A 72,089-nucleotide genomic window follows, 5' to 3' on the forward strand; every position below is an offset into this window, starting at 1 on the left:
GTGTCCCAATATGAAATATATCAATGAATAACAGCAAATTATGATATAAAATAGTGATGCAAATTGGACGTATCATGCTCGCACCTTGTCCTAATTAGCTTGGATTAACACGGATTGTCATTGCATAGCATATGTTTCAACCAAGTGTCACAAAGGGGTACCTCTATGCCGCCTGTACAAAGGTCTAAGGAGAATGCTCGCATTGGATTTCTCGCTTTTGATTATTCTCAACTTAGATATCCATACCGGGACAACATAGACAACAGATAATGGACTCCTCTTTAATGCATAAGCATTCAACAACAGTTAATATTCTCATAAGAGATTGAGGATTGATTGTCCAAACTGAAACTTCCACCATGAATCATGGCTTTAGTTAGCGGCCCAATGTTCTTCTCTAACAGTATGCATACTCAAACCATTTGATCATGAAAATCGCCCTTACTTCAGACAAGACGAACATGCATAGCAACTCACATGATATTCAACAAAGGTAAAAGAGTTGATGGCGTCCCCGAAACATGGTTACCGCTCAACAAGCAACTTATTAAGAAATAAGACACATAAGTACATATTCTTCACCACAATAGTTTTTAAGGCTATTTTTCCCATGAGCTATATATTGCAAAGACAAAGAATAGAATTTTAAAGGTAGCACTCAAGTAATTTACTTTGGAATGGCGGAGAAATACCACGTAGTAGGTAGGTATGGTTGACACAAATGGCATAGTATTTGGCTCAAGGATTTGGATGCACGAGAAGAATTCCTCTCAATACAAGGCTAGGCTAGCAAGGTTGTTTGAAGCAAACTCAAGTATAAAAGGTGCAGCAAAGCTCACATATGAACATATTGTAACTATTATAAGACTTTACATTGTCTCCTTGTTGTTCAAACAGCTCAACCAGAAAATATCTAGACTCTAGAGATCAATCATGCAAACCAAATTTTAACAAGCTCTATGTAGTTATTCATTAATGGGTACAAGGTACATGATGCAAGAGCTTAAACATGATCTATATGAGCAACAATTTCCAAGTATCACATTATTCAAGACATTAAACCATTTACCACATGCGGCATTTTCCGTTTCCAACCATATAACAATGAATGAAATAGTCCAACTTTCGCAATGAACATTAAAGATAAAGCTAAGATATATGTGTTCATACGAAACAGCGGAGCGTGTCTCTCTCCCAAACAAAGAATGCTAGGATCCGATTTTATTCAAACAAAAACAAAAACAAAAACAAACAGACGCTCCAAGTAAAGCACATAAGATGTGACGGAATAAAAATATAGTTTCACTAGAGGAACCCGATAAGTTGTCGATGAAGAAGGGATGCCTTGGGCATCCCCAAGCTTAGACGCTTGAGTCTTCTTAAAATATGCAGGGATGAACCACGGGGGCATCCCCAAGCTTTGACTTTTCACTCTTCTTGATCATATTGTATCATCCTCCTCTCTTGACCCTTGAAAACTTCCTCCACACCAAACTCAAAACAAACTCATTAGAAGGTCAGTGCATAATTCATATATTCAGAGGTGACATAATCATTCTTAACACTTCTGAACATTGCACAAAGCTACTGAATGTTAATGGAACAAAGAAATCCATCAAACATAGCAAAACAGGCAATGCGAAATAAAAAGCAGAATCTGTTAAAACAGAACAGTCCGTAAAGACGAATTTTAAAGTGGCACCAGACTTGCTCAGATGAAAATGCCCAAATTGAATGAAAGTTGCGTACATATCTGAGGATCACGCACGTAAATTGGCATATTTTTTTAAATTTTCTACAGAGACTACTGCTCATATTTGTGACAGCAAGAAATCTGTTCCTGCGCAGCAATCCAAATCTAGTATTGACTTTACTATCAAAGACTTTACTTGGCACAACAATGCAATAAAATAAAGATAAGGAGAGGTTGCTACAGTAATAACAACTTCCAAGACTCAAATATAAAACAAAAGTGCAGAAGTAAGATAATGGGTTGTCTCCCATAAGCGCTTTTCTTTAACGCCTTTAAGATGAGCTCAATAAATTTAATGATGCACTCGCATAACGATGAGAGTTGAAGCAAAGAGAGCATCAAAAATCAAGTATGAAACAATTTTAAGCCTAACCCACTTCCTATGAAAAGGAATCTTGTAAATAAACAAGTCAATGAAGAACAAAGTGAATAGCATAGGAAGACAAAACAAGTGTAACTTCAAAAAATTCAGCATATAGAGAGGTGTTTTAGTAGCATGAAAATTTCTACAACCATATTTTCCTCTCTCATAATAATTTCCAGTAGCATCATGAACAAACACAACAATATAACTATCACATAAAGCATTCTTATCATGAGTCTCATGCATAAAATAATTACTACTCCCAACATAAGCATAATCATTCTTATTAATTGTAGTGGGAGCAAGTTCAACAAAGTAGCTATCATTATTATTCTCATCACCATAATCATCAAATGTAGGAGGCATAGTATAATCATAATAAACTTTATCCTCAATAGTAGGTGGCACCAAAATACCACTATCATCATAAATGGGAGGAAAAGTGTCATCAAAGTAAATTCTCTCCTCCATGCTTGGGGGACTAAAAATATCATGCTCATCAAAACCAGCTTCCCCAAGCTTAAATTCTTCCATAGCATTAGCAATAATAGTGTTCAAAGAGTTCATGCTAATAACATTGCTACAACTATTTTGCAAACAAAGTTCCATGGGTTTTTTAATTTTCTCTTCAAACACCTCATGTCCTAACTCAAGATAAATACTATAAAGATCTCTAATATTTTTGTTGTTTTCCATTAAGCCTAACTAGTGAAATCACACAACTTAGTGTTCTCAGGAGTATTCATTTTAGCAGTAGTAAATAAAGCAAACTAAATAAAGTAAATGCAAGTAACTAATTTTTTGTGTTTTCGATATGGAGAACAAGACAGTAAATAAAGTAAAACTAGCAACTAATTTTTTTGTGTTTTTGATATAAGATCAAACAAAGCAGTAAATAAAATAAAGTAAAGCAAGACAAAAACAAAGTAAAGAGATTGGATGTGGGAGACTCCCCTTGCAGCGTGTCTTGATCTCCCCGGCAACGGCGCCAGAAAAAATGCTTGATGGCGTGTAAGACACACGTCCGTTGGGAACCCACAGAGGAAGGTGTGATGTGTACAGCAGCAAGTTTTCCCTCAGAAAGAAACCAAGGTTTATCGAACCAGTAGGAGTCAAGAAGCACGTTGAAGGTTGATGGCGGCGGAGTGTAGTGCGGCGCAACACCAGGGATTCCGGCGCCAACGTGGAACCTGCACAACACAATCACAGAACTTTGCCCCAACGTAACAGTGAGGTTGTCAATCTCATCGGCTTGCTGTAAACAAAGGATTAAACGTATTGTGTGGAAGATGATGATTGTTTGCGAAGAACAGTAAAGAACAATTGCACATACATATATCATGATGAGTGCTATGAGATTTAATCAGGGCATTACGACAAAGTACATAGACCGCTATCCAGCATGCATCTATGCCTAAAAAGTCCACCTTCAGGTCATCATCCGAACCCCCTCCAGTATTAAGTTGCAAACAACAGACAATTGCATTAAGTATGGTGCGTAATGTAATCAACACAAATATCCTTAGACAAAGCATCGATGTTTTATCCCTAGTGGCAACAACGACATCCACAACCTTAGAACTTTCTGTCACCGTTCCAGATTTAATGGAGGCATGAACCCACTATCGAGCATAAATACTCCCTCTTGGAGTCACAAGTATCAACTTGGCCAGAGCCTCTACTAGCAACGGAGAGCATGCAAGAACATAAATAACATATATGATAGATTGATAATCAACTTGACATAGTATTCAATATTCATCGGATCCCAACAAACACAACATGAAGGATTACAAATAGATGATCTTGATCATGATAGACAGCTCACAAGATCTAACATGATAGCACAGCTACTGCTATGGACCCATAGTCCAGGGGTGAACTACTCACACATCGATCCGGAGGCGATCATGACGATGAAGAGACCTCCGGAAGATGATTCCCCTCTCCGGCAGGGTGCCGGAGGCGATCTCCTGAATCCCCCGAGATGGGATTAGCGGCGGCAGCGTCTCTGGAAGATTTTCCGTATCGTGGCTCTCGGTACTGGGGGTTTCGCGACGAAAGCTTTAAGTAGGCGGAAGGGCAGAGTCGGGAGAGTCACGAGGGGCCCACACAGTAGGCCGGCGCGGCCAGGGCTTGGGCCGCTCCGCCCTGTTGTGTGGTCACCTCGTGGCCCCACTTCGTTTCCTCTTCGGACTTCTGGAAGCTTCGTGCAAAAATAGGACTCTGGGCGTTGATTTCGTCCAATTCCGAGAATATTTCCTTACTAGGATTTCCGAAACCAAAAACAGCAGAAAACAAGCAATCGGCTCTTCGGCATCTCGTCAATAGGTTAGTGCCGGAAAATGCATAATAATGACATATAATGTGTATAAAACATGTAAGTATCATCATAAAAGTAGCATGGAACATAAGAAATTATAGATACGTTTGAGACGTATCAGCATGCTTCGGTTTTTTCACGTGATGGTTCAATTGTTGCTGTAAAAAGTTTGATTTGATAATTATGGGAATCTCCACATGTTAAGCTCTTAGTACTCCCTTGGTCCTGCATTGGATGTCTTAGAGTTATCTAAATTTGAATATATCTAGGCATAAGTGTGGGATGGATGGAGTACTATTCTTAGAGATTGTTTCTATGTAATTAAGAGTTACTTCTTACTCCTAAAGAAGTACGACGACAGCTGCTTACTCCTAAAACCTAAGTGTGGTGATTTTGCCGGTAAGGGATTCAACGTGACAAAAAGTGGAGATGCACATGTTGTTTTGTGGGGTTTCCTTCGGTTTGGAAATCTGCATTATTGAAGATGGTGAGAGGAACCTTTTCGAAGGTCTGCAGTAATTAGGATTGTAGAGGCGAGCTTTTTCGAGATTGATTGTGTTAAAATAGAGTGGCGTTTTTTTATATTGTGTCAAACCCAAGTTATGCACATGTCTATTCAAAATGGGTGCTCCTATCCAAATCATTGCACACACAGGATAAGAACATTATGTGGATTGAGATTTGTAAGCCTTGCATATTCAAAATTAGAAACTGAGACATGATTTAAATTTAAATTTGAGACATGCACTGCACGTGGTCTATTCAAATTGGTTTCTCCAATCCTAATCATTGCACTCACATGATAGGAAATATGTGGATTGACATTTGTAAGCTCTGCGTATTCAAATTTTGAATTTGAGACATGCATTAAAATTTTAAATTTTAAACGTGCATTGTGCATTGCACGTGCAAGCTTACTAGTTAAAAGAATCATAACACCTTTTTGCAAATTGCTAAGTATTTGTTATACTATTATTTCTTCAACTCCACGTATTGGAATACTTCGGTTCTACCAAAGCCGAGCTGCCTTTAAATATTAGAGTTCTAAATCTTTTTTAGATTTGGAAAACACATAGCTGCCTAGGATGTGCGGTGTGAGGTAAGGGCGGTAAATCTAATACAGCGACCAGGTTGATGCATAAAAATCGCCGCACACCCCCTCGCAGGTGCGAGCCTAACATAGGTATATATTTTTGTTTTTGTTTTTGTTTTTGTTTTCTTTCCTTTTTTGTTTTTTGTTTTTTGTTTTGTTTTCTTATTTATTTTTATTGTCAGGTTTGACAAAATAAGCTTCAAAAAACGTTAGGATTCGAAAAATATTCAAACTTGGGAAATGTCCAAAACTTAAAAGCAATCGTATTTGAAGAAATGTTCAAATTCGAAGAAAAATGTTTAAATTTTGAAAAATCAATTATTTTATTTCCTCCAAATTTTAAAAATGTCCACATTCGAAAAGTTTTCAAATTTGGACATGATCAGTGGTTTTTGGAAAAAATTATTTGATTTTTTTTTCAAATTTTAGAAAACAAAAATAGTGAAGAAATAGAAGAAAAGAAAAAAATGAAAAATTAAACAAAATAACGCTAGGCAGGCCCAACACCCAGCCTAGGTGGTGAAGCTTCTCGTCTGTGTCGATCAGGTCGGCGTAAAGAGCTCTCGTATAATCCGCCCATATTGGCATATGCAGGTCCCACCATAATGAAGAATGAACACCCGAGGAAATCACTATGTTACAGGAATGTTCAAAAAACTATACTCCTATAATATATCAAATTTTGTTAATGAAATTGGGATGAATCCCCTTTTATTAAAGAAGAAAAATTATTATAGGGTTTATATTAGACCGGGTTGGATGGGCAGTGATACGTCCCAAACGTATCTATAATTTCTTATGTTTCATGCTACTTTTATGATGATATTTACATGTTTTATACACACTATACATCGTTTTGATGCGTTTTCCGGAACTAACCTATTGACGAGATGCCGAAGGGCCAGTTGCTGTTTTCTGCTGTTTTTGGTTTCAGAAATCCTAGTAAGGAAATATTCTCGGAATCGGACGAAATCAACGCCCAGCATCTTAGAATTCAACGAAGCTTCCAGAACACCCGAGAGCAACCAGAGGGGGGCCACAGGCCCACCAGATGACAGGGTGGCGCGGCCAGGGCCTGGGCCACGCCCCCTATTGTGTGGCGCCCCCGTCAGCCTTCCGACTCCGCCTCTTCGCCTATTTAAGGGTCCCTGACCTAAAACCTCGATACGAAAAAGCCACGGTACGAGAAACCTTCCAGAGCCGCCGCCATCGCGAAGCCAAGATCTGGGGGACAGGAGTCTCTGTTCCGGCACGCCGCCGGGACGGGGAAGTGCCCCCGGAAGGCTCTCCATCGACACCGCCGCCATCTTCATCAACGCTGCTGTCTCCCATGAGGAGGGAGTAGTTCTCCATCGAGGCTCGGGGCTGTACCGGTAGCTATGTGGTTAATCTCTCTCCCATGTACTTCAATACAATGATCTCATGAGCTGCTTTACATGATTGAGATCCATATGATGAGTTTGTAATCTAGATGTCGTTATGCTATTCAAGTGGATTTTACTTATGTGATCTCCGGAGACTCCTTGTCCCACGTGTGTAAAGGTGACGAGTGTGTGCACCGTGTGGGTCTCTTAGGCTATATTTCACAGAATACTTATTCACCGAGTTATGATTTGAGTTGGATGTCTCTATGAAATTGTGGTGTGTTAGTACCTCCTATGAATGCTCACAGTGACAGCGTGGGGTGTTTATTAGTACTTGGGAATACATCTTTAAGGTTTGCATACATGATGAATTAGTGTTCGTTATCTTGCCAAAATGTAATTCAGAGTAGCATAGTGAAGTGCTTATTTATATCCCTTTATGATTGCAATGTTGAGAGTGTCCACTAATGAAAGTATGATCCCTAGGCCTTGTTTCTAAGCATCGAATCTCCGTTTGTTTACTGTTCTGTTGCATGTTTACTCGCTGTCATATTTTATTCAGATTGCTATTACCACTCATATACATCCATACTACTTGTATTTCACTATCTCTTCGCCGAACTAGTGCACCTATACATCTGACAAGTGTATTAGGTGTGTTGGGGACACAAGAGACTTCTTGTATCGTGATTGCAGGGTTGCTTGAGAGGGATATCTTTGGCCTCTTCCTCCCTGAGTTCGATAAACCTTGGGTGATCCACTTAAGGGAAACTTGCTGCTGTTCTACAAACCTCTGTCTTGGAGGCCCAACACTGTCTACAAGAATAGAAGCACCCGTAGACATCAGGCAGCAGGCGCCCCAAAAAAGTTGAAAGAATCGGAGTAGCCCTAGCCAAAAAAGGTTGGAGAGTGGTGGTGCGTAGTGTGGTCCGTATGTGGGCAAAACCATCACTCTGAACTCGTCAAATTCCCCATGAGGACTCCATGTTACTTCCCATCTCTCCTTCTCCCACAAGTTACATTTTTTAAACTTGATAAGGTTCACATTTAGAAAATATTTAAATTTGAAAAAGTTCAAACCAAAAAATGTTCAGACTCAAAACATGTTGAGATTTGAAAAAAAATTCAAATTATGAAAATGTTTGGATTTCGACATTTTTTGGAAATCATCCAGATTAAAAATCATTTAAAAAATCATTTTGTTCGAAATTGTCAAGATTTGGAAATTTTAGATTTAAAGTATTAGGTTCCTAAAAAATATTTAGGTTTCGGAAAACACATAACCGGCTGGGACATGTGGTGTGCGATAAGGGTGGTAAATCCAACATAACATCTAGGGTGCATACAAAACCCCGAACAAAAACTAGGGTGCATACAAATCACCGCATTTCCCCCAGGTGTGAGCCTGACCTCGTTACATTTTTTCGTTTGTGATTTCTTTCCTTTTATGTTTTATTTTTTTTATTTCAGTTTTTGTTTATTTTTATTTATCAGGTTTTACAAAACAAAAAAGCTTCAAAGCACATTAGGATCGAAAAATATTCAAACTCGGAAAATATCCAAAACTGAAAAACAATGATATTTGAAGAAATGTTCAAATTCAGAAGAAAAATGTTTAAACATTGAAAAATCAATATTTTTTATTTTCTCCAAATTTTAAAAATGTCCACATTCAAAAAATATTCAAATATTGAATATGTACAGTAGTTTTTGGAAAAATGATTTTTTCAAATTTTAGAAAACCAGTAATAGTGAAGAAATAGAAGAAAAGAAAAAACAAAAATAGAAATAAAATAACGCTAGGCAGGCCCAACACCCATCCTAGGTGGCGAGGCTTCTGGTCCATGTCGATCAGGTTGGTGTAAAAGAGCTCCCCTATAATCCGCCGGCATTGGCATATCGAGGTCCCACCAAAATCAAGAATAAACACTTGAGAGAATCACTTTGTTACATGCATGTTCAGAAAACTATACTCCTATAATATGTCAAATTCTGTTTTTTTAGATGATATCAAATTATGTTAATGATACTGGGATGAATTCCCTTTTATCAAAGAAGAAAAATTATTACAGGGTTTGTTTTAGACCGAGCAGACCCACAAAAGATTGAAGGAGTCGGGGCAGCCCTAGCCAAAAAAAAAAAAAAAAAAAAGTTGGAGTAGTGCGGTCCGTAAATGGAAACCGTCTCTGACTCGTCAAATTCCCCATTCGCACTCCACGCACGTTGCTTCCCGTCTCTCCTTCCTTCTCCCACAAGTTCCACATTTTCCCCCCATTGCAGCATCGCCGTCTCCGCTCGCCGCCGATCACGCGCCGGCCTCCGTGCAATCCAGCCCGGGATCGGATCCAGCCGATCGCAAGCGTCAAGTTCGCTGGCCGGCCGGCCGGACAAGGAGAGCAAGAATCGGCCGTCTCATCGGAGGGGAGGATGGGGCGGCTGTTCTTGATGAGCCTCGCGCCGACGGGGACAATCTACTCCTGCAAGCACTGCGACACACCCCTCGCCTACGCGCACCAAATCCTCTCCAGGGTCTCCCCTTATTTCCATCGCCATTTTTATTTTATTTATTTATTTATTGTCCTGATAATTTGACTACAGACCCGTGTTCTTACTTTCAGTTGTTCCGCTGCAAGCACGGCAAGGCCTACCTCTTCGACAAGGTGTAAGTACACTGCCCTCCATCATCATCATCATCATAGGGAATCTTGCTCAGTTTTCTTCTCCCCTGTTTTACTGTACCTATGCATGATAATGTCCTCAGTGTGAATGTGAATGCCGGGGAGAAGGACGACCGGATGATGACAACGGGCCTGCACACCGTCTGCGACATCTTCTGCGTCACCTGCGGATCCATCCTCGGATGGAAATACGTAACAACCGCTCCGATTCCGCTCTGCTTTTCATCCAATGTTCATCCTTAATTTGATTGTCTAAGTATGCTTACTTTGTCCGTGTTTACATAATTAGGTGTCTGCATTTGAGAAGGAGCAGAGGTACAAGGAGGGCAAGTTCATCCTCGAGAGGTTCAAACCTACCTACATGCCTCCCTGCTCTGCTCCCATTGGTTGCTCAATTTGCTTCCACATGAAACCACTAGCTACAGTCTTAATTTTGTTGACACCATCTTTAATCACTTGTGCTGACAAACTGAACATGCTACTGCTACCGGCCATGTACTTTCACGCTAACCCTGTTAAGTATACCCTACTAACTGCACTAACAAACACTCAAGGAAAATGTAAACACGATATTCCTTGAGAATCAAATTGAAGAACAGACGGAGTTCGGAACCTAGCTAGATTTGCTACTGAATGCACGCGCCAAATTCTGAAATCAATCGTCTTCTTCTCTGGTTGACGTGCAGGTTCAAGATAAACTCTGGCAGCCCTACTGGCCGTGTCCAGCTGTGGGCCGAGCATGACGGCCGCAGAAGCTCTAGCGAGGACGATGATCAGGGCGCCGCGTGACACTCAGTTTGCAACGCAAGACCAATTGATTTCCTCGTATGACAGACATGACTGTATATTGTTAGTGTTAGCTAGGGTCGTTCCCCTCGCACTGCAAATTGCTTCTTTGCAGTTCCAACATTATCCCATTCATATCGAATCGTAGCTGCTAGCTAGATAAAGAACCCTATCGTTATAACCATATGAATCAACCTAGTTGTCCTTCTTGTACATATGTGAATGTGTGTCCACTCAATAAAATGTTTATCGGTTCCTGCCATTGAGCTGCTTTCCAGTTTGTTGCCGATTTGTTTGTTGGTCTAGCTATATCCATGAAACTAGATTACTCAATTGGATCTTTGGGAGAAGAGGATGCATCATGTGTTGTTAGTGTCATGCTTGCTATTTGCATCTACAACCATTGATCAGGTATCTTGCTGAGCAGTGAGCACGTTACCATTTTTCCTGTCTGCAGCAGAATCAGTGAATTCAAATGAGCTCAGAAAGATCATGTAAACATCTATTCTACGGCATCATCTGTGGTCGTTTGCAAAACAAGGAGACGCTTGGTGTTTCATGATTCCTTATGGACTTATGGCTATGGCCACGCCTCGCCGTTGGGGCGAAGAACAAAGATGTAGGTAATGGCATACGCATCATGGTCGTGATCTGGAGAGGACTTTTTCTTGCACGGTGATCTCGGTGAAGAAATATACAGGGAGTGACAGATGGGTGTAAGGGTGCTTGATTTGCACATCAAAGAAGAACTTGTATTTTATTTTTAGATGAAAAGGGATCTCTCCCCAGCTCCATTCAAAGAAAGAAGCCCAGCGAGTCTCTTACAACCTTAAGCTAAAAAGGAAACAAAAAAAGGAAAACTAAAGAGCACGACAACATATAACAGCTGCCATCCCAGCTGCTCTGTGAATTCAAGCACAAAACAAACAGAAGGAAAAAGTACTACTACTGCGAAGAACGTTTACAGCAGGTAGAACCACTGAAAAGCTACAGATACTAGGCCTCTCTCAGCGCAGATGGACCATCCGATGAAGCTGTCTTCACACCACCACATGGATATCAGCAGCTTCCTCAGAATATCCCAGGAGATTCCAGAGTTGCCCTTCCTTCATAGCTCGAGAATCCAAATGACTTCCAGGATGAGATCCAATCAAATCTGGGGCACCTCACCCTTTTTCACTGGCAGGCACAAAAGTTTTCTTAGATTGACAAGCAGCCGGTGCATGAATTGACTGACCTTGCCTCCTTTCAGCTCATCGAAAGGCCTCTTCCAGAGAACACCAGACGCCACACCTGTTTGATATTTATCCAAGTAACCTTGTTAAAAACAAGATTTATCCTATTTATCCACAATCCCCACTGGATAGCAAACGAAATAACATTAAAATGCATGAATCTTTTATTATAGAGCCATCTATAAGCAACCGATTTAAAATTCTGAACATGGATTTCAAAAATCTCAGCAACCTCATCCCGATGCATTGGGTAAAAATCTCAGCTTTATACCCAATGCATTCAAACATAAGATGTTCCACAGATTCAAATTCCTTACACATCTCACATTTCATGGGTTTAACTATACCCCTGGCTTTGAGATTATCCCTAGTCATAATTTTGTTTTGGGAAAACAACCAAAGAAAGATTTGCAATCTGGGAGGAAATTTTAAACTCCAAACAGAGGGCGATTAAATTGGCTTAATGACTCGAAAATCAATAATAGCATAGAGAGAACTAGAAGAAAGATTCCTTTTGATTCAAACTACCAGACAAGTTTTTTTTTCGAAATGGGGTGAGCCCCGGCCTCTGCATCGGTTGATGGACACAGCCTTTTATTAATCAAAACTTTTATTAATCAAACGAATATTCAAAGTTTACAATTCAACGATCAACGAGGGTCGATACAAAAATCAACCACCGAAAAAAGAGAAACTGCTAAGCAATCTAGGCATCCTGTAATCTCTTAATAGGCCGCCAAGTAGCCTGGTAGAAAATATCATGGACAACCATTCGAAGGCGGTTGCATCCAGAAACCATGCACTCTCGCTGGTCCTCCGGGAGCAAGAAGCGCCATAGCTGGATCCAGTGAACCATAGTGTGAATAACCTGCAAGAAATTAGTAGAGTCCTTTCTGTTAAAAATAATATCATTTCTGCAATTCCAAATTGACCAACATAAAGCCGAAACACCAATGTGAATCCTAGCTTTATCAGTTTTATCAGTTCCATTAAGCCAATTCCCAAACATATTTGTGACATTGGATGGAGGTGAAATATTATATGCAGCAAAAACCATCCGCCAAATAAGCCTAGCAAAAGGACAGGAAATAAACCAATGTTCCACTGATTCCTCAGCGTCACAGAAAGAGCATTTCGTATTTCCATTCCAATTCCTCTTTGCTAGATTATCACGGGCCAAGAGTACTTTCTTACTAAGGAACCACATAAAGATTTTAATTTTTAGTGGGATTTTTATCTTCCAAATATATTTACGAAGATATCTTGTATGCCCACTTAGCATGTCAGGATACATAGATTTAACAGTGAATCTCCCTAAAGATGTTAGGCCCCAAACAAACGTATCTTGATCCTCATTTAAATTTATCTCCATCAGTCTTTGGCATAGGTGTACCCATTGATCCCATTTATCACCAATTAGCCTTCTCCGAAAACCGATATTTAACTACCAGACAAGTTGATCTTCTTCATTAGAGAAATTAATGGTTTTGGCAATCTCAAGGATCTCTTGTCATTGACTCATCATTTCACTGGTAAAAGTTCTCCTAAAAATTCCTCTAATTTCCTCCCCATCCCAAAGCTCTGCAATAGTCTGGGTTTTTGTTGATTAGAGACAAAATAAATGTCCCAAAATGGGTTGCTAGGGGAGAATTACCAAACCATATATCCTCCCAAAACTTTATGGACTTACCATTACCTACATGCCATTTATATCCCAATTTTTTACAACTTTTGAAGCTCACATCACACCTTTCTAGAAGGTACATGGTTGGATGTAATGACAAGACAGAATATTTAAACTTTTTGTATTATATTTAGAGTCAGTCACTCTCTTCCATAGAGCACCCACCTCTATGTATCTCTTAATCCAAGACCCTACGGGACAGATGTTTAAATCCTGGAGATTGGGAATACCCAAACCTTCATAGTCTTTTTTCATACATATGGATGGCCAATTTGCCAGATGGATCTTATGATTCCCCTCCTCATCACTCCACATAAAAATAGCTACCTGTGAGTCTATTATACGAAGAACCCATTTAGGAAATTTAAAGAAAGACAATAAATATGGGGATGAAAGATAGACAAGCTTGAATGAGAGTTTTCTTAGCACCCGAGTGATCCTTTTAGGCAGGTTTTTTATAGGAGGTTGTAAATCTTCTATTTTGGGTCTATCAAAGTGAAGAGGTATGCCTAAATACATAACATAGAATTTGCCAACTACACATTGAAGAATATCAACAAAAGGCTTGACCTCCTCATTATCCATATATATATGGGCAGGAACTCACTCTTATGGTAGTTAATCCTCATCCCATATATTTTATCAAAGCATGTTAAAATCCACCTACAGTTTAAAGCAACTCTAACATTATTTTGTAGAAATAGTAAGGTGTCATCAGCATACTGGAGACTAACCACCCCACCAGGGATAAAATTAGGGCACAACCCTTTAATTAACCCACATTGTGTACCCTTGATTAGCATACGAGAAAAAAAAACATCTACCACACACCTGAACAAGAGAGGGCGATGGGATCACCTTGTCTTAAACCTTTGCCAATAAGGAAAAAAATATCGTTCTAGATCATTGAGTTTAATCCCTACAGAACCTCCCTGGGTGATCTTTCTAATTAGCCTAATGAAGACAGGGCTGAACCCTCTCAGTTGTAGTACTTCAAAAGTAAAATCTTGGTTAACCTTATCATATGCTTTTTCATAATCAAATTTTAGGACAAGCCCTCATGGGCAGTGACTACACTCTCTAATTTGAATCTCCCTCTAATGAAGGAAGATTGATGAAAGGAAATAAGCCTGTCAATTATCTTGGCTAATCTTTTAGTTAAGACTTTAATGAAGATCTTGAAAGAACAATTAAGCAAGCTAATAGGACTGAACTTCTTCACTGATCTAGCATCATTTTCCTTAGGGATTAATATAATCCTAGCAAAATTAAGTCTATATAGATCTAATCCATCCCTACGCCAGACATCAAACATGGCTTGATATCCCAGAATTTTTGGTAAAATATGAAGGAGAGTCCATCTGGACCAGGAGCTTCATCAACATATGAGCCAAAAACAGCTTCTCTAACTTCCTCCTCAGTAAAAAAATACTAGTCAACATTTCATTTTCAGCTACAGAGACCTTTTCCCCCTAGAGAAAAAGTCAGCCTTGAGTTTGATGTCAAGCTTGCTTTCAAAGCTGAACAGATCTCTGTAATAGTCTGAAGCTATTTTTAACATGTCTTTGTTATCAGTAACTGGCCCATCTAAGACATGAATGAATTTCATCCTCCTTATTTGGTTAGCTACAGCATGGAAGTATGCAGTATTTATATCATCTCTGCTACATCTCTATCTCTGGAGCTTGTATGCTTTGAAGAAGAAAACTATTTGTCAGCAGTGCATATGTTTGATCATTCATGACTGTTTTCTTCAACACATCTGCCAACAAAGACATTGATCTTGCACATAAACAAATGTTGACAAAAGCATTACTCTGTTTCCCTATTAGCGAAATGTAATGATCATGTCACTTCCAAGAAATAGACCATTAGTCATTCAGTAGATCATTTACACAACACTTTGAGATCTTGTGCCGAGATCTCCACACTGTAAGTACCATAAAAATGAGCAAAATTAGAGGTGGATAAATATTAGAATCCAATTGAATATTTCATAAACAATACATAATAAGTTGTAAATTGGAGTGTTATTTGCAAGAGTGAATTTCTTCTTAACTGAAATGCATTGCTCGTGTCATTTCAGACTAGTTCTGAATACCATTGGCACCAGATTCGCACATCTAATTTTGGCGCCGTTGGTACATCATCGCAATGAGACGTTGTGGCAATTGTTCTCAACGTAAGCGCCATAAAAATAATAGCACTAATAAACTCAAAGGGCAAAAATATCTAGGATCCCATTTAAATATCTCATAAATAAACTTACATAATTCGATTCATATAAAAAATATTTGTCAAGGTAACTGGTGCATGGGAGATACTAGGAAGCACATCCATAGTTGTGCTTCGCCCAATCACCACCTCACTGACAAAAACCTCGACAAATTATTCACGATACGAGGAAAATCGAAAACTTCCGATGACGACTGATGGCAGATCTCTCTACTCCTCGGGCTTGTAGGTGGTGCCGACCTTGAATTCCGCCGGAACCACATCGTCGAACACGTTCCTCATCCCCTTCTCGGACACGAAGCGGAAGTTGAATGGGCCCTTGAGCGGCTTGTCGCTCTTGATCTCCCACACGCCGTCGCCGTTCTTCTTCAGGGCCAGCCACTCGTTGGAGCCGTGCTCCTTGAGCTCCACCTCCGCCATGGAGTCTCCCTCCTTGTTGTACTTGATCGACAGCGCCAGGTTCTTCTCGTCGGAGCCCTTCTCTACCGTGAACGTTACGGGGGCCTCGCACATCGCGCCCACGAAAAGCGCCGCCAGCGCCGCTGCCGCCAGCATCCTGCTTGATGAGGAAGCCATTCTGAATTTGTTGGATGGTTCTTGTGTGTGTATGTGTGCTGCTGCTGTTGGTTGTGAATCGGTGATAGATGGTGTGGGGGTATTTATGCACGGACGGGCGGCGCTCCGGCCGTGTCGCAGGGAGCTCCTAGCTATATATGTACCGGCCGGGTCTGTCGGAAGGGAACCGAGCTTGGGCCACGGCGAGGGAGAGCCGCGTAGGCATGCACGGACAAGCTCTGTCTCATGGCCACAAACATCGCTGGAGCGTTCTGATGCATACTAATTATCCATTTATAGAAGCACCCACACGCCACACCCTAGAGTCCTGGACAGGACAAGCGCGGTTTCATGGCCACAGACATCCCCTGAGCGTTCCATGTATCCAAAATTAATTTTTTTTGCGAAACTCCAAAATTAATTATTTACGTTGCACAACTAGTTATGATCTTACTAATTTTACATTGTTTGGTACGGAAAATAATTTAATAGGAATTTTGCATAAACAACTCAACTAGTTTTATATGCAAAATTAATTATTGATGAGTGCAAAGTATTGGAATTATATTTTCATATATAACTTAACATTTTATGTATCCAAAATTATAGTATGAAGAAATGTAAAATATTCAAAAATAAAATTATTTTTAGACAAAAAAGGGGTTGCACCAAGGAGATCCTCCACCTCCTTATTTTCAATATATAGAAGCGGATATGCCAAAAATTTAATTCGGCTCCCAGGTGTTCTTGCCTTCAAATATTATTGAGGCACTACTAGAAATTACGGATTTGTGATGTGGGAAAAAGCCACGACAAAGGCAACGCAGAACACGGCAAAGCCTATGTCGACCATCGGCATACGGCGCATGCCACCGATCATCAAGGAAATAACCATTTGCAAAGTTTTTTTGTCCGACATATGGTAAAGGAGTGACGTATGTTTTTTGCGTTTACTTTGCGCACAAAAGCAACTTGACGGTCCCAAGATTGAGACGTTCCGAAGATCACACATTTGCCAAGTGTTGCCCTAAAACACACTGTTTGCAGAGATTTTCTTACTCCCACGTCAGCATGCCGCGACGCTAGCTAGCTCTTGCCCCCTCACCATCCCATCACACTTCTACACACATATTAGGCCCACTTGCAAGTTTTAGGTGGATTTTTGCCCTCCGAAGCAGGGTCTACGCTTCTGAAAATTATTTGAACTACGGGTGGCCAATGGGATTTTCACTTTGATTGTTTGGTTAGTTCATAGGAACATGGAAGCAATGGCTGAGCTCATGATCTCGCAAGATTCCCTCGGGTGAACCCATCGTGGGAGTTTTCCCTTTTTCAGTCAAGAACCTTCCTAAGTGGCAGCGCTTGCCGGTGAAGTGGGTCACACCCGAGAACTGGCTCTTGGGCATCTCAGAATCTCAACACACTTATTTCATGTGTTAGTCCCACTTGAAAGTTTTGGATGGATTTCGGCCCTCCGAAATGTGGTCTGCGGCGAAACGCTGCCTGGGAGGCCCTCCACCGCATATCCTTCTAAATTCTACGAAAGACTGCTGGACAATGAGATTTTCTCTTGGTTTATGTTTGGTTAGTTACTTGGAACATGAAATTCAATGATTGAGCACAAGATCTCCCAAGATTCCCTCTGGTGGACCCGAACTGGGAGTTCCCCCATTCATCTAGAATCTTCCTAAATAGCAGCACACAGTGGTTCACACCGGCGACCCTTTCCAGTCTCATGACACACGCATGTGCACAATATGAGATCGTTTTGGAAACTATGTCACCCAAGGTTATTACTTATTTTATGCTAAGTGTTTCGTCTAGGAACCCTAGATGATGCAAGCCTTGTACATCGCTGCCATGACTTTATATAAGACCCACACCTTCAAGGTGCCCTAGCATGAATGCTCTTCTTTGTACTTTATGGTGGAGGTGGGTTGTGAATTATGTATCCGAGAGATGGGTATATATAGGGACACAAGGGCTGAAAGATCGCGTGGAAGAAAAGGTAGGAATGAAACAATAAGAAAATAAGGCCGATGGGGTCATTATCGAGTGTTCTATGAATACACATGGCAAAGCAAACTTTGCTGATTTTTTGGACCAATACAAACAAGAATGATGTGGGGATACCCACGCGGGGGTAGAAACGGGCGGGAAACCTAGATGCGTGCGGGTATAAGATAGTCGGCGTGGCCCTAATGATTTGCCTAGTGTCAGGGTTTGGGTTCCCGGTCGTATATCCTTATGTTGGTGGCGGGCTTGTGAGCACGATTCGATTGGGTAACATACACATGCACACGAGAGATATACAATCTAGGGCCCGAGAATACATCGCCAATAACAACCCTACTTCTTGGTGGTGGTGTTTTTATTGATTGTGCGTGAGGTGCTAGTGAGTCTGAGTGGATGCCGCTTCCAGCGGGAAGCCGGCTGGTGCTTGTTCCTCCTCTTGGGTAGCAACTACGATATGAAAGGTTGGAATGGAAATAGTGTCATCTCCCCCCGTTATCTTCGAGTGCGAGAGACCATGGTGCTAAGGCTTGTTTAGCTCTGGCTTGTTGGGTTTGTGTTCTTGCTTGATTTTAGCCTTTCTTGGCCTCTTTGTTGCTTCGAGCCCTCCCCCTTCTCTAGTAGAAGGTCCTATTTATATTGCCAGGTGTGGCGTTGCCCCTAGAAAAGAGGAGGCCACGTCCCCTCCGGTATGATACTTGGGAGTCTCGGTATGAAGCTCCATACCCATAGGCGTTACATATGTAGGGAGATGTCGTGCACTATTCCAATGTCACGATCTGGCCTAGAGTCCTAGGTTACACTCCCGTAACTTTGGCGGCCGTAGGTAAGGTAAGCCAAGCCCCCTTTATGTGTTATGCTTACACGCTTGTGTTGTCCCATCGGCCAACTGCCCTAGATGACGTGGGAAGTGATCTGAGATGTGAGAAGCCGGGCCACGCTGATCTTCTCCTGTAGGAACCCAGTATCCTGGATTCCCGTCACCAAGTGTCCATTAGGGACACTCGAAAAATACATGTTGTAATGGATCCATGAAGGGTGGCCACCATAGCCACGTATCCCATAATGTTGTCGTCAAAGATACTTTGTAGTGTGTTTCACTGGAACTTTTGCCGTGTGTTTTCGTCGGTCTTTACCATGTCCCCCTTGTTGTTGTGTGTTTGCCTTGTCCTTTGCCATGTCCACGGTCGTTGTCATGCGTTTTTTTGTGGCCAAACACAGCGGAGCATGTCACACGACAAAGAACTGGGTACACGTCAGCGTCGTTTTTTCCGGTTCAGAGGTGGTGGGGGCACTTTAAAATATGGAGCTAGAGACAAAAAATAGGTTATAGGCCTATATATTTATCTCGTTGCTGGAAATTTCTGACAATGTGCTAAGTCGGAAACAAGGACATGTCTTTACATCTAGAGAAAAAAAGGTCAAGACAGTGGGTGCATGGGAGATACTACTAGCAATTAAGCACATCCGCCGTTGCTTCTCCTCATCACGCACATAAGTAGTACCTCACAATTATTTATGATATGATCTTGACGAGTCGAAATAGAAAGCCAAAAAGTCGCAACAATGATAGACGATCAATACATGGTCGGAAGCAACCACCCTACTCCTCGGGCTTGTAGGTGGTGCCGACCTTGAATTCCGCTGGAACCACATCGTCGAACACATTCCTCATCCCCTTCTCGGACACGAAGCGGAAGTTGAATGGGCCCTTGAGCGGCTTGTCGCTCTTAATCTCCCACACACCGTCGCCATTCTTCTTTAGGGCCAGCCACTCGTTGGAGCCATGCTCCTTGAGCTCCACCTCCGCCATGGAGTCGCCCTCCTTGTTGTACTTGATTGACAGCGCCAGGTTCTTCTCGTCGGAGCCCTTCTCCACCGTGAACGTCACGGGGGCCTCGCACATCGCGCCCACGAACAGCACCGCTAGCACCGCTGCAGCGAGCAGCCTGCTTGAGGAAGCCATATTCTGAATTTGCTGGTTGGTTCTTTGTGCTACTACTGCTGCGGATTGTCAATTGCTGATGAATTGATGGATGGACAATTCGTACGTGGGGTATTTATGGCCGGATGGGCGGCGCTCCGGCGACGTGGCGACGGGCTCCGGCTTGTAGGAAGGGAGCAGAGATCGGGCCACAGAGAGAGATTGAGAGGGAGCCACAGATACGACGGCATGCACGGACACGCTCGGTCTCATTGTCACCGACATCTCCGAGCTATCACCCGTTGGTCCCCTCAGTTGCATGTCCACATAATACTTCTATCCAAAAGTTATGCTGCTCCTTTAATGCATAACAAATATCGGACCTTTGATTTAAATTAATTTAAATTTAAACTAAAGCTCTGACGTTTATTTTGGATCGGAGGTAATATATGCTTTTTTTAAATCAAGTTATTTAAAGTCTACGGGCTCAACTACTAATATTAGTACATGCAGTCATGACTCGTTGTTAGACTACCCACAATGGGAGTATCATAGGTAGTATCATGCATTTCATGCATGCAAAATGCTAATGTGGCAGTGCAATTAAGGATGAGAGAGAGGGTACTAGTATCATAGGTAGATACTGTATCATAGCACATACTACTAGAAAAATTAATGTCAAGTAAATCTTGTACATATATTTGCATTGAGATTCTACAAAACAATTAATATATAGAGACTATGATACTAGTATATGATACCATGCATTGTGATTTGGAACATGGGAACATATGCTCCCTATATTTTAAAATGCATCTTACACATATTTTAAATTTCAAAAAAATTAAAACAAAAAATCCGCACGTACATATTCATGTGCTACGTGCTCACAAAGTCGTTTCATAAAAAATGAACTTATCATGTGACGTGTGTAAAAAAGACAAAATTCAGTGCTTAAAACAATGCTTTTCACAGGATAAATTTTCTCTTTTTTACATAGGTCACAAAAATATTATTTTTTTGTGAAACTTGACGCACACTCATATATTATGGAGATGTACATGTAGAATTTTTTTTAAAAAAAATTTCACATTTTGAAATATGTTTTGTTGGTAGAGGGAGCATGTGCACCCGGGAGCCGAATTGAATTTCCGGTAACATATAGTAGTATCATACGCATGATACTTCTATATGATACTATGCATTGTGACTAGTTTTAGGATTTGATAACTCTTCAGCTACTAACCCAATTGATGTTCTGTTTTAACTGTTGGCTTAGCCACGAATACACGATAGCTTTAAAACTAGTCTCCATCTTGACATGTTTTGATAATATTTTTATGTGGCTAATTTTCGTATTATTATCTGTGAGTTATCATATTATATACTACTTCCTCCATCTCGGATTATAGGTAATGCACTACATCTTCAATTTGACTAATATAACATAAATTGTGCACCATAAAAATTATAACATTTGAAAAGTATAACATCTGAAGTTTTGAATAATATATGTTTGTAATATATATCATGTATTACATTGATCAAATAGATGATCTAGAAAAACGTAGAAACCTACAAACCGGAACGGAGGGAGTACTTATTTATCAAATTATAATAACTTAGTCATCAGGTTATAGTATGTAATTCTGGATCCATGCAAGGCTGCACGATGGGACTTTCCATGGAATGATATTATTTCTTGATTGTTGTAAACATTAGAATACTCACTCTCTATCTCTACAAGATGATTACCCACGCGATTGCGATGGAAATACATGGCATGAATACATCAAGATTCAAATTATGAACATGAAACATATTTTGTGGTTATTTTAACTTATCATGTCAATGGGAAACGTGAGGTACTATGTGACTCTACAATTAGGTCTTAAGCATGTGCACCTGCATTTTGAAATCGTTGGGTCCAAAGCCAACATCAATCATATTTCTCCTTGCCGAGTCCTTCTGTGTTTTCATCAAATTTTATTTTGAAAATAAAATTTGATGAAAACACAGATAAAATTTGATGAAAACACAGAAGGACTCGGCAAGGGCATTTTGAAATCGTTGGGTCCAAAGCCCAATTTGATGAAAACACAGAAGGAATCGGCAGGTGCACATGCTTAAGACCTAATTGTAGAGTCACATAGTACCTCACGTTTCCCATTGACATGATAAGTTAAAATAACCTAGCTCCTCTTGTACACTAAGAATGTTCAGATATATATTACGCGCGGAAATATGGTGATGGTGGTGGTTGGGTGGGGGGGGGGGGGGCACGAAAGTGTGTAGTGTGTCGCATTATACCATTATAAAAAGAATATAACATTCCAACTAAAGATGAAAATACGAAGAAAAGTAAATATCTACATATGTAGAGATCAGTTGAAATGAATATGCCTCTCGATTGTTCCAAGTTTTCCTAGTAGTCCTAACCAACTGCAATAAAAAAAGAATAATGCCTAAACCGTATAAGGCTCGTGCTTCCATAAACCTCCAAGGCTGAAACGTTTTTCTAAATGAAACACAAGGACACTAACATTAAATGGTATATGTTTGAGATTATGGGTAGGATGGCTGAGATTAAACGATATCACGGTACCTCTTCGAGGGTTTACATTGTTTTGAGATTTTGGGGTATATGGAAACACATGTCATCGTATATGATGTTGATGCCACAACAGGAGAAAAAAGAACAAGCGGTGAGAGAGGCCGAACAGTCTTGTGGTCAGAATTCAGCGGCTAACCCCGTAAATGAAAATAGAGGAAAAGTTAGTGATGAACGGGAAGGTATATAGGGAAAACAATAAACATAGGTATGAGAAATGGACTTACCGTGCGGCCGGAATAACTTAGGAAAAAGCACAATAGAATCCGCAGCGTTACCGAGTTGCGAGCTTAATCTAGAGATGAAACGAAAGAGAAATTAAGTGATGCGCATGAAATACAAGTGATGGGAACCACTACGGGAGAATTGCCGTACGCCGACGGCCAGGCGATGTGCCGACGGCCAAATGTCGGGGCCGTCGGCACAGTAGCCTCCGGAGCGCGGCGACGAGGATGACCGTCGGCGTTAAATTGGCCGTCGGTACAGGCTGGATGTGCACAGTTCTGGCCGTCGGCACAGGACCAGTCTGGCCGTCGGCACAACATTTTTTTTCCACTACAGACCTGTGCCGACGGTTTAACCGTCGGCATAGCTTTTTCCTATTTTTTACGGCCGTCTTCAAAAAAGCATAACTAAATCATTCTAACTGAGAAAAATAAGTATAATATATCAAATTTTGCAGAAAAACAAGATCTATCATAGAAAAATATCAAAAATGGAATATTTCAAATACCTAAATAAATTTTCTTAGAAATGAGCTATACTGTTCGAGGTTTCATGGCTTTCACACACGCCAAAAATGAAAAAATTGTCGCTCGTGGGTCGGATTAGAAATCCACGTCCGGGGTATTGCTTACCATCCTAGGGACCACACACGTGCCAAATATGACCTTGTTTCGGCAAATTATGCCATGCCGAGGCCGTTTCCCACCTCATTTCCCCTGAAATCCATAGAACTCCGGACGTGATAGCTCTTTTCGTGAAGGGTTTTCCAAAATAATTGCCATATCCCAGTTTTAACAAACGGAATAGTTACTATGATATATAAAATGATGTCACGCGGCTCCGTGGGATTTTTTGACTTCGTTGAAATTGCCATCTGGCCAAAATAGCCCCCCCCCCCAGGACATGCGGTATCGCCGTACCGGGCGTGCGGGTGCACCCATTCTCGAACAAACTAAACGGACAAAAATTAGCACATATAATAATACGTCGTAGAACTAAAAACATTTTTCCGGAATTTCTGGAGCGACGGATAGTTAAGACCTAGTTCAAATCCGGTCAGTTTCCAGCGGATTCGGTGGGACACCGCCGGAAGCTGCATGGGTTCGCAAAAAGCTAATGCGTGCACATGTCATGTGATAGGTGGTGCGTAGGTGGTCTACTATCATCGCACGGAGGTTTCACGTCATACTAAAATGCGCCCCATGTAGCTGCTTCACAAATAAAAACCGTTTGGGCACGCTAAAAATGAAAAGATGGTTGCCCGTAGGCCGGATTAGAAATCCGCGTCCGAGGTCTTGCTTCCCATCCTAGGGCCCACACACGTGCCAAATATGACCTCATTTCGGCAAACTATGTTATACCGAGGCCGTTTCCCACCTCATTTCCGATAAAGTCAACCAGATTTAAACTAGAGGTACTTGATGTATTGCTCATGATTTTTGGGTAAATTAAATTGTAGGTTCAAAATATGATATGGATGTCATATTTGTATTCCTCTCATTTTTCTGATCAATTTAGACATATTATTTGCCAAATTCGTATTTACTGATATTAATTATTCCATATTAAATAAAAAGAAAAAAAATGAAATCATTTAATTGTTTTTCAAATTCTATATTATTATTTATATATATTCATTATTGTTTACTTAACTAATTGTTTAGAATTCAAAAATATAGAGATGTGGCAGCATGGTCAAAGGGTTAATATGATTGATATGGTAGTATTAACAACAAGGGCGTCATTTCTTTCATGGAAGCTCATCCGAAGAGAACCAAGAAGTTAAGCGTCTGTGGGCGGGAGTAGTGTGAGGATGGGTGACCAACTGGGAAGTTTGACTACAAGTGCAATTTGACCTAATATTAGGTGTACTAAGTGTAAGTGTGATTGTGAAAGATTAACAAGTAAAAAAGAATAAGAAGAAAATTGAAAAAATAATATTTTTTTAAAAAAAACATAATTTGAATCTTTTAAAAAAAAATTTTTTTTGAAAATTTTGAAATACTATGCCGACGGTATAACCGTCGGCACAACAATCTGTGCCGACGGCCAGTCTGTGCCGACGGTGATCGGGTAGTCCCCGACCAGAACTATGCCGACGACGCTACGCCGACGGTCACCGTCGGCACAGCCTACGCCGACGGCCTTCCTTGCTGTGCCGACGGCTGGCAGCCGTCGGCAGAGTGGAGCTCTCCCGTAGTGAACACCACATGGGAAAACGATGAGTACTTGCCACGGGTGTTCAAGAGGTGTTAGGTGACCATGGTTACAGCGACAAAGGCGTAGATATATCGGAAGCATACCCACCAAAAAGGTTTCCAGCCATGCCATGCGCATGCAAAGAAGGCAACCATACGAGAAGTCGTCTAAGCGGTTTATGCGAACCCTACAGTGAAAAAGAGAGAGAAAGATAGTTGGTGTCAAATACATGATTACACGACGGCTAAGAAAGCACAAATAAAGACAACAACACATGGAAAAACGAAGAAGACTTGGGGCATGTTTGGTTTAGAGCCGATGCACCTTACCAAATGTTGGCAAGCCCGTGACCATAGGCTGTCGTTTGGTTTGACACCAAAATATTGGCTAGCCCAGCTCAATCAGCTCACATGCAATTCATTTTTTTGCCAATGATTTGGCGTGGCGTGGGCGGCTGATGGCTCTGCCAAAAAATTGGCAGCCAAAAGTTGGTAGGGTTAATTGGGGCAAAAACCAAACGTACCCTTACCATGAAACGAAGAACGACTGATCTACCCCAACGAGGAAGGATAAGTCTAGTTGGGATGTTTGACGAACCATAATGCGCAGCATGATGGAAAACCAGATTCACGCATATATGTATCGCATATGTGAGAGTCATTCTAGCTCCTGCATGACCGTGACCCACGACATGATCGCCCCACATACGACAATGGCATGGCCAGGCTACGGGCGACGCCCAGACACACCCCATGATGGAACCGAAGGCCTCACGTGCTCCAAACCCCTCTCACCGAGCGCACCAATAGCTAGTGTTGATGACGCATGTAACACCCCGACAACCCCTGGCCGGGCCTGTTACTCATGGCAACTCTCTAGGATCTCTAGACTAGCCCCACAGACCAACACATGTCTTTCCTGCACACTTTGTCCTCACTCGTGCGCACCCGGGTACTACTTCCTGGTCGGTCACCCATCCTCAAATTACTCCGGGCCAAACACGCTTAACCTCGGAGTTCTTTGCTGACGAGCTTCCGGAAAAGAAGTTGCAACTTGTTGGTATGAGTATCCTATCAATCCTATTAAGTCCTGGGCCAGGATGTCACACTCATCCCCCCTTAGAAGATCAACGCCCTCGTCGATCAACCCCAAGCCAGGAACGTCCCCTCTTGGCACACGTCTGTCCGTCCAGTGTCGACACATGTGCCATGCCGTGTGCCACGATGGGCCACACCAGCCATGCGCCACATGCCTAAACCACTAACCCGCACACGCCCGTGTAACCGCGAAGGTCGGCTCTGATACCAAATGTAACACCCCGACCACCCCTGGCCGGGCCTGTTACCCCTGGCAGCTCTCTAGGATCTCTAGACTAGCCCCATAGACCAAAACGTGTCTTTCCTGCGCACTTTGTCCTCACTCGTGCGCACCCGAGAACTACTTCCCGGTCGGTCGCCCATCCTCAAATTACTCCGGGCAAAGCATGCTTAACCTCGGAGTTCTTTGCTGATGAGCTTCCGGAAAAGAAGTTGCAACTTGTTGGTATGTGTCAACACCCGGATTTTTAAGTCCAGATGCCTGTTATGCCATACATCGTAATCCCAGGAATATTGTTGTTGCGAGACATAACAGTTGAATATCATAAGTCATCATTCATTACATACCATAGTCGTCTTACAAATGGATCACATGATCCAATATTACAATAATAGTTGAACTATTGTTTCAACACACATCACAAATACATAGCGGAAGCGTAGATAGAAGGGGACTCTATAGTCCACGAGGCCAACGCTTGACGTCGGGAGTAGTCCTAGTTGTCGTAGACGTCCTGCTGTCCATCCTCTTCATACTCGCTTGTTCCTCTTCATAGTCCGGCCATTTGAATAGCCGGGGACAAAGCCGTGAGTACTTTAAAGTACTCGCAAACTAATACTAATGTAAGTACTAACATTTCTGGTAAGGGGGTGCTAAGCTCTAGTTTCTTTTGCATAAAGCCAATTTTAGTTCACAAGTATTTGAAATAAAAACTCTTCATCTGCTAACTAACTCAAGTGGGAACATTAGTGTCATTCCCACAACTCAGTTGTATTTCAATTCAAAATCACCATTTTAAGTTCAAATCACAAGTCACCCTTCACATGTCATATTTTTGAAAATGGTCTGATGACGGAACAGTATGGCATTTCCAACCGTCCATAACCGTGGACGCGGCTATTCGAATAGTTCTACACTCTGCAGAGGTCGTACACTTGTGCCACAACATTTGCAATAATCCGTCACGGTTAACTGGCCCTGATTTATCACACTCCGTGTGCGGACTACCAACCATAACCTTTCACTTACATACCCTACTATAGGCATCTCTCCCCATGAGCTTGGCCTCCCGAGTGAAGACAAACCGTCGGCCTGGGAACCGCACGGAGGCTTGGGCCGGACATTCACCTCATATTCACGTCATATCACATCATTCCATACTTCTTTGGAGGCAGCCCTTGGCATAACCCCGATGACGCTTGTTTAGAGGGAACCCATACTAAGATACAAAAACTTCTAGTTAAGCCCTACCCATATCAGGTATTGTGGGGGTACTTGTAAAATTGGAATGGTATCGCATCCGAACCCAACCATCAGTTTTTGTAAAGTTCACCATGTCATTCACAAGTCACATTCACCCTCAAAATCTTTCAATAGAATTACTCATCATTCCAAGGTTTTCAAATTCATTTCAAACTCACAAGTTCCCATCTAGAGTAGTCAATTTTAATTTAGCACTAGCATCTAAGTATGAGGGGTGCTAAGTAATTTGCTTTGCTTCTAGGCTAACATTGATACTCTGGTACTAGTCCAATACTACCAAGTGAATCATGAATCAAAAAGTACTTTGATAAAACAAAAGTAAGTAAAGCTTGTAAAGTAAAACTGGAAAATAGGATCATGAACATAAAGTAAATGGGTAATGCCTTGCTCATAGTGAGCTTTGCACTTTGCAAGAGTATTATCTTGCAACAATAGAACTTGCAATGGTGTTAGCTTGCCTTGGTGGTTGATGTGATCAAAGTGCTCTTCTTCTCCTTGAAAGTAGACTTCCTCCTCCTCTTGATACTCCTCGGTACTAGCGTCTAAAATACGAATACGGGGTACAATCACCAAGCAATTCATTGGCTATTCTAAACATCACATGTATTCACACAAACTATTCTATTCACACAATTAATACAAATTGATGCATTGGTGGTCTTGCTTTGAGGAAAAATAATGTCCTCTCATTTATATGTAAATGATAGTTTCCATATAGTTCTTGAGGAATAATTTCCTCTCATTGAATCTTATTTAAGTTTTAATTTCTCAAACCATCACACATGAATTTATGTTGACCTAAGTCAACCATTCATCATCATCATTTGAGAAAATGATTTAAATGAGGTAGAGATACCTCATACTATTGAACAATTCTACCAATGATTTAAAATCTCCAAGTATTTATATGAGAGCATTTGGCCAAGGGTCCAAACTTCATATGAAAGTACTTGGGACAAAATTTAAATGAAGTGAAACACCTCATATGATTTACACAACTTAAACTAGCATCACACATTATTATTGGGTGGGTAGATGTGTTTTTCTTATTTAAGAAAAATAAGTTTCTCTCATACTAATTAAGGTGTTACTTTTAATTACTTAGAGAAATAATTTCCTCTCATTGTTCTATTAAGATTTAATTTCTCTCATGAATAATATATGACCTAGGTTGACTAAGTCAACCACTTCATACTCATCATTTAAGAAAATGATTTAAATGGGGTGAAGCACCTCATACAAATTAATCCTAATATGGTAAAGATTTAATATCATCAAATAATTCATATGAGACCTAAATGACCAGAGTCTCTACCTCATTTTGAATGGTTCATGACAAGATTTAAATGAGAGAAAAACTCCCATGTGATTTATTAATAGTTTTAGACAATATCTTTGACTAGAAATAGCCATATAGTCCTTTAATTAAGCTAGGCCATGATCATTCAGAGTAAGCATGGAATATTTTTGCAGAAACAATTAGTGTAAGTTAAATGTGAGATATTAGAGTTGGAATTAACTAAATATCAGTTTTGGTTGATTTTGAAGATTTATTTGAATGTGCAAAAGTCCCTGACTTAATCTTTTTGGCACTTTAATTCTACAACAGATCTCACAGTGAGACCAGTGGCATGTTGTAGATCTTTTCAGTAGCTTTCTAACAACATCAAGTTTGTTAAATTGGGCCAAGCCAAACAGATTATATGAATTTTAAAAGTTGGAGCCAGTATAGAATTTGAATTGAATTGATTTAACCGATTTTGAATTTAACAGGCTGGCGGGAACACTAGGTGGGCCGAAACGATTTAAACGGAACGAAAACGGCCCAGTAACGCTTCACACGCCACGGGCCGCCTGACAGAGGGGCCCGCACGTCAGTGACTGGAGTTTGCCGAAGCGGTACCGTGCGATGGTGGCCGTGCGATTAGATGCAGATCCGACGGAGGGGAGTCGTCGTCATCGTCGGGGAGAGGGGAGCTGCTGGCACGGTGGAGTAGGGGGTCGGCGGCGAGCAGGGACTCCGGCGAGGGTTGGCGACGAGGCAGGAGGAGGTTGTCGACGACGGCGGTGCTTCTCGAACAAGTCGCAGGTCCTGGGGTGGCTTCTAGCTCCGGCGGCTTCTGCGGCGGAGCACGGGCGGCGATGGTGCAATTGAGCGGCGGTGGTGCGCAATGTTGAGGGGAGAGGGTGTGAGGAGGCTCAGAGGAGGGAGGGGATGGTGCTGGTGTGCCCAGATCGTCGAGGGGAGGCCTCCTTTTATAGGCGCAGAAGGGTGCCGTGAGGCGCGGGTGAGGTCAACGACGAGGTCGTCGTTCCAAAGCGGCGAAGGGGCGAGGAAGGGGCGCAGGAGGTAGGCGACGTCATGGCGGTACTTTGAGCATTAATGACGCGGTACGGCGAGGTGTACGACGGTCGGGCAATGGCGCGTCCTGGTGCGGCTGCGGCGGGATTTGGTCGCCGTCTCCGGCAGCGGTGGTCACGGGTCACGGTCGAGAGCGTGTCTGGCGGCTTTGGGAATGTGCGGCGATGCTCCACGCGTCGAGAGGAGGTCCAGGGCATGACCGAGGTGGTGGCGCGGCTCGTGTCCAGTGCGTGTCCGCGCGTGTACGGTTGCGACGTCATCGGCATGGCGTGGCCGTCCTTGGGCGCGCGTCGTCCGGCGAAGCTAGGGTATCTACGGCGAGGCTGTCGGTGCTAGGCGATGTAGGAGGGCATGGTGGCAAGGTTTGGCACCAGAGCCAGTGAGAAGAAGAAGGGAGAAGAGAGGGGGCTCGACGAGGTGGCACCATGGCCGGCATGGTGTGTGCATGCATGCCATGCATGCTTCCCTAGGGTTGCTGTGGTGCAATGAGTGAGAGAGGGGACAAGGGAACATGTAGGTTAGTTTGGGGCAGTAGGGTTGGAGTAGAACACTATTTCAAATAGTGTTTTGTGTTTCTCCATATTTGAATTTTGCAAAATTTGCCCAAATTCCAATGGGTTCAAAAGGTTGCAAGATTTGGAAAAGTTGTATTTGGTTGAGTTCTAAATGACCAGAGAGAATGAGAGGTGGTGGTGGAATTGAGAAATTCAAAGAATTGCAAATTTGGCTAAGTGTGAGATTGTTCCTCATATTAAAAAGTCTCAACTTTGCATGAGCATAGTTTTTGATCCAAAGTGAATTTGGCATGGTTGTATTTACAAAAGTTGTTCATCTTGATGTCCTCTTGGATGACATGCAAATAATTGGGAAAGTTTAGTTTGAAAAACTTGAGATAGAGGGGCTCAAAGTAGTGACCAGATTATAAAAGACAGATTTGACCATTATTCTATGTGTTCTCAAATTGAGTTTAAATTTGATTTGATTTGTGTTTCTTTGATTCCAAAAGTTGTAATAAGTGTTTAGTAACATAATACAACTAATGGTGATGGCCAAAATGATCGAGGTCAAAGATTTGTAAAAATGGCATAAACCATATGTGAGGGTTTTGGTGATTTTCTAACTTTTATTCTTTTATTTTTCTTTGCTTCATTTTGACAAGAGTGAGGTTTATTTGGTGTTAGAATAAGTTGGGTAAAGGGTTCAAACCATTTTAGGACCATGGGGGTGCCTAGGTCAAGATTTGATATTTTGGCTAAGTGCCACATATACCTCTATGCATATGTTTGATTTTATTTTGTTTCTCACTTGAATTGGTTGGTAAGTACTTTGTTAAGTGTGTTGATGTATTTCAAAACATCTACCAAGGTCAACACTCAAAGTTGGAGCATTTGCAAAAAGTAGCCATAGGCTTGCAAATGCCTTTTTCTTATTTAAGATCACCTCTTTTTATTATGGTTTTTCAAAGATTTGTGACAAGAGAGATGAGGTTTAGGGTTTAGTGGGGTTCACAATGGTTCACCACCATTTAGCAAAAATAATAAAGGTAGGGTTCAAGATTTACCTATTAGGGCTACATGCCCACATATGTCTTTTCCTTTTATTTTGGTTTCTCAAAATAGATCCAAATGATTTTTGAGAAGGTTAGGGTTTAGGGTTTTTCTTATTTGATTTCTTTCTCTTTTATTTTATTTGGTTTGTGATCTTCACTTGATCACTTTAGGGTTTTAGGGTTTATCACCTAAGCATAAGAACACTCATCATGGCAAAACACAAATACTAGGTATGGGCACTATGCATAGCACCTAATGTAAAAAAAAGTTTTTGTTGATTCTCATATTTGGAAAAAGGAAATTTATTTTCTCTTTGTTTTAAAATTTGGGATGTTACAGTATGAGTATCCTATCAATCCTATTAAGCCCTATGCTAGGATGTCACAACGCAAGACCCCACGTGGCGTGGGGGGGGGGGGCATCGTCCAGCGAAGCAGAGCAGGAGATGGAGGCGTGAGAGAGTGTCGCACGGGAAATCTCAGGGCGTGACAGCCCCTGCTTTTTGGGAGAGGTGGATAGTCAAAATCGCTAAAACATTCGACAGCTCTTATTTACTCTGATATGAAAATTATTTGGCTATTTCCTAACTCCAAGATTTGGAAATGTTTATTGTAAATCTGCTTTCCCTCTTCAACCCATTGTAATACAATCCCTCTATCCGTGAATAGTTTGAAAAAAATAGCAATACATATGACATCAAATTATTAGTATACGAAACTACATTTGAAGTTGAATAGTGAAACTAATTTGTGCCATAAATGTTGTTACTTTTTCTAGAAAGTTAGTCAAATTCAATAATTTGGCTTAGACCAAAGCTAAAGGAGCAGTGCAGTACTAAGTGTTGACGTTATGTAGTCTAAGTTCAAACGTTACTATTAGAGAAAATACAACACATTACTATTAGAGAATTACAACATAAGGGATAAAATACCAAACAATCTTATTGCAATCTTATATGAAAACCATCGATTAGGAGTTCTTCCAAGTCCTCAAGTCCTGGGGAACGTGACGAACTGCTCACAAATATTGAAAGTTATCATGGACAGTGGCACAATGTCATGGAGCACACAATATATGGATATATACATATACGTGTATAACTATAAAACCAAAAAAGAACCGTCAAGACAGCGGGTGCATGGGAGATACTACTAGCAAGCAAGAACATCTCCGCTGCTTCTCCGAATCATTATAGATATGAACACCTCATAAATAAAAGTCTTGACAAATTATTAACGAGACAATCTCAACGACCGAATACGAGGAAAAGTCAAATACTTGTGACAATCCATGACCTACTCCTCGGGCTTGTAAGTGGTGCCGACCTTGAATTCAGCGGGTACGACATCATCGAACACGTTCCTCATCCCCTTCTCGGACACGAAACGGAAGTTAAATGGGCCCTTAAGCGGCTTGTCGCTCTTGATCTCCCACACGCCGTCGCCGTTCTTCTTGAGGGCCAGCCACTCGTTGGAGCCGTGCTCCTTGAGCTCCACCTCCGCCATGGAGTCGCCCTCCTTGTTGTACTTGATCGACAACGCGAGGTTCTTCTCGTCGGAGCCCTTCTCCACCGTGAATGTCACGGGGGCCTCACACATCGCGCCCACGAACAGCGCCGCCAGCACCGCCGCGGCGAGCATCCTGCTTGAGGAAGCCATTCTCACTATGTTCGTTGTTGTGTGTTTGCTGCTGCTGTGAGATAGCTGTGTGAATTCTGAATTGGTGATGGTCGATGGGTGTGGTTTTTATGGGCGGATGGGCGGAGCTCCGGCCATGTCGCAGGGGCTTGTCGGAAGGGAATAGAGCAGAGCCACGGAGAGAGAGCCGCATTCAGCCATGCACGGACAAGCTCGGTCTCATGCATGGTCATCGACATCGCCGGAATGTCACCCGGCAGGCCCGTTAGTCGCTTCCGCATGCCTGCATCCAATTACCCAATATAGCAGCCATTAATTTGTACAGTAGGAGGCAATTAGGAATTTATTTTCATGCTGCTCTCCTGCACACAAAAAAACGATTATTTCGAATATAAAATATGTTTGCGCAATTTGTTGGGTTATTTATGGTGCACTTTTTCGCAACGCAATGATCATTATTTCATTGGATTTCGCACATTCAGTTACTTTTCTATACAAAAATAATTATTTAGGAGTGCAAAATATGCAAATAAAAAATTCCATAAGAAACTCAGTTGAGATACTGGCTTGATAATACAAATATTTCTTTAAATCATGTACGTATTTATATGTGGGAAAATTTATATGGAGAAAGAACACATGTTGTTCCTTTAACAAAAAGAAGAAGAAAATCAGTGGATAACGTGCTACGCTTCCCCCGGGGATCGAAACCCCCAATCCTGTGGATGGAGCGCTCGACACGTACCAGTAGATTGTTCACTCGTTTCCCCGCACGTTGCTTTCGGTATAGCTCATGGTAGCCGCGCGCTCGGTGCCGCACGGAGCTCCCCCGTGCTACACCGCTGCTGGCGTGGAATTTTCTTGCAGCAGAGGCCTATATATGGCTTGCAGTTGCGTCGTCCCTCTTCCTTGCAGCACCACCACCTACCCCTAGTAGCAACACCGTCCATTGCTTGAAGTACCGTGATTCTGGCTTGCCACCTGCTTCTCCGTAGCTTCGTCGTTCACCTTCGCAGCAATGTCGCATGCACCTTGTAGCACCACCACACACCCTCGGTAGCATCACCAGCTCCCGCTTGCAGCATCCCCGCCGGCAGCACCATTGACCACCCTTCAGAAGCATCTCGGGCCGCCGATGGAATCATCTCAAGCCGCCGCTGGTTGCAGCACGACCGTCCCCTTGCAACACCGCGCCATCGCCGCCATGACCGCTTGCAACAACCCGAACCGACTCCAGGCTCGCAACACCGCCACCAACCGCTGGTAGCTCTGCCAGCAACAGGTCCGCAGCGTTTTCTTTCGCTCGCAAGATCACTTTGTGCGCCCAACACCAGTGGCGGCGTGGCCGCCTAGCAGTGCATGCACGCTCCAAAATGCATGGTGGGCTGCCTCCTTGCAGCAGCAACAACAACACGAGTAGGTTATGGAGGTGCTCGTGCTGAGGCGCGTCAGAGATAGGGGGGAGAGAGCTATTTTCGTGCCTGGAGAGAAGCCAAATGTAAGTAGAGGTGGGCAGAGGGAGCGGTAGGCGGAGCGAGCCCTCGAGACAATGAGCAGTGGAGAAAATAAGGTTAATCAGGAAGAAGAGAAGAAATAGATATTTTATTGAAAGGGAGCGCTAGACTGATTGGTGAGTCTAAAGAAAAGAGATGTCCACACATAGCAATGCGCATCCCACGACCACACACTCGGAGGACGTGTGATCCCCGGTGAAATTGGAGCGTTTTTCATACGAAAAATCGATCTTGTAAGCATCAGATTTCAAGAACTATCCCCCCCCCCCCCCCAATGAAATTAGACACTAGCATATGTACATATGAACTATTTTAATTTTTATTATTATTGTACTAGAATATAAATTTTTATTTAAAAATATTCGTTCCTGTATGCTAGTTTGAATATCTTCAATCGATATAGTTTTCTTAACTCCATGTCGAGGCTCAGCCCAAGGATTTAGATTTTGCTCATAATTCTCAAATTTCGATCAAACTTATCCTTTACATTTGGGCAATTTAAGAATGTTTACCAGACAAAACTTTGTAAGGAAACTAAAAAGTTCAAAACCAAAATTTGATAAGTTCTTCCTGAGAATCATAATACGGGTAAGATCTTGTCCTCGCATTCAGTTCTTGGTTTCTTTTTCTTTTCGATCGAGATTTGACCGAACCTTTCTCGAGTCGCCGAATTTCACCCATTCCTTTTATGCAGGTAAATGTCCAAAAATAAAACCAAATGCAAATCCATGGTTCATCCCACAATAATGAACTTTGGAGAGATGTTCTTTTTTTGATAAAGGAAATATATTAATATCGAAAGATAACAATTATATCTAGCCCCTGCAACAACTTAATAGCCTACTGCTAGTACGGATGCACACACCAAAAAAAACTAAGAAACGAAAAGTTCAACTACGGTATTCTAGCAGTAGCAGCAACAATATATAAACCACCAAGATAACACATGAACTTCAGCCTCTCCAAAAACAATGTATTTAAGAAGAAAACAGTGCACAAGCATCGTCGACGCCCGATCAAGAAATATTATGTTTTCACTGTGAAGATAGTTGCTCTCAAAACAACGTTTTCAACAAGGTCATTCCGGTGCACAACCAATTAAGGTAGAATTTCATCATGAAAGATCAGACTCTGAACCTTAGAATTTCATCATGAAATAAGACTCTAAACTTCACCTGTGTTGCTGCCCCATTTGCATACAGCTGCTGCGAAACCCAGAATATCAAGCAAGTCTCTCAACATCAGAGAGGCTCGAACCTCCATCGCTAGTTTTTGAAAGCGGGCTTCATAATATTCTCTAACCTTCGCGCCGCTACATTCAAAAATAAACGATCGAAATAAAAATATAGATGCGTACGACCGAATACCACCCAATACAGGAAAATCCAGCTATAAGATGTATACTGTTACATTTATCGACCAGCGCTTCGAAAGTCAACACTGTTGTACGGTGATCAAAAATCTATTTACCTGTTGTACTATGGAAGGAGTCCTAACGGACTATGGCATACCAAACGTGCTAGACGTAGCACATTACAACTCTATTTCGTGTCCGCCAAGAAATAGTTCGGACTTTTGGTTGCGTTGGCTAGTCCATGAAGCTTGACATGGTGTCCGAGCCAGGGTCTCGAGTTCGAGTTCTGCCTTTCGCAATTTATCCTAAAATTGTTGTTTCCCCCTCGGAGTCCACGTATATGCCTCTTGAGCTATACCTCTGAGTCTTTCCACGTGTTGACGGGTACAAACACATGGTATCAGAGCCCCAGGTCTTGAGTTCAAATCCTGGCTTTCACATGGTTTTCGCAATTAAGCCTAAAAATTGTTGTTGCCCCCCTCTTTAGCCACCGCTGATGCCCTGTTTCGGTGTGCTCTTCTTCTTTCACGTGTTGACTTTCTCTTCTCCCGTCACACGCGAGTGGGGGTATTGTGAAATGTATATGTGGATTGCCTAGCCCTTTCCATCAGTTCGGACTTTTAGCCTAAAATACTCCTTCAGGTTGTGCGTATGGGAGATAACAACCCACGTGAGATCGTGGGCATTGGCTCCGTTCAGATCAAGATGCATGATGGCATGACACGCACTCTGACAGATGTGAGACACATACCTGGCATGGCCAGAAATCTGATCTCTCTCAGTACCCTTGATGTTGACGGGTCCAAACACTCCGGTTCTCGCGGAGTTCTGAAGGTATCTGTAACATCCCAAAAATTTCAAAACAACAAAATGAATTTCCCTAGTTCCAAATTTTTGGAACCAACAAAAACTTTTATTAAATTAAGTTTGATACATAGTGATCTTGCTTAATTCTTGTGCTTTTGCCATGATTGTTTAATTAGTATTTGAAATACTCTTAAACCCTAAACCTCACACCCCTTTTTACCATCCAAGTTAAAATAAAATAAAAAGAATTTAAATAAGAAAAGGCCTATGTGCCTATGGCTATTTTTGTAAAAACTTTACCCTAGGCCTTTCCACTTTATTTAGAGGATTGGAAAACCTTCATAAACCTTATCTAGTACCTCTCAAACCATTTCCAAGTTGAAACCAAAGAAAATAAAAAGAAACTAAAAATGCCATAGAGGCATATGAGAGGAAAATGCAAATTTGTGAAATTGAGGATCATGACCCTAAGACTGGTGGTGAATGGTTGGATCACTCCTATATACCATTTCAACACTCAACAACATCAATTGGGTCAAGCCTAGTCAAATTAAAAATCAAATGCAACATATGCATAGAGGCATATGTGACACATAGCCATAATACCCAATTCTTGTTCTATGCACTTGTACCTTACCCAAATGGTGTGAAACCATATCTAAACCAAATCTCACACTAAATTGACCCTCAACCTTGCCCAAGTAAAGCAAGGGGAACAAATTTCAAAAATAAGAAAAATTGACACATCACCTCTTATGTGTTATGGCCATTTTTGCAAATCTTTGAGCTAAACCTTTTGGAATGGTTTCAATGGTTTGGAAATGTTCCTAAACTAATAAGAATCACTTTGGAGTCAAGAAAAATCAAATCAAAAAGAGAGAAATCAAATAGGGAGAAAATTCCATTTTCACTCACATACACTTTTAGCCATTTTTGCAAATCTTTAACCTAGACCCTTTTGGCTTGCACCATTGGTTGTAAATGGTTACCAAACACTTATTAACACTTTTGGAAGCAAGGAAACACAACTCAAATCAAATTTGGATCAAATTTGAGCTCACATGCATTTATGGTCACATGTGACATTTTTAGCCTGATGCCCACTTTGAGCCCCTGGTTTGGAAGATTTCTAAACTATGCTTTGCCAACTCTTTGCACCTCATCCAAGACAACATCAAGGAGAACAACTTTGCCCAAAACCATCATCCCAAATTCTGTCTCAATTTCAAATGGTGAGCAAGCAAAGTAGGGACTATGAAACATATGTAAGATCATATGCAATATGTGATTTTGCATTTCAACTTCATTTTGACCACCACCACCTCCATTCCACTTCTCTTATTATATCTTTACACTCCACCAAAAATCTTTTCAAAATTCACAAATATTTTTCTTTCGGGCATTATATCAAACACTTGGCAGGCAGAAGGAGAAATGGTGCCCATGCTGAGTGTGGGCTTGGACCAGGTCCAACCCTGGCCACCCCTGCAGCCCTGGAGCATCACCTCACCCTCCTGCACCATTTCCATCACCTGCAAACACTGGAGCTCGCTCACCTTTGACCAAAAGCTTCCATCCCGACCATGGCATGACACCACCATGCCACCCCTCTCTCTGGTCACTTCGGCCCTGCAGCACCATGTCACCTACAGTCCCCTGGACCCTAGACACCTGCTAGACATGACCCTATGTCAAGGAGAGCAAGTGGATGACCACAATGATCATGCCATTGCTCATGATCACCAACCCGTGGCCACCCATGTCCCTCTTCGTGCACACTGCATCCCGTCGCGTCCCACTGCGCCACTAGCTTTCCCTCACTCCCACGCACCTCCTAGACATGACCGTTCGGCCCAGAACGCCCTGTAGCCACGCCGTCGACGACATGGCCACCATGCCGGCCATGCCGCGCCTCCCTCCCCTGGAGCCTATATAAACCCCCCTCCTCGCTTGGGACAGCACCACACCATCCCACAGCATCCTCCCCTCCCTCCTAGCGCCGCTCATCTCCTCTCTTTGCCGCTCATCGGTGCAAGAACTAGCCGGCGGTCACCACCAAAAGCCGCCCCATTTTACATCACCATAGCCCTCGAGCCCTACACCAAAGTTGTAGCCCTTGGAAAGAGCTTTCCAACGCACCTAACCACGCCTCAATCCGAGCTACGAGGTGAAAGATACGGCCCCCGCAAGGTTGCAGAATCGCGAGGTACACGACGAACCAGCGCCGTTGGATCTCGATCCAACGCTCTGTGCGCCCCGCGCGTCGGCCACGTGCATGCGCCATGCATGCACGGCCCGGGGCAGCAGCTGGGCCGGCCCACTTCCTTCCCGCCCTCAGTTTTAATTCAAATTTCGTTTTATTTAATTTCTGTGATTTGCGCTCAGATGCTTTGCCAAATCTTTAATAACTTAAAATCTACTCGGTCATTTTTGATAAATTTTATATATTTAGAAAGCTCATGAAAGGCCCCATCCAACCACACTGGATTCAAATCAAAATAATTTGTAGAATTTGAATAGTAAAAATAACAAGGTAGTAACTTTTCAAACTTCAAACAATTATTAAAAATCAACCATAAATGCTTTTGAGTTGATTCCAACTCTCATAATTCACTTGTCAAATACTCTAATTGTTTATGTAAAAATATGATATTGTTACTGTATATGATCATGGGTTAGAATCAAATAATGGCTATGTAGCCATTACTAGCCCATTTAAATTATTCTCAAATGTAGGAATTTAAATCTATGAGGTGTAGCACTTCATTTAAATCATCTTCCCAAGTGGTATGAGGAAATGTGATGACCCTTATTGCATGGTCTCATACTTGCTCACTTGAGGATCTTAAACCAAAGTAGAATTTAAAATGCATGAGGTGAGGACATTAGTCTTCATGACCCATATGTTCTTATTTGAAAATATTAGATTGATGACCCACAAGTATAGGGGGTGTATCGTAGTATCTTCGATAAGTAAGAATGTCGATCCCAACGAGGAGCAGAAGGTGTTGAAAAGCAGTTTCGATGAGGGATTCACTGTAAATGCTCACAGACAAGTATTCAGGGGGTTTTGATGTAACAGATGAATAAAGTACAAGTAAGTAAAATGCGAGAGAAATAATTGCAACGAGTGGCCCAATCCTTTTTAGCACAAAGGACAAGCCGGTTTGTTTACTTATAATGACCAAACGTTCTCGAGGACACACGGGATTTTAGTCTAGTGCTTTCGCTACATACGGTGATTAATCTTCATTGTTTTGATAAGTGTTGTGTGGGTGAACCTATGCTAATGTACCGCCCTTCCTAGGACTAATACATACTTGTGATTATACCCCTTGCAAGCATCCGCAACTACAAGAAAGTAATTAAGATAAATCTAACCACAGCCTTAAACTCGAGATCCTGCGATCCCTCCCGCATCGATATACCAACGGGGGCTTAGGTTTACGTCACTCCGGCAACCCCGCAATTGGCAAACGAGTACAAGATGCATTCCCCTAGGCCCATAAAGGTGAAGTGTCGTGTAGTCGACGTTCACACGACACCACTAGAAGAATAACACCACAACTTAAATATCATAACATTGAATATTACTCAACCATAGTTCACTACTAACATTTAGACTTCACCCATGTCCTCAAGAACTAAACGAACTACTCACGAGACATCATATGGAACATGATCAGAGGTGATATGATGATGAATAACAATCTGAACATAAACCTTGGTTGAATGGTTTCACTCAATAGCATCAATAACAAGTATAAATCAGTACCGGGAGAGTTTCCCCTATCAAACAATCAAGATCAAACCAAAATTGCTACAGCGGTGCCGGTGTCCAGCGGTGGAGATGGCGGTGATGATGATGAAGATGATGATGATGGTGATGGAGATGATGTCCAGCTCGATGGCGGTGACGATGGCGTCGATTTCCCCCTCCGGGAGGGAATTTCCCCGGCGGATTCTCGCCCGCCGGAGAGCTCTTTTCTCTCGGTGTTCTCCGCCCCGCGAGGCGGCCGTAACCCTTCGTGAGGATTCCTCTGTGGCTTAGGTTTTCGGGACGAAGAGTTTCGCGAAGAAAAGGAGGCGAAAGGGGCCGTGGGGCCCCCACACCACATGGTGGCGCGGCCAGGCCATGGGCCGCGCCGCCCTATGGTGTGGGCCCACCTTGGGTCCTCTCAGCTCCCCCTTCTGGCTTCCTTCGTCATCTGGAAAAATAGGATTTTTGGTAAAATTTTCTTCCACAGTTGATCTTCCGAAATATTGCATCCTGACGGTGCTTTTTCCAGCAGAATCCTGGCTCCGGTGTGCGATCTCCAAATAATCATGAAACATGCAAAATAGATGAAATAACATAAGTATTGTGTCCCAATATGAAATATATCAATGAATAACAACAAATTATGATATAAAATAGTGATGAAAATTGGACGTATCAACTCCCCCAAGCTTAGACTTCGCTTGTCCCCAAGCGAAACCGAACTCGGTAAACGGGACCACATGTTTATGGAGTGAAGAGTCGATAAATAAAATACGGACAAGAAGCATCATATTCATTCACACAAGACATTATAGTAAACAACTTCCTCATATAACTCAACTTGAAACAAGTACAAGGTAATCACAAATAAAAGTGCATAAGAAATCATAATTGGTGATGGCAAACTTTGTTCTTGGTCAGAGAACATTTAACAAATTATACTTATCTATTGAGCAGCGCTCTCATGTTAAAACTCATGGTAAACTTGCATACTCAATCATATTAATCATTGATGACTTTCAAAGCTATATTCATTCAGGTAAAACTTGTACTAAACAAGAAAGAGTAAAGACATGATGAAGCAAATCACAATATAATAGTTTGATCACAACAACTCAAATGCTTGCTGGAGATGGAGGGAAATAGGTTTACTGATGATACGTCTCCAACGTATCGATAATTTCTTGTGTTCCATGCCATATTATTGATGATACCTACATGTTTTATGCACACTTTATGTCATATTAGTGCATTTTCCGGAACTAACCTATTAACAAGATGCCGAAGTGCCGGTTCTCGTTTTCGCTCGTTTTTGGTTTCGAAATCCTAGTAACGAAATATTCTCGGAATTGGACGAAACAAAGACCCAGGGCCCTATTTTTCCACGGAGCTTCCAGAAGACCGAAGAACACACGAAGTGGGGCCACGAGGTGGCCAGGCTATAGGGCGGCGCGGCCCAAGCCCTGGCCGCGCCGACCTATAGTGTGGGCCCCTCGTGACGCCCCTTGACCTGCCCTTCCGCCTACTTAAAGCCTCCGTCGCGAAACCCCTGATGCGAAGAACCACGATACGGAAAACCTTCCAGAGACGCCGTCGCCGCCGATCCCATCTCGGGGGATCCAGGAGATCGCCTCCGGCACCCTGCCGGAGAGGGGAATCATCCCCGGAGGACTCTACGCCGCCATGGTCGCCTCCGGTGTGATGTGTGAGTAGTCTACCCCTGGACTATGGGTCCATAGCAGTAGCTAGATGGTTGTCTTCTCCCCATTGTGCTATCATTGTCGGATCTTGTGAGCTGCCTAACATGATCAAGATCATCTATCTGTAATTCTATATGTTGCGTTTGTTGGGATCCGATGAATAGAGAATACTTGTTATGTTGATTATCAAAGTTATGCTTATGTGTTGTTTATGATCTTGCATGCTCTCCGTGTAGGATAACGTTGCATAGAAAACAAAAATTTTCCTACCGCGAACACGCAATCCAAGCCAAGATGCAATCTAGAAGACGGTAGCAACGAGGGGGTATCGAGTCTCACCCTTGAAGATATTCCAAAGCCTACAAGATGAGGCTCTTGTTGCTGCGGTAGACGTTCACTTGCCGCTTGCAAAAGCGCGTAGAAGATCTTGATCACGATCGGTTCCGGCGCCACGAACGGGCAGCACCTCCGTACTCGGTCACACGTTCGGTTGTTGATGAAGACGACGTCCACCTCCCCGTTCCTGCGGGCAGCGGAAGTAGTAGCTCCTCTTGAATCCGACAGCACGACGGCGTGGTGTCGGTGGTGGTGGAGAAATCCGGCGGAGCTTCGCTTAAGCGTGCGGGATGTAGTGGAGGAGAGAGGCCGCTAGGGTTTGGGGAGAGAGGGGGTTGGGCGCCGGCCCTCTAAGGAGTGCGGCCAAGGCTGAGCCAAAGAGTGGCTTCCCCCCTCCCTCTCCTCCTCATTATATAGGTGGAAGCCCCAAGAGTTCTAGTCCAAGTCTTCGAATAAGACCCCAACACTAAAACCTCCCATATGTGGGAAACCTACTCAAGGAGGGAGTCCTACCCAAGGTGGGACTCCCACCTTTCCTTGAGGTGGGGTGGCCGGCCACCTCTAGGTGGAGCCCACCTGGGACTCCTCCTTTAGGGTTTGGCTGGTCAAGCTTGTGGAGTCCTTCCGGGACTCCACTTTCCATAGTGCGTTTCTTCCGGACTTTTCTAGAACCTTCTAGAACCTGCCATAAATGCACCGGATCATTTCCAAACTTGGAATATGACTTCCTATATATGAATCTTATTCTCCGGACCATTCCGGAACTCCTCGTGATGTCCGGGATCTCATCCGGGACTCCGAACAAATATTCGAACTCCATTCCATATTCAAGTTCTACCATTTCAACATCCAACTTTAAGTGTGTCACCCTACGGTTCGTGAACTATGCGGACATGGTTGAGTACTCACTCCGACCAATAACCAATAGCGGGATCCGGAGATCCATAATGGCTCCCACATATTCAACGATGACTTCGGTGATCGAATGAACCATTCACATATGATACCAATTCCCTTTGTCACGCGATATTTTACTTGTCCGAGGTTTGATCTTCGGTATCACTCTATACCTTGTTCAACCTCGTCTCACGACAAGTACTCTTTACTCGTACCGTGGTATGTGGTCTCTTATGAACTTATTCATATGCTTGCAAGACATTAGACGACATTCCACCGAGAGGGCCCGGAGTATATCTATCCGTCATCGGGATGGACAAATCCCACTTGTTGATCCATATGCCTCAACTCATACTTTCCGGATACTTAATCCCACCTTTATAACCACCCATTTACGCAGTGGCGTTTGATGTAATCAAAGTACCTTTCCGGTATAAGTGATTTACATGATCTCATGGTCATAAGGACTAGGTAACTATGTATCGAAAGCTTATAGCAAATAACTTAATGATGAGATCTTATGCTACGCTTAATTGGGTGTGTCCATTACATCATTCATACAATGATATAACCTTGTTATTAATAACATCTAATGTTCATGATTATGAAACTAATCATCCATTAATCAACAAGCTAGTTAAGAGGCATACTAGGGATTCTTTGTTTGTCTACATATCACACATGTACTAATGTTTCGGTTAATACAATTATAGCATGATATATAAACATTTATCATAAACATAAAGATATAAATAATAACCACTTTATTATTGCCTCTAGGGCATATCTCCTTCGAGTCTCCCACTTGCACTAGAGTCAATAATCTAGTTTACATTTGTAAAGATATAACACCTTGGCCTTATGGTGCTTTATCATGTATTGCTCACGGGAGAGGTTTTTTAGTCAATGGATCTGACACGCTCAGAAACGTATGTATTTTGTAATTCATTTGCGTCTCAACGCATCACTCATTTCCAAATGAGTCGGCATTAAATATGTTTGATCTTCTGGTGGAACCTTAATTCCGCTGTCTGAAATATGTCACTAATATTGTCACACACAATATAGCTTCAAAGTTCTGACTCTGTCGGAACTGCACCAAGTTCATAAAGAACCTCTTGACTTAACATCCTTTGTCATTGTCAAAATAATGACATACTCTGCCTTCTTTTGTAGAATCCGTCACAATATTTAGAACTCTTCTAAATCTAGCATAGACAACTTCTAGCTCATTGTGCTACCTTTTAAACAACACTTAGTCTAATTTGAGATTGAAATTATATTTTATATGTGACAAAACCAATATCGGTGTAACACCTTACGGCGATTTGTTTGTCATTTCTTCATACAAAAATATATATATATATATCCTTAGTTCTTCTAAAGTACTCAAGGATATTCTTACTGTCGTCCAATGATCATCATATGAATCATTCCGGTATATGCTCATAACACTTTATAGCACATGATATCGATTGTGTACATATTATTCGTGATCTATAATCACTCATGTGTTTTTACTCATTGAGTGTCGGATACACTCAAGTCTTGTTAAACCTTCACATGACAAGAACATTTTCTTAATATTTCTATATTGAACTACTTCAATATCCATCATATGTACTTTGACTTAAACTTATTTATGTGTTTCAATCTATCTTCATAGATCTCGACACTAAATTTGTTTCGATCCATATCCTTTCATTGAAGTTAATTCTCAATGAAACCTTTTTAATCAAGTATATAATTACATCATTTATAACCAACTATATGTCACCTACATAAAGTATTATAAATGTGTCTTAGCGCTCCCACTTAATTTCTTGCAAATGCAAGCCTCTTCATCGTCTATGATGAAATCAAAAACTCTTTGACTATTTCATCTGGTGAAGATTCCAACTCCGCAATACTTACTTCATCCAATTGAAGTTCGTATACCTATCTAGTATTCCACGGACCAGCAAAACTCTTGGTTGTATCTTGTATACACCTTTTAATACATACTTCTGATAAGTAATGTGTTTTGCCATCCTACTAGCATATCTCATAAAAGAAATATGTAGTGATTACTAGAATAATCCACATAGACTATAAGCATTGCTACGGAAGATCTAATCTTATCGTAGTCAACTCTTTGAACTTTGTCGTAAACAATTTTTCGACAAGTCGAGCTTCTTCAAAGATATTTCATCCAAGTCCATCAATTTTATAGATCCATTTACTTTCAAAAAGTATTCATCTATCTTGGATTTCATGGCGCATAGCCATTTTAACGGAGTCAGGGCCCATCATAACTTCTTTGTTTGTAGTTGGTTTATCATTGTTCAAAATCAATCCTTTGTCAACAAATCATTTATTTGATCACAAAGTAAACCACACCTACAAGGTTCAATATGTACTTCGATCTCCATGGCTAAAACACTTTGTAGTCATAGGAGCCATGATCGTCGTGGCCGCTTCCGGAACCAATTCCGATGCTTGCGCTACTACGATCATTATGCTCGGGTTCATAAACCTTATCAAGTTCTATTGTCCTCCCACTCAAAAACTTCGCTAGAAACAATTTCTTGGAAATAAGAAACATTGACAAACACTTTTGTCTTTGTCTCCATTGTGGGAAGAATTCCCAATCAAATCTACTGGGATAACCAACAAAGACATTCATCCGATTTTGGTTGTAAACTTATTTACTTATGCTATGCATACCAAAATTTAAGAAAAGACTATTAGGGTTTATACCCATGTCATAACTCGTATGATGTCATTTCAACGGATCATGATGATGCTCTATTCGAGTGTAAAGCGGTAGTCTCTAAAGCATAATTCACAAAAATATAATGGCATTAATATTTTATCTCATCATTGACCCAACTAGGTTTGGATACATCTCTCGGATACTTCATCATCACTATGATACTCCAAGAAATGTGAGTTGTAGAACAATTTCATAACTCTCTTAGATGTTCGCTAAAACTAGTAATTCAAATATTTCCACTATGATCCAATCATAGATATTTGACTTTTCTATTACGATGATTTCTACTTCATGCTGAAATTTATTTGAATCCATTCAAATGTTTCAAACTTCTTCCTTATCGAATATATCCACATATATATATACTCAATTCATTGTTTGAAGTTTTCATGAAGTATAAGAATCTTCCGCACACAACTATGCCCAGTGATCCATATACATCATCATGTATGTTTCCACTAAGTTAGTTGCCCGTTCAAAACTTGGCCTATGAACGGTATTTTAGTCATTCTCTTTTAGAAAAGATTTGCAAGCGCCAAACGATTCAAAAAATCAAATGACTCCAAAAATCCATTTGCATGGAGTTTCTTCATGCGTTCCTTTCCAACATGACCTAAATGGCGGTTCCACAAATAAGTGGAATTCAAATCATTTGCCTTATAGCATTTTAGCGTCAGTGTTATGTATGTGTGTTTCACCATTAAGATTTATAATAACTTATCCATCGTACATGGAGTAATGTCATAATTTGAACAACTCATTGTTTTCATTTGACCAGAGCAAAATAACAATTATTAAGTTCTTTATTATAAATTCTAAGGGCTAGATAGAATGCCAACGACGAACATAATAACACTTTATTGTTCCAGACGTGCATTCCTATCATATTCCTTGTCGATCACTTAGGCCATTGTATTCTTGTATTGCGTTGTTTTGTATGACACTTCATACCAACCAATATGGTACTAATACCCAAGAATTTCATTGTGTGACTTAACTAGGAATACAACCATAACATGTATATCATTTATATATACATGAGCTAGACTTTCTAGTCTTTTCTTTTCTTTTGCCAAAATATCTTTTGCGGTTTCTCTTTTAGTTTTCCTCATTATTCGGAAAAACATTTCAACATCAATAACTTCTAGGTTTGTTGGTCAAATACCAATAACCTTGAGGTTCTTACTTTGAAGTTGATCATCATATGACAAGTGTTTCAGATTTCACTATTAGTAAATTTGTAATATGATGAACAATTTCACTCATAATTTTATCCATCAATTCATGATAACTTTACGAGACCATGTACGTACATGCTAGGCTCATAAAGTTTAAACCTTAGTATTCGCATATGCAAATCTGGCTTGCACCCGTTGGAAGCACACGTAGAATCTATAACACCCGATCATCACGTGATGCTTCGAAACGACGAGTCTTAGCAACGGTGCATACTAAGGACAATCACTTCATGGATATGCGAATATCGTTAGTGCCCCAATAGTTGGAGGATTGGGACGCCTTGCGTCTTCAACCTTCGTACATTCCCATAAAACTTATGAGTTTATGTAGTCTCACCAAATTTATATTCTATCATCTTGCAATAAGGTCTTAGATATCACATATATCTCGTACCTTGATTATTTCCGAAAACTAAATTTTCAGCTCCTTACTTTTCAAACAGATTTGAACTTCAAGTTTCACGGAGACAAGATAACTTTAGGTACTAATTGAAACCATAGCTCTCTGAATCAACAAAGTGAGTTTCACTAAAAGTTTGCAATAGGACTTAATCATTTCTTGATTCATTAACAATACGGTACTAATCCGTAAAGTTTCTAGTCAGATTTTAACAGTATTTCTATCTCAATAACAAGACTAGCGCATGGTATAAAACGGATGCCAATACTACAAAATTAATTCAAAATACTACTCAGACTATGTTTATGATAATTAGTTCATGTTCTAATCTTATTACTAATGAACTCCCACTTAATACAACATCCCTCATAGTTGTTAAGTGGTACACGATCCAAATCCACTACACCAAAACCGATCATCACGTGAGATGATGTAGCTTCAATGGTGAACATCAACATGTTGATCATATCATCCATATGACTCGTGTTCAACCTTTCGGTTTCCGTTGTCCCGAGGCCATGTCTGTACATGCTAGGCTCGTCAAGCAAACCCAAGTATTCCGCGTGTGCAACATTGCTTACACCCGTTGTATGTGAACGTTGAGTCTATCACATCCGATCATCACGAGATGCTTCGAAACGACGAACTGTACAACGGTGCATACTAGGGGAGAACACTTTATTATCTTGATATTAATGTGAGGGATCATCTTATAATGCTACCGTCGCGATCTAAGCAAAATAAGATGCATAAAAGGATTAACATCACATGCGGTTCATATGTGATATGATATGGCCCTTTTGTCTTTGCGCCTTCGATCTTCATCTCTAAAGCACGGACATGATCTCCATCATCAACGGGCATGATCTCCATCATCGTCGGCATAGCGTCAAGGTCCATGGCGCCGTCTTCATGGTTGTTCACCTCATGTAGCAACTATTACAACTACTTTGAAAAACTACTCAACATGAAATTTAAAGACAACCATAAGGCTCCTGCCGGTTGCCACAATACAATAATGATCATCTCATACATATTCATCATCACATCATGGCCATATCACATCACCAAACCCTGCAAAAACAAGTTAGACGTCTCTAATTTGGTTTGCATATTTTACGTGGTTTAGGGTTTTCGAGTAAGATCTAATCTACCTACGAACATGAACCACAACGGTGATACTAGTGTTGTCAATAGAAGAGTAAATTGAATCTTCACTATAGTAGGAGAGACAGACACCCGCAAAGCCTCTTATGCAATACAAGTTGCATGTCGAACGAGGAGCAAGTCTCATGAACGCGGTCATGTAAAGTTAGCCCGAGCCGCTTCATCCCACTATGCCACAAAGATGCAAAGTACTCAAACTAAAGATAACAAGAGCATCAACGCCCACAAAACCATTGTGTTCTACTCGTGCAACCATCTATGCATAGACACGGCTCGATACCACTGTAGGATAACGTTGCATAGAAAACAAAAATTTTCCTACCGCGAACACGCAATCCAAGCCAAGATGCAATCTAGAAGACGGTAGCAACGAGGGGTATCGAGTCTCACCCTTGAAGATATTCCAAAGCCTACAAGATGAGGCTCTTGTTGCTGCGGTAGACGTTCACTTGCCGCTTGCAAAAGCGCGTAGAAGATCTTGATCACGATCGGTTCCGGCGCCACGAACGGGCAGCACCTCCGTACTCGGTCACACGTTCGGTTGTTGATGAAGACGACGTCCACCTCCCCGTTCCAGCGGGCAGCGGAAGTAGTAGCTCCTCTTGAATCCGACAGCACGACGGCGTGGTGTCGGTGGTGGTGGAGAAATCCGGCGGAGCTTCGCTTAAGCGTGCGGGATGTAGTGGAGGAGAGAGGCCGCTAGGGTTTGGGGAGAGAGGGGGGTTGGGCGCCGGCCCTCTAAGGAGTGCGGCCAAGGCTGAGCCAAAGAGTGGCTTCCCCCCTCCCTCTCCTCCTCATTATATAGGTGGAAGCCCCAAGAGTTCTAGTCCAAGTCTTCGAATAAGACCCCAACACTAAAACCTCCCATATGTGGGAAACCTACTCAAGGAGGGAGTCCTACCCAAGGTGGGACTCCCACCTTTCCTTGAGGTGGGGTGGCCGGCCACCTCTAGGTGGAGCCCACCTGGGACTCCTCCTTTAGGGTTTGGCTGGTCAAGCTTGTGGAGTCCTTCGGGACTCCACTTTCCATAGTGCGTTTCTTCCGGACTTTTCTAGAACCTTCTAGAACCTGCCATAAATGCACCGGATCATTTCCAAACTTGGAATATGACTTCCTATATATGAATCTTATTCTCCGGACCATTCCGGAACTCCTCGTGATGTCCGGGATCTCATCCGGGACTCCGAACAAATATTCGAACTCCATTCCATATTCAAGTTCTACCATTTCAACATCCAACTTTAAGTGTGTCACCCTACGGTTCGTGAACTATGCGGACATGGTTGAGTACTCACTCCGACCAATAACCAATAGCGGGATCCGGAGATCCATAATGGCTCCCACATATTCAACGATGACTTCGGTGATCGAATGAACCATTCACATATGATACCAATTCCCTTTGTCACGCGATATTTTACTTGTCCGAGGTTTGATCTTCGGTATCACTCTATACCTTGTTCAACCTCGTCTCTCGACAAGTACTCTTTACTCGTACCGTGGTATGTGGTCTCTTATGAACTTATTCATATGCTTGCAAGACATTAGACGACATTCCACCGAGAGGGCCCGGAGTATATCTATCCGTCATCGGGATGGACAAATCCCACTGTTGATCCATATGCCTCAACTCATACTTTCCGGATACTTAATCCCACCTTTATAACCACCCATTTACGCAGTGGCGTTTGATGTAATCAAAGTACCTTTCCGGTATAAGTGATTTACATGATCTCATGGTCATAAGGACTAGGTAACTATGTATCGAAAGCTTATAGCAAATAACTTAATGATGAGATCTTATGCTACGCTTAATTGGGTGTGTCCATTACATCATTCATACAATGATATAACCTTGTTATTAATAACATCTAATGTTCATGATTATGAAACTAATCATCCATTAATCAACAAGCTAGTTAAGAGGCATACTAGGGATTCTTTGTTTGTCTACATATCACACATGTACTAATGTTTCGGTTAATACAATTATAGCATGATATATAAACATTTATCATAAACATAAAGATATAAATAATAACCATTTTATTATTGCCTCTAGGGCATATCTCCTTCACTCCGTTACTAGTAGATGCTCTGGCCAAGTAGATGCTTGTAACTCCAAGAGGGAGTACTTATGCTCGATAGTGGGTTCATGCCTGCATTGACACCTGGGACGATGATGAGAAAGTTCTAAGGTTGTGTTGTGCTTGTTGCCACTAGGGATAAAACATTGATGCTATGTCTAAGGATGTAGTTGTTGATTACATTACGCACCATACTTAATGCAATTGTCACGTTGCTTGCAACTTAATACTTGGAGGGGTTCGGATGATAACTCTGAAGGTGGACTTTTTAGGCATAGATGCGGTTGGATGGCGGTCTATGTACTTTGTCGTAATGCCCAATTAAATCTCACTATACTCATCATGATATGTATGTGCATTGTCATGCTCTCTTTATTTGTCAATTGCCCAAGCTGTAATTTGTTCACCCAACATGCTTGTTCGTCTTATGGGAGAGACACCTCTAGTGAGCTGTGGACCCCGGTCCAATTCTCTTTACTTGAAATACAACCTACTGCAATACTTGTTTTCTTGTTTTCTCTGCAAACAATCATCTTCCACACAATACGGTTAATCCTTTGTTACGACAAGCCGGTGAGATTGACAACCTCACTTTGTTTCGTTGGGGCAAAGTACTTTGGTTGTGTTGTGCGAGGTTCCACGTTGGCGCCGGAATCCCGGTGTTGCGCCGCACTACATCTCGCCGCCATCGACCTTCAACGTGCTTCTTGACTCCTACTGGTCCGATTAAACCTTGGTTTCTTACTGAGGAAAACTTGCCGCTGTGCGCATCACACCTTCCTCTTGGGGTTCCCAACGGACGCGTGTCGAACGAAAAGACAATACGTCAACCACGCGCATCACCTTCGCAGAGGGAAGCAGGGATTAAATCATGTGCTAGAGCTTTTTCAGTTTTGAAATCATATAAAGAGAATAAAAGTAAAGTTTTGAGAGGTGTTTGTTGTTGTCAACGACTGGTAGCGGGTACTCTAACCCCCTTGCCAAGCAGACCTCCAAAGAGCGGCTCCCATGAAGGACGTTATCTCTACCAGCAAGGTAGATCATCCCTCTTCTCTTTTGTTTACACATGTACTTTAGTTTATTTAAGGATGACACTCCCCCCAACCTTTGCTTACACAAGCCATGGCTAACCGAATCCTCGGGTGCCTTCCAACAATCTCATACCATGGAGGAGTGTCTATTGCAAAATTAAGTTGCTTACTGATGAATCGGGGCAAAACATGTGAAGAGAATTATTAATGAAAGTTGATTAATTGGGGCTGGGAACCCCGTTGCCAGCTCTTATTACAAAATTATAGGATAAGTGGATGAAGCCACTAGTCCATTAGTGGAGTCTGCCTAACAAGACTGAAAGATAAAACACCACATACTTCCTCATGAGCTATAAAACATTGACACAAATAAGAAGTAATAAGTTTTGAATTGTTTAAAGGTAGCACATGAAGTATTTACTTGGAATGGCAGAAATTACCATGCATTAGGTAGGTATGGTGGACACAAATGGCATAGGTTTTGGGTTCATGTTTGGATGCACGAGAAGTATTCCCTCTCAGTACAGGTCTTTGGCTAGCAAGGTTAAATAGCAAGCATAAGAGTTGAGGGAAACAAACAAATATAATGTGATAGAAACAATCATGCATCTTACTTGTAAGCACAAACAGTTTTAACTTCAAAATACCAAGCTAAGAACTGATAAGAAAGATAATAACATCTTCTACATGTATTCCCTCTATTCTTCTTAAACTCAAAGTGTTGTTGCTATTGACCATTGCTAAGTTTGCCAAAACCAAATAGATTTACTTAATGCTCCCAAAGTGGTACCAATACTAAAATCAAGATCAATCATATAGTAGAGATTGCAAACTAAAATAAGGTGTGCAATATGTAAATGATTAGACTTCTCATTAATATTCCATAACGATAACTCACACCAAGGGATACATAGAAAACTAAAGGAGAGATACTTCCACACTCGCAACCCATCTTATACGATAACTTCCCTACTCATGATATGACACTACTTGATAGTAAAAAGTAAAAGGTAGTGATGATGTGATACCGCGGCACTCCCCCAAGCTTGGAACAAACCAAGGGGATGCCAATACCGATGATGAATCACTCCTTTGGCGATGGTGGTGATGAATCCCTCATGCGCTTCTTACAGATCTCCTTCGGCTTCAGCTTCTCAGCTTGGCAAATCTGCACTAAGTCTCGAAGAGATTCATTGTTATCTGAAATCGGCGATGGTGAACCTGTGACGGGCATCAAGTAATATCCCAACATTCTACGGAGTCGGTAATTCTCCTCCCTGAGTATCTCCACTTCTCTTCTTAGAGCCCGATATTGATCACAAAACTCATCGGTAGTCCGTAGAACTTCTTCCAGCGCAGGGAAAGAGTCAAGACCAAGAGCTGGTGGTAAGGGTCCCTGCAAGTTATGAGAGAAAGAACGTCGAGTATCAACAGATCCCACCAAGATTTTCTTACTCCCAACAGCTTGTTGCTCTTGTTTTAACGACATCCTTTTCACTTCTTCCTTCGAAGGCCCTTTGCCCTTGTTGTCGGAGGCCATGGTGCTCCTAGATTGAAAACGAGATCCGGCGAGAAACGAGCTTGAAACAAAACACGTCGAGAAAACGATATACGGACCTCCAGGGGTCCGGGGGATTATATAATCAAAATTTTCAGAACAAACGGAAGGTACCAGGTCGAACCAGAGTCGGAAAGGGGCGACGAGGCGGCCAGACCACAGGGCGGCGCGGGCCCAGGCCAGGCCGCGCCGGCCTGTGGTGGCACGCCCTCGTGCGTCTTTTACACTCCGTTTCGATCTCGTAATTTTTCATATTTTCCAAAAACAGCAAAAATATTGTTCGGAAAGTAAATTGCGAACTTTTCATTACCGATGCTTGTTACCTATTCAAAGTCGAGTTACGCGGACTGTCAATTTGTCCTTTGATGAAAGCCTCCGGTGTTTCCACTTGAATAATATCAACATCAACATTATAAGAATCACTCGAGATATAATGCTTGAGCCTTTGTCCATTCACTACTTGTGTAGCATTGCCTTGGAGAGAGCTAATTTTAATTGCTCTCGAACGATACACCTCCTCAACAACATATGGTCCTTCCCATTTTGAGAGTAATTTCCATGCAAAGAGTACGAGACCGGACCGATACAATAGGACTTTATCCCCAATATTAAACTCTCTTTTGATGATCCTTCTATCATGCCATTTTTTAACTTTTTCTTTAAAGAGTTTAGCATTTTCATAAGCTTCACTTCTCCATTCATCTAGAGAACTTAATTGTAGCAACCTCTTATTACTCAGCAAGTTTAGGATCTTTATTTAATTCTCTAACGACCCAATAAGCTTTGTGTTCTAGTTCTAAAGGTAAATGACAAGCTTTTCCGTAAACCATTTTATAAGGTGACATTCCCATGGGGTTTTTATAAGCAGTTCTATAAGCCCATAGTGCATCCTTCAATTTACTAGCCCAATTCTTTCTAGATTTATTAACGGTCTTTCCCAAAATAGATTTAATTTCTCTATTTGATAATTCTACTTGACCACTAGTTTGAGGGTGATAAGCGGAAGCAATTCTATGATTAATACCATACCTAGCAAGAGTTTTTCTAAAACCTCCATGAATAAAATGAGAACCTCCATCGGTCATAATATATCTAGGTACTCCAAATCTAGGAAAAATAATATCTAAAAGCATTTTTAAAGAGGTCTCACCATCGGCACTTTTTGTAGGTATGGCTTCCACCCATTTAGTAACATAATCAACGGCAACAAGTATATGAGTGTTACCTTCGAAGAGGGAAAAGGTCCCATGAAGTCAAATCCCCAACAATCAAACGGTTCAATAACAAGAGTATAATTCATAGGCATTTCATTGCGTCCGGAGATATTACCAACCCTTTGACATTCATCACAAGATAAAATAAACTTCCTTGCATCTTTGAAGAGAGTTGGCCAATAAAAACCTGATTGTAGAACCTTTTGCGCGGTTCTTTCTCCGGCGTGATGTCCTCCATAAGCACTACCATGACATTTACTCAATATCTCCTGTTGTTCATATTCGGGAACACACCTTCGCAGAATACCATCCACTCCTTCTTTATATAAGTGTGGGTCATCCCAGAAATAATGCCTCAAGTCATAAAAGAATTTCCTCCTCTGCATTGAGCTGAAAAGGTTGGAGGCAAGTACTTGGAAACAATAAAGTTAGCATAATCAGCATACCAAGGAGCTGTCTCGCGAGCTCACCTTTATTACAACCAATTGTTCATTTGGAAAACTATCATTAACGAGAACAGGATCATAAGCAATATTTTCCAATCTAGACAAATTATCAGCAACGGGATTATCGGCACCTTTCCTATCTACAATATGTAAATCAAATTCTTGCAAAAGAAGTACCCATCTAATAAGCCTCGGCTTAGCATCTTTCTTTGTCATAAGGTATCTAATTGCAGCATGATCAGTATGAATCGTAACTTTTGAATCAACAATATAAGATCTAAATTTATCTCAAGCAAAGACTACAGCTAACAATTCTTTTTTAGTAGTAGCATAATTTCGTTGAGCAGCATCAAGAGTTTTACTAGCATAATGAATAACATTTAATTTTTTATCTACTCGCTGTCCAAGAACAGCGCCTACAGCAAAATCACTAGCATCACACATAATTTCAAATGGTAAGTTCCAATCGGGAGGTTCAACTATAGGAGCAGTTGTTAAGGCTTTCTTTAGAGTTTCAAAAGCTTCCTTACAATCATCATCAAAAACAAAAGGTACATCTTTTTGGAGAAGATTAGTAAGAGGCTTTGAAATCTTGGAGAAATCTTTAATAAATCTCCTATAAAACCCAACATGACCAAGAACACTACGAATACCTTTAACATCCCTCGGATAGGGCATCTTCTCAATTGCTTCAACTTTAGCTCTATCAACTTCAATACCTCTCTCAGAAATTTTATGTCCCAATACAATTCCTTCATTAACCATAAAGTAGCATTTCTCCCAATTAAGAACAAGGTTAGTTTCTTCATATCTCTGCAAAACTTTATCGAGGTTTCGCAAGCAATTATCAAAAGAATTCCCATAGACAGAAAAATCATCCATGAATACTTCCACAATACTCTCACAAAAGCCATGAAAAATAGCAGACATGCATCTTTGAAAAGTAGCAGGAGCATTACATAAACCAAAAGGCATACGCCTATAAGCATAAGTTCCATAGGGACAAGTAAAAGTGGTTTTCTCTTGATCTTTAGCTTTAATGAGCAATTTGTGAAAACCCAGAATAACCATCAAGAAAATAAAAATGAGTATTTTTAGACAACCTTTCTAACATTTGATCAATAAAAGGCAAAGGGTAATGATCTTTCTTAGTAACCTTATTAACTTTTCGAAAATCAATGCACATTCTATAACCTACAACTACTCTTTGAGGTATGAGCTCATCATTATCATTAGGAACAACAGTCATTCCTCCTTTCTTAGGGACACAATGAACAGGACTAACCCATCTACTATCGGCAATAGGATATATAATACCAGCTTCAAGAAGTCGTAATACCTCATTTCTTACCACATCCTTCATCTTAGGAATTAGATGACGGCGAGGTTCAACAACGAGGCTTCGCATCATCTTCCATATTAATGGCGTGTTGGCAAATAGAGGGAGAAATCCCCTTCAAGTCATCAAGAGTATAGCCAATAGCACCTCGGTGTTTTTTCAATATTTGCAATAATCTTTCTTCTTCGAACTCTGTAAGCTTAGAACTAATAATAACAGGATATATTTTTTTATCATCAATATGAGCATATTTAAGATTATCAGGCAAAGGCTTTAAATCAAAAACAGGATCTTCCTTGGGTGGCGGTGTTGTACCCAAATCTTCCACCGGTAAATCATGCTTGAGAATAGGTTGGCGAAGAAAAATCTCCTCAAGCTCATCTCTTTCTTTCCTAAAAACTTCACTCTCGCTATTCTCCAAATGTTGCTGCAAAGGATTATTAGGAACAAGAACCATAGATGCACACTTGCTCCATTTTAAAATCATCACTAGGCAAATCAGCTTTATAAGGAGTTTTGGTAAATTTAGAGAAGTTAAACTCATAAGATTCGCCGACAAATTTAGTCAAAATTTTCTCTTTCTTGCAATCTATAATAGCTCCACAAGTATTTAGAAAAGGTCTACCAAAAATAATAGGACAATAACCACTAGCAACGAGAACCAAGTACCAAAAAGTCAGCAGGGTATTTAATCTTACCACATAGAACTTCCACATCTCGAACAATACCAATTGGAGAAATAGTTTCTCTATTAGCCAGCTGAATAACCACATCAATATCTTCAAGTTCACAAGAACCAATTTCATGCATAATCTCCGTGTAAAGCTCATAAGGAATAACACTAACACTTGCACCAATATCACATAAACCATAATAGCAATGATCACCAATTCTAACAGAGAGCATAGGAACACTAACTTGCTTGGGTTTATTAGGATGTGAAACAATATTAGAAGCATCTTCACAGAAAATAATATGACCATCCTCCACATTTTCAGTCACAAGATCTTTAACTATTGCAACAGCAGGTTCAACTTTTATTTGTTCTTCGGGTTCTATAGGTTTCTTTTCACTTTTATGAACCGCACTATTTATAACAGAGTACTCCTTCATTTTAGCAGGGAAAGGAGTTTTTTCAATATAAGCTTCAGGAATAACATGATCAGCAGTTTCAACTACAACACATTTATTAATAGATGAATCAATTTTATCTTTATACGGTTCATGATACTTGTCAAAAAATTTCTTAGGCAATTCATAATGAGAGGCAAAAGCTTTATAAAGATTTGCAGCAACTTGAGAATCAAGACCATATGTAGCACTCATATTACGAAATTTATCAGTATCCATAAAAGCTTCAATGCATTTATAATCATAAATTATACTTGTTTCTCTATCCTTGTCGTTCTCCCAACCTTCGGTATTTTCTTGGATCCGATCAAGAAGGTCCCTTTTAAACTCTTCTTTGTTGCGTGTAAATGATCCGGAACAAGAAGTATCCGAGCAAAGTCTTGTCTTGAAAAGAAAGTCTTGCATAGAAATTATCAATAATAACATTACCGGGAAGCTCATGAATGGGGCATTTGAGCATTAAAGACTTCAATCTCCCCCAAGCTTGGGCAATACTCTCTCCATCATGAGGCCAGAAATTATATATGCGGTTCCGATCCTTGTGAATTTCACTTGGAGGATAGAACTTAGAATAAAACCGGGGCACAATATCATCCCATTCAAGAGAATCCCCATTATCCAGTAATTTATACCAATGCGCCGCTTTACCAGACAGCGATAAAGAGAATAGTTTCTTCCTTACTTCATTCATAGCAATACCTGCACATTTGAATAACCCGCATAGTTCATGCAAAAACAGTAAATGATCACCAGGGTGGACAGTTCCATCCCCTTCATAGCGGTTATCCATAACACGTTCAATAATTTTCATAGGTATTTTATATGGTATCACTTCCTCACCTAGCGCCTCATCCACTACCGTTGCAGTAGTAGTAGATTTCCCAAATAGAAATTGAAGAGAAGATCTCTCCATAATGAATTATAGCGACGAGGCAGAAATAAAATCAGCACAAACGGTAAAGGTTTTCCTTACCAATTCCACTTACCAATAGCGCTTCACTCCCCGGCAACGGCGCCGGAAAATAGTCTTGATGACCCACAAGTATAGGGGGTGTATCGTAGTATCTTCGATAAGTAAGAATGTCGATCCCAACGAGGAGCGAGAAGGTGTTGAAAAGCGGTTTCGATGAGGGATTCACTTGTAAATGCTCACGAGACAAGTATTCGGGGGGTTTTGATGTAACGAGATGAATAAAGTACGAGTAAGTAAAATGCGAGAGAAATAATTGCAGCGAGTGGCCCAATCCTTTTTAGCACAAAGGACAAGCCGGTTTGTTTACTTATAATGACCAAACGTTCTCGAGGACACACGGGATTTTAGTCTAGTGCTTTCGCTACATACAGCTGATTAATCTTCATTGTTTTGATAAGTTTTGTGTGGGTGAACCTATGCTAATGTACCGCCCTTCCTAGGACTAATACATACTTATGATTATACCCCTTGCAAGCATCCGCAACTACAAGAAAGTAATTAAGATAAATCTAACCACGAGCCTTAAACTGCGAGATCCTGCGATCCCTCTCGCATCGATATACCAACGGGGGCTTAGGTTTCGTCACTCCGGCAACCCCGCAATTGGCAAACGAGTACAAGATGCATTCCCCTAGGCCCATAAAGGTGAAGTGTCGTGTAGTCGACGTTCACATGACACCACTAGAAGAATAACACCACAACTTAAATATCATAACATTGAATATTACTCAACCATAGTTCACTACTAACATTTAGACTTCACCCATGTCCTCAAGAACTAAACGAACTACTCACGAGACATCATATGGAACATGATCAGAGGTGATATGATGATGAATAACAATCTGAACATAAACCTTGGTTCAATGGTTTCACTCAATAGCATCAATAACAAGTATAAATCAGTACCGGGAGAGTTTCCCCTATCAAACAATCAAGATCAAACCCAAATTGCTACAGCGGTGCCGGTGTCCAGCGGTGGAGATGGCGGTGATGATGATGAAGATGATGATGATGGTGATGGAGATGATGTCCAGCTCGATGGCGGTGACGATGGCGTCGATTTCCCCCTCCGGGAGGGAATTTCCCCGGCGGATTCCTGCCCGCCGGAGAGCTCTTTTCTCTCTGGTGTTCTCCGCCCCGCAGAGGCGGCTGTAACCCTTCGTGAGGATTCCTCTGTGGCTTAGGTTTTCGGGACGAAGAGTTTCGCGAAGAAAAGGAGGCGAAAGGGGCTGTGGGGCCCCCACACCACATGGTGGCGCGGCCAGGCCATGGGCCGCGCCGCCCTATGGTGTGGGCCCACCTTGGGTCCTCTCAGCTCCCCCTTCTGGCTTCCTTCGTCATCTGGAAAAATAGGATTTTTGGTAAAATTTTCTTCCACAGTTGATCTTCCGAAATATTGCATCCTGACGGTGCTTTTTCCAGCAGAATCCTGGCTCCGGTGTGCGATCTCCAAATAATCATGAAACATGCAAAATAGATGAAATAACATAAGTATTGTGTCCCAATATGAAATATATCAATGAATAACAGCAAATTATGATATAAAATAGTGATGCAAATTGGACGTATCATAGATCATTTTCATAGTAGTATTTAAATGGTTCAAAACTACCTATTAATTCATATGAGATGTATTCTTCTCATTTAAATCTTTGTCTCAAGTAATTCTACATGAGGTAGAGACCATGGTCTATCAATTCTCATATTGAATTATTTGATGATATTAAATCATTACTATGTTGGTATTAAATTGCATGAGGTGCATCACCTCATTTAAATCATTTTCCCAAATGATGAGTATGAAGTGTTGACCTTGGTCAACATGAGTTCATATATTATCATATGAGGAAATTAAATCTTAAACAAGATTCAATGAGAGGAAAGTATTTCTCCAAAGAAATAATAGAAACCCAAATCAATATTTGTAATGAGAGGAAATTTTTTTTTTAAAGAAAACAAAGTCAACCAACATGTTAATAATGTGGTGATGCTAGAATAGCTTGTGTGAGCCATTTGTGTGATTAGTCTAGCACTTCAGTATTGTTTGGTGATTGTATCCTCGTATTCGTTTATAGACGCTAGTACCGGAGACTATCAAGAGGAGGAGGTTTTCTACCAAGAGGAAGAAGAAGAGAACTTTGATCACCACACCAACCAAGGCAAGCTAATATTCTTGCTAAGTGCAAAGCTCTACAAGAGCAAGGCATCACCACATTTTACTTTATGCTTAATGGTCCTATCCCAAGTTTTTACTTTACAAGCTTTATTGAATTTGATTTATCAAAGTTACTTTTTGATTCATGATTCACTTGGTCTAGATATAGAGTAGAACAAGAGCACCAAACTTAGCCTAGAAAGCTATAAGCTAGTTAGCACCCCTCATGACTAGTTGCTAGTGCTAACAAATAAAATTGACTACTCTAGATGGGAACTTGTGAAATGAAATGACTTTGAAAACCTTGGAATGATGAGTCATTCTATTGAAAGATTTGAAGGTGAATATGACTTGAATGAAATGAATGACTTGGTGAATTTGCTAAAAACTGATGGTTGGGTTCGGATGCGATACCATTCCAATTTTACAAGTACCCCCACAATACCTGATATGGGTAGGGCTTAACTGGAAATTTATGTATCTTAGTATGGGTTCCCTCTAAACAAGCGTCATCGGGGTTATGCCAAGGGCTGCCTCCAAAGAAATATGAGATGATGTGAAATGACGTGAAATGAGGTGAATGTCCGGCCCAAGCCCTGTGCAGTTCCCGAGCTGGTCATCTGTCTTCATTTGGGAGGCCAAGCTCATGGGGAGAGGTGCCTATACTAGGGTATGTAAGTGAAAGGTTATGGTTGGTAGTCCGCACACGGAGTGTGATAAATCGAGGGCCGATTAACCCTGACGGATTATTGCAAATGTTGTGGCACAAGTGTACGACCTCTGCGAGTGTAGAACTATTCGAATAGCCGCGTCCACGGTTATGGACGGTTGGAAAGGCCATACTGTTCCGTCATCAGATCATTTTCAAAAATGTGACATGTGACATGTGACTTGAACTTGAAAGGTGAATGGTGAATTTGAATTGAATCACAACAGAGTTGTGGGAATGACACTAATGTTCCCACTTGAGTTAGTTAGAAATTGAAGAGGCTTTTACTAAATGTTTGTGAACTAAAATTGGCTTTATGCAAATAAACTTAGAGCTTAGCACCCCCTTACCATAGTTGATAGTGCTTACACTAGTATTAGTTTGCGAGTACTTTAAAGTACTCATGGCTTTGTCCCTGGCTATTCAAATGGCCAGACTATGAAGGAAAACAACAGTACGAGGAAGATGGACAGCCGGACGTCTACGACAACTAGGATCGCTCCTGACGTCAACAGTTGCCTGTGGAACAGATGGACCACTACCGCTACTACTTCGCTTCCGCTATGTGTTTGTAATAGGATCTCTAGATCCACTATGATGTATCAAGACTGGATCATGTGATCCTTTGTTGTAAGATGATTATGTGTTGTAATGAATGATGTGTTGTGATATCAATCTATTATGTCTCGCAAAAACAATATTCCTGGGATTGCGATGAATGGCATAATAGGCATCTGGACTTAAAAATCCGGGTGTTGACAAGTTGGTATCAGAGCCATTGTTTGACCTTAGGAGACCCTAGTTAGAATGGACGTCCTGAAAAATTTAGTTTCAAAAACAAATGAAGTGAATATTTCTGAAAAATTATTCACTCTCTTACCCTTGAGATCTTTTCAAAAAGAGAAACCCATGCCCTATTTTTTCCTTGAAAATTCTACATAAAAGTTTGCACACTTGGTCACCTCATTAACTTACTCATCTTAAATTGCTCACAGATGGAATACCAATGTGAGTCCTATCAGCTTGGCCACGGAGGAGACCTGATGTTCGAGAAGGATTTGAAGCAACTAGTGGAATATTTAGGACGCCCGTATCCCGAGTTCTTCGGAATACCCCTCAACCATCCGTCGGGAGGACCACCTCGGTGGGAAGTTACTGCAGATCTGAGAGGAAAGCTAGGAGCTCCAATATGGGAAACCATATGGTTTTCTGTAACGGGAAACACCTGGAAAGAAGGACTAGTCAGAGCCATGCAAGAAGGAATTGCCTGACATAGGCATCCCTAATGGGCCTGCCGAAGATAGTACCCGGGGTTTATTGAAGGCCACTACTCGAAGAATAAGAAGATTCGGAAGCCCAAGATATGATTAAGGAAAGTTAGAGTTGTAATAGAAAGTATTATTTGTAATCTTACGGGATGAGTTTGAAACCTTCCCGGACTTTGTAACTTGTACAGCACGAATCCCTCGGCTCCGCCTCCTATATAAGGGGGAGTCGAGGGACGCAGAGATCATCGAATCATTGTCCACAAACCCTAGTTTTCGTAATCATCGAGTACTTTTCGGCTGAAACCTTCGAGATCTACTTGCCCTCTACTTCCAACTAAACCCTAGCCTACAATCCATAGGCATTGACTAGTTGATACCTTGTCAATTGGCGCCGTCTGTGGGAATTAGAGGCGACAAGGAGCTGATCTCGATGGCACGTTCAAGATCGTCGACTTCATCGGTAGCAAGCAACATCATGGACGGAGGTAAACGGATCGAAGCGGGTCTTGTTGATTTTGTCCCTCACCCGCCCTCCCGTTTGGATGCATATGCGTATCTGGAGGAGCCAATGAAGATGACGTTTGGAAAATTCGACTTCCGCGTCGAGAAAGAAGGAGTGTATCGTCTCGAAGTTCCGATCTCGTCGGGATTTTCGTCGGGTGGTTCTGACCTCTCAAAATCAGTATCATCCGTCGAGTCCAGCGACAGGGAGATTTCATCGCCACGCTTCATCGACAGCAGGGCAAGTGAAAAACTCGCCAGAATCTTCAGCGACATGTCCTTCGAATCATCGGCGGACTCTTATATAAGCGATGATTCAAGCGACACTGATAGCTTCGACTTCATCGACAAATCTACCTCTATTGGGAAGGTCTTCACCAAATTTTATGGTGGTGTCACCGAACCAAGCAAAGTGAAAACTCCAAAATATCATCAAGTTTTTGCCATTGGAGATGCAAGTCGCGATCAAGAGGAAACATCGGAGGCTTTCGACGATTTGGGCAATCCCTATGTCGATCCCTCAGATTTAAGGAGAGGTATGGGCACTAAATATGTCGGGCCCACACCACGCGTCAGAGTTCAACTTCCACAAACAGCTCGGGATAGAGCTGCGAAAGCTTTAGATGGCTCGGAACCAATGACGACAAGCTGCTACGGTCCAAGAGCTGCAAGCTTATCAATATAGACTCGCCCGAGCTGGAAGAGAACTAGAAAAACGAGACGAAGCTTTAAACGAGAAGAAAGGAGGCAGCCTCCGCGTCAAGCGGACGAAGGGCGGAGTTAAGTCGCCAATCTGGAACCTCGGGAGATAGCCATAGAGAAGCTCGGAACAGAGCAAGGTCAAGGTTACAACACATACCTGAAGGAGAAAGAGAGTACCTGGTTCAAAATCTTGACATGTCTTTTATGTCGATAGATACAAGAGGAAATATTATCCCCAAGACACCAGAAGCTGGGTATATGGCGACACAAGAATTTATCCTTGCATCCAGGCCACCTCCAGGAGATCCAAGGGAGGCTTTGTACAACATGGCAGTAGCAGGAGCTGAAGCCATGGGAACGGCGTTTGTATCAACACCGCCAGAAGGAGCTGCAAGGCAAAATAGTCCACGACCTACGGCAGCAGCAGCAGCAAATGTCGAAGGAACAAGTGGAGCAAGAGACACGGCAGCACAAGCAAGGGTGGACAGAGCACGGCAAGGCAGAAGGGAACATCGGTATTCCCCAGAATTAAATGACGAGGATATGTGCGGGTTGCCGTGTTTCACAAGGAGAGTACGAAAAACTCGAGTTCCTTCGGGATTTAAGTTGCCTGATCATTTCAAAAAATTCGACGGCCTGCAAGATCCAGAGGATTGGCTAGTTGATTACCTCGAGACGGTGAAGTTAACTGGAGGGACCGGGGCAAGCTGCCATGCAAAGTATTCAGGTGCATTTAAGTGGAGCTGCACGATCTTGGATCAAAAAGCTTCCTCCAGGGTCTATCGACAGCTGGGATAGCTTTGAGGACATATTCGTCAAGAATTTCCGCTCCACCTGCAAGAAACCCGCGTCTCTAGAAGAGTTACGGGCGTGTCGACAGAAGCCAGACGAGCCAATGAGAAAATATATCCAGAGGTGGAACATCATAAAAAACTCGGCAGAAAATATATCGACGAGAGGGCAATAGATGCATTTGTCGCGGGGATCGGGCGTGGAGACTTTGTCGAAGATTTGGGAAGAACCAATCCAAAAACGAGTATCTGCATTAATGGAAATAGCAAACGGATGGGCGAGATGGAGAAGATGCTGTCCACAACAAACGGCATAGGTCGCCGAGGGAGGACCGCGGTCGAAATTATCAATCAAGGCGACGATTTCCGCGGCAGTACTCGAATTATGATGCTCCAGGTCAAATTTCGGCTGGATTCCGAGCCAGTGCAGGAGGAAATAATCGAGAGGACTACCAGAGAAGTAATGAGCAACGAAGTGATAATAGAGACGAATTTCGACAAAATAGGCAAAACAGCGGGCCAAGGTTCCAGAGGCCTTTTGTGTCTCCTGAAGAAATGATGAACGGGCCTTGTCAGATGCATTTTTTCCTCGACAGCAACGGAAAAAGACAGTCAGGACATCTGCAGAAGGATTGTCGAAATTTCCAGGCAATGCTGAGATATGCAGGGCATGCTAATGCTCAGGCAGTGCAAAGAAATTCTCGAGAACCTAGAAGTGTGGTCCACCTGCCACCCCCTCCCGCGATAACAGATGACAATCGACATCAGCTAAGAATAGCGGCGGCGCCTGCACCACCACCTTACGTTGACCCCAATTCTAATGGAGCGGTCTCGATGATTCAGAAGGGAAGGCCGTCCAATAGAACTCAGAAAGTAATCTCGCGACAGGTGTTCATGGCGGAGAAGATGCCTCCACCAACGAGTTGAGTACCTTAATTGGTCGGGGCAAGACATTGGCTTCACCATAGCGAGATCATCCGCAGCAAGTTCCTCGACCGGGGCGAGTCAGCACTCATATTACCAGCGGTCATCGCAGGATTCGACGTGTCTCGCGTGTTTATAGATGGTGGCAGCAGCTTGAACCTTATGTACGCAGATACATTAAGAAAGATGAACATCTCCCTCGCAAACCTGAAACCAACAGACACGAGATTCCACGGCATCACACCAGAGAAGCCAAGCTATCCATTGGGAAAGATAAATCTCGACGTTCAGTTTGGGACCCGAGAAAATTACAGAATCGAGAAATTGGAGTTTGAAGTCGTAGATTTCCCGTCACAATACCACGCTCTGTTGGGACGACCAGCATATGCTAGATTTATGGCGGTACCACACTACACGTACCTATTGTGGAGGATGCCCGGACCCAAGGGACCAATCACAATCAAAGGAAGCTTCGCCCTAGCCGATAAATGTGACAAGGATTTTCATCGACTATCAGAGACTTTCGGGATGCAAGCTGAGTATTTGGCATCAAGGCTCATGACTGACTATGACGTGCTGCCAGACGTTGCAAGGCCAAATAAAGAATCAACTTTCAACACTGAGAAAAATTCTAAGGAGGTGCAGATTCACCCGACGGATCCAAAAAAGACGACATCCATCGCAAAAGACATGGACCTCGCATAGGAAAGCGCGCTCGTCAAGTTCCTCCGTGAGAACTGGAAAATCTTCGCATGGTGTCCAGCTGACATGCCAGGAGTACCCAGGGAACTTGCCGAGCATGACCTAAACTTGGATCCACTAGCGAGACCAATCAAACAACCTTTGCGACGTTTTTCGGAACCAAACCGCAAAGCTATGCTATCAGAAATTAATCGACTCAGAGAAGCTGGTTTCATTAAAGAGATATCCACAGAAGCAACCTGGGTAGCTAACCCAGTGATGGTGCCAAAGAAAAACACTAAAGTCCTTCGCATGTGTGTCGACTTTACGTGTCTCAATAAACATGTCCAAAGGATCACTTTCCCCTCCCAAGGATCGATCAGATTATCGACTCCACGGCAGGATGTGAACGTCTTTCCTTTACGGACGCATATTCTGGTTATAACCAGATCAGATTAAAAGAAGACGACGAAGCCAAAATAGCGTTCATCACACCGTATGGCGTATTTTGTTATAAAACAATGCCCTTCGGGTTGAAAAACGCGGGAGCAACGTATCAGCGGATGATGCAGAAGTGTTTGGCAACACAGATTGGAAAAAATGTACAAGTATACATTGATGACGTAGTCATAACGTCGAGGAAGGGGACGACGTTGATTGAAGATCTCAAGGAAACTTTCGATAACCTCGACAAATTCTGCATCAAGTTAAACCCGACGAAATGCTCTTTTGGCGTACCAGCAGGAGAACTTCTTGGGTTCTTAGTTTCAGCAAGAGGGATTGAAGCAAACCCCAACAAAATACAAGCCATCGTAACGATGAGGAAGCCAACCAAGTTAAAAGAAATACAGCAATTAACTGGGCGAGTCGCAGCTTTAAGTAGATTCGTCGCCGGGCTGGGAGAAAAAGCACTACCGTTCTACGCTTTGATAAAGCAAGGGGAGAAATTCCAGTGGAACGAAGAAGCAGATAGAGCTTTCGAGGATCTGAAACGCAAAATCTCGACACCACCAGTTTTGGTGGCGCCGAAGGAAAAGGAACCTCTCCTGTTGTATATTGCAGCCACACCCCAAGTGGTTAGCACGGTGCTAGTTGTTGAAAGAGAAGAAGAAGGAAAACTCCATGGAGTGCAAAGGCCGGTATATTTCATTAGTGAAGTTTTATCGCCGTCCAAACAGCGGTACCCGCAGTACCAGAAACTAGCATATGGAGTAATTACAACAGCAAGAAAATTGCGCCACTATTTTTTGGCACACCCGATAATAGTAGTCAATGAAGCACCTCTCTCAAATATACTGAACAATCCAGAAGCTACAGGACGTGTCTCCCTTTGGGGAATAGAACTTTCCCCTCGGGACATCACGTATGAAAAAAGAAAGGCAATCAAGTCGCAAGTTCTGCCAGATTTCATCGCGGAGTGGATGGAGCTGCAAAACACGGGACCCCCAGATTTGTCGAGAACTTGGACAATGAACTTCGACGGATCAAAGAGAGTAGAAGGAGCTGGCGCAGGGGTGATACTCATATCACCTGAAGGCGACAAGTTAAAATATGTCCTACGGATGACGTTCCCAAACGCATCTAACAATGAAGCAGAATATGAAGCCCTTATACACGGGATGAAGATGGCAAAAGCTTGCGGTGCAACTCGACTAAAAATCTTTGGCGACTCGCAATTGGTGGCTCAGCAAGTTATGAACCAATGTGATGCAGTCAATGATAGCATGATAGCATACAAGGAGGTATACAATGAACTGGAAAAGCTGTTTGATGGATGCGAGGTAAATCATATCGATGGGCCGAGCAATGATGAAGCCGACGTCCTCGCAAACATCGGGTCACAGTGCCTCCCAATCCCGCCAGGCGTGTTTTGGGAAGAAATAGCGGAGAGATCAACGAAGCCGAAGAAGATACAGAAAAAAGCAAAAGAAGGAAAAATTTCGGCGTCTCCCAAAGAAACCATGGAGGACGAAGAGGACCAAGAACTTGTGATGATGATAGAAGTTCCTTGGATGCAAGCGTACGTATCGTATATCCTCAGGAAAGAAATACCCGACGATCCAATTGAAGCAAGGCGAGTTATTCGACGATCCAAAGCTTTCACAGTGGTCAAAGGGGAGTTATATAAGCGAAGTATTTCAGGCGTCTTGCAAAGGTGTGTCACACCAGAAGAAGGAAGAATAATCCTAAAAGACGTGCACGAGGGAATATGTGGTCACCACGCAAGCAGTCGAGCTATTGCAGCCAAAGTCTTTCGGGCAGGATTCTATTGGTTGACAGCAATCGAGGATGCAAAAGAGATAGTACGAACTTGCGACGCGTGCCAGAGATTTGCCGCAAAACCGCACTCTCCGGCGGCAGAACTAATGCCAATACCATTATCATGGCCCTTTGCCCAGTGGGGACTCGACATGGTCGGCAAGTTGCACAAAGCTTCGCCAGGAGGATACGAGTACCTGTTGGTTGCTTGTCGACAAATTCACCAAGTGGGTAGAAGCGAAGCCAATAAATTCACCAGATGCACAATCAGCAATAAAGTTCGTAAAGGGCATCATTTTTCGATTTGGAGTACCTCACAGCATCGTCACAGACAATGGCAGCAACTTCACGTCGAAGGAATTCAAGGCATACTGTGCGGAAGTGGGCATCAAATTGCACTTCACGTCAGTGGCACATCCCCAAACTAACGGTCAAGTCGAGAAAGCCAATGGCATTATTTGCAATGGCATTAAAAAACGTCTGCTGGGACCACTTGAAAAGGCTCGACACACCTGGCCAGAAGAACTGCCAAGTGTTTTGTGGAGCATCCGAACAACACCAAACACGGCGATGCAAGAAACCCCGTTCTTTCTCGTGCACGGAGCTGAAGCCGTACTACCAATTGAAATAGAGCACGATTCGCCAAGAGTAACAGGGTACGACGAAGAAACATCACGAAAAGTTCGGGAGGATGATTTGGATGCACTCGATGAAGCTCGAGATGAAGTACTGTCACGGGTTACCAAGTACCAACAAGACTTGAAGAACTACCACAGTAGACGATTGCGGCCAAGATCTTTTCAGGTCGGTGATTTGGTCCTGCGACTCAACCAGCAAAGTACAGAGAAGCTCGAGTCACCATGGTTGGGGCCGTACATCGTCACGGAAGTCATCGATGGAGGAGCATACAGGATCAAGGACAAGAAGACAGGGGTTCTGAGAAAAACCCCTGGAACGTGGCGCAGCTCAGGCGGTTCTATGCCTAGAGCCGAAATATAGTCCTTCTCTGTAAAAATACAATGTACTGAAACGCCCGCGAGTTTTCAGACGCACTCTTTTCCTTTTCGGGGCACCGAGTGGGGCCGGAAAGGTTTTTAATGAGGCGGGCTCGCGGTGCTGCAATATAATAAAGATAGTGGAGATATACTTCTTATTTTTTGACACGCTCGGGGGCTAAACGCCTAAGTCTCAAAATACGTACAATATAGATCTACTGAAATATTTCGCCCTGGTACACTAATACCTCGCCAAATATAAAAATCGGAAGCCAACTATAGTGTACACGTCCAAAATCTTAATTGCTTTGGTCCAAGAACCTCGCAACAAAAATATAGAATTTCGATATTAAAGATACTCGAAGATTTGCAATCCATCAATGAAAGAAAGGATGCCTCATCACAATGGAAGGAAAAATCCTCAAGATAGAAAAAACAGTACAACCCCTAGCCAGAAGGCTCGGGGACTCCAACAATATGGAGCACTTTGCAATATACAACAAATTTCTTCGAAAATAAAAAAAGAAATCAAAAAAAAGATAGAGATACAAGGTTTCCCATATGATACAAATCAGTTAAAGCCCAAAATACTATCTACGGACAAGCCTCTGGTTGTTTTATGTTCAGCATAGGACCCCTTGATGAAGAATTACGAGTCCATCCGAAGAAGCTCATCTATCATCGACTCGACCACAGGAGCTACCATATCATCGATGGTGTCAATATCATTTTTTCGCCGCGTTTTCTTGGCCAAGCAATCAGCAACAATCTTCGTCAGGTCTAACTTTGGATGACAAATATTTATCATAATCATGGCAAACCTTGCTCCAGCAGTGAGTTGAGCTCGCACAAAATTATGAATGCGGGGAGCATCTCTGAATACCTCCAATAATTCAGGAAGAGTTTTGGGAACCTCATTTCGAGGAAACAAAGTCCTATAAACGAGGGTTAATGTTGTCGTGCAAAAATTGAGAAATTCGCGCACTTGGCAAGCACGATCTTGGAACCGAACAATTTGTTGGGTTCGTTCAGGAGTGGCCCAGAACAAACAGCCATGGTTAAGGGAAAGATTGACAAGAAGATTCGTTCTCTCGTTCACTCTTTGATCTTCGGCAGCGAGCATCAAGAACCAGAGCCTATTAAGCGACAAGGCAAGAAATTTGAAGGAAGGCACAGCAAAATAAAGAGGAGGCATTGTGAGGTCGGAAAAACATACCTAACATATCTGTGCTAGCTTCCAGCATTAGCTCGAGCATACTATTTTCTCGGGTCGTAGCTTCCTTTGCTTCCAACACAGCAGCATCCTTGGCAGCCGTAGCCTCTTTGGCTTGTTGGAGAGCAAGTTTTTCTTGCTCGGATGCTTTCCGAGATTGTTCCATCATTGCCAGAGTTTGTTTCTTCATGGATTGAAGTTGTTGTCGAAGTTCTTGCAAATCTTCCGACAAATGTTTGCTTGAAGAACCTTCGAGGGGATTATCATCGACTAGTACTTTCTTCGAGAAGGAAGATGCAGGTGAAGCAGCGGCAGAACAAGGGTTGGTCGAGTAATTATCAAATATTAACTGGAAAAGAAAGTCCCAGGATCAATGATAAGCACGAAGGGGAATTTCATTAATTTCTAGAAAATTTACACGGACATTACAAAAGAAGTTCTCCAGAGGGACTAACAGGGTAGTTGTCGCCAAGGCTAAAATGGCGACAACGGCAAAAGGAATAGAGAAAGCAAAGGAAAGAAAAAAGCAAAGGCATTCAACTAGACCTCCGGCCTTGATGAGCTAGGAGTCGAAGATGGCTTGATCCCGAGATAGGCCAGGATCTTCTTCGTGTTGGGCTTGGCTGCCTTGATCAACGACCTCCATCTTGATGGTTCTATCTGCTCAGCGTCGCCTACTTTCATCCAGTCAATAGTTTGTTGACTGTCAGCGACCAGGGCAATAGTGCTCTCAACAGCAACCTTCATGTTTTCCTGGCGCATCTTCAGTCCAAGATCCTCTGGCGGATTGAAGTCCTTGGCAAGAGCGAGGAAAGTCTTAGGCTCCTCTTTCTTCGGGAAGAAGTAGCGGAACAACTTCGACAATCCTGCGTCAGCATTCACCACGCCTTCGCGAATTTCTTGGCCATGAAACTCCAGATAAGACAACGCGTCAAGCAGAGGATCATTGGTGGGATTCTCAAGATCAAAATCTTGGCTCGTTTGACCTGCCAAGGAAATAACATATTAG

At 42.0% G+C, this 72,089-nt stretch overlaps 4 protein-coding genes across 4 annotated transcripts; 1 reads left to right on the forward strand and 3 right to left on the reverse strand.

Moving 5' to 3' along the window:
* Window positions 1-9,288: 9,288 nt before the first annotated feature.
* On the forward strand, window positions 9,289-10,623 carry LOC124653971 (protein yippee-like). The gene is made up of 5 exons (XM_047193020.1): window positions 9,289-9,426; window positions 9,516-9,559; window positions 9,659-9,767; window positions 9,865-9,920; window positions 10,262-10,623. The coding sequence occupies exons 1-5, from the start codon at window positions 9,325-9,327 to the stop codon at window positions 10,362-10,364; spliced, it is 414 nt and encodes a 137-aa protein (XP_047048976.1). The 5' UTR covers window positions 9,289-9,324; the 3' UTR covers window positions 10,365-10,623.
* Window positions 10,624-15,725: 5,102 nt separating this feature from the next.
* LOC124651188 (pollen allergen Lol p 2-A-like) lies at window positions 15,726-16,091 on the reverse strand. The gene has a single exon (XM_047190315.1). The coding sequence runs from the start codon at window positions 16,089-16,091 to the stop codon at window positions 15,726-15,728; it is 366 nt and encodes a 121-aa protein (XP_047046271.1).
* Window positions 16,092-19,686: 3,595 nt separating this feature from the next.
* Window positions 19,687-20,049, reverse strand: LOC124651165 (pollen allergen Lol p 2-A-like). Its single transcript, XM_047190300.1, has one exon. It carries the CDS (start codon window positions 20,047-20,049, stop codon window positions 19,687-19,689), a length of 363 nt encoding a protein of 120 aa, XP_047046256.1.
* Window positions 20,050-32,829: 12,780 nt separating this feature from the next.
* Window positions 32,830-33,192, reverse strand: LOC124651166 (pollen allergen Lol p 2-A-like). The gene has a single exon (XM_047190301.1). It carries the CDS (start codon window positions 33,190-33,192, stop codon window positions 32,830-32,832), a length of 363 nt encoding a protein of 120 aa, XP_047046257.1.
* Between the last annotated feature and the right edge of the window lie 38,897 nt (window positions 33,193-72,089).

The sequence above is a fragment of the Lolium rigidum genome, chromosome 5, assembly GCF_022539505.1.
Source record: "Lolium rigidum isolate FL_2022 chromosome 5, APGP_CSIRO_Lrig_0.1, whole genome shotgun sequence".
NCBI classification, from domain to species: Eukaryota; Viridiplantae; Streptophyta; class Magnoliopsida; order Poales; family Poaceae; genus Lolium; species Lolium rigidum.

What these genes read in the sequence shown, in the direction of transcription:
- LOC124651165 (XM_047190300.1), bottom strand. Translation starts at nt 20,049, where the DNA reads ATGGCTTCCTCAAGCAGGCTGCTCGCTGCAGCGGTGCTAGCGGTGCTG.
- LOC124651188 (XM_047190315.1), bottom strand. Translation starts at nt 16,091, where the DNA reads ATGGCTTCCTCATCAAGCAGGATGCTGGCGGCAGCGGCGCTGGCGGCG.
- LOC124651166 (XM_047190301.1), bottom strand. Translation starts at nt 33,192, where the DNA reads ATGGCTTCCTCAAGCAGGATGCTCGCCGCGGCGGTGCTGGCGGCGCTG.
- LOC124653971 (XM_047193020.1), top strand. Translation starts at nt 9,325, where the DNA reads ATGGGGCGGCTGTTCTTGATGAGCCTCGCGCCGACGGGGACAATCTAC. An exon ending in GCCTACCTCTTCGACAAGGT is followed by an intron (nt 9,560 to 9,658) that starts GTAAGTACACTG and finishes TAATGTCCTCAG; the next exon opens with TGTGAATGTGAATGCCGGGG. An exon ending in GGCAAGTTCATCCTCGAGAG is followed by an intron (nt 9,921 to 10,261) that starts GTTCAAACCTAC and finishes GTTGACGTGCAG; the next exon opens with GTTCAAGATAAACTCTGGCA.